The 72,089-nt window shown below is 36.2% G+C and overlaps 3 protein-coding genes across 4 annotated transcripts; 1 reads left to right on the forward strand and 2 right to left on the reverse strand.

The window, feature by feature from the left end:
* Window positions 1-12,858: 12,858 nt before the first annotated feature.
* Window positions 12,859-19,966, reverse strand: LOC127100810 (two-pore potassium channel 3). Of its 2 annotated transcripts, XR_007794478.1 has the most exons (3): window positions 18,344-19,966; window positions 15,716-15,965; window positions 12,859-13,144 (listed from the first exon to the last, which is right to left on the reverse strand). XR_007794478.1 is itself a non-coding variant. In XM_051038088.1 (2 exons), exons 1-2 carry the CDS (start codon window positions 19,495-19,497, stop codon window positions 15,815-15,817), a joined length of 1,305 nt encoding a protein of 434 aa, XP_050894045.1. In that variant the 5' UTR covers window positions 19,498-19,966; the 3' UTR covers window positions 15,139-15,814. The 2 variants fall into 2 exon arrangements, 1 of the variants encoding a protein (XP_050894045.1); XM_051038088.1 differs by lacking the exon at window positions 12,859-13,144 and having other exon boundaries at window positions 15,139-15,965.
* Window positions 13,156-15,009, reverse strand: LOC127100811 (two-pore potassium channel 3). Its single transcript, XM_051038089.1, has 2 exons — window positions 13,761-15,009; window positions 13,156-13,385 (listed from the first exon to the last, which is right to left on the reverse strand). Exons 1-2 carry the CDS (start codon window positions 14,816-14,818, stop codon window positions 13,235-13,237), a joined length of 1,209 nt encoding a protein of 402 aa, XP_050894046.1. The 5' UTR covers window positions 14,819-15,009; the 3' UTR covers window positions 13,156-13,234.
* Window positions 19,967-31,228: 11,262 nt separating the features above from the next.
* On the forward strand, window positions 31,229-40,851 carry LOC127102608 (proline-rich receptor-like protein kinase PERK2). Its single transcript, XM_051039958.1, has 2 exons — window positions 31,229-31,672; window positions 40,654-40,851. The coding sequence occupies exons 1-2, from the start codon at window positions 31,229-31,231 to the stop codon at window positions 40,849-40,851; spliced, it is 642 nt and encodes a 213-aa protein (XP_050895915.1).
* Window positions 40,852-72,089: the final 31,238 nt, after the last annotated feature.

Consider the following 72,089-nt stretch of genomic DNA (forward strand, 5'->3'; position numbering starts at 1 on the left):
GGTTAAAGCTACAAGAAGTTAGAGGAAGGAATTCTACACCAAACCATCACCATTGAAGAGGATGAAGGAGAATTCATCACAAGATTTCAAGAGTGGGTTACCTCAAGTCTTCAAGAGTTTTTTAAGCTTTTTTATACATAACCCTGACTTTGTGAATCGATTCATTTATCTCATTTTTCTTTAAAATGTTATTTTTATTAGAAATCCTAAATTTTGATGTTTTGACTTTGCTTAGAAGTATTTGATATTAATAATATGTTATGATTTGATTAAACTACATTTATGTTATGCATTCCATTATGATTTTGATTTTGATTCACTATAAGAAAGTATACTGGTAGGGTTTAATTTAGTTTATGTATGCGTAGTGTTATAGTATAATTTTAAATACATATATTATATTTGGTTAATGATAAAAGACTAAGTGAGAATATTAAGATTTATCTTTTCTAAATGGATTATCCCATTATAATATGTGAGGGTATAAGTTATGATAAATTACTACTACAAATGATATATTTGTCAACAATTTCATTTCACATATTAAAAAATATAAGCATAATTTCTAAACGCATCCTTTTTTTTTTAAATATACAATATATTTCGTCGATCATTTGAAAAATTGAGGGATAAACATATTCAGTGTACATGCTTCGAATCCCATCAACCTCAATTTATGTTTTTATATAATTAAAAGTGACGCATTCTTGAATATTTTATTTTTAATTTAAAAGTACGCTATTTTTCACTTCGATTTTCTTTTCACCTGAGGTGAGTTTAGTTTGTCTGTTATATATAGCTTTAACTTGTAGCATTTTGTTTTATTTGTCTAAACAACACAAATAGAAACCTAACAAAAAGCTCTGAACAACGAGAGCCATAAACACATATCATCTTCAATACGAAGATGTTATGTGTTTAGTGCTCTCGTTTCTTCTTCAGAGATCCAAATCATTTTTTGTACTTCTTCTTCATAGATCTGGTACGTCAAACATCACTACTAATGTTGTCTTCATATTGTTGTTGTTGTTATTGTTGTTGTTGTGGTGGTGGTGGTGCTGCTGCTGCTAAGATCCAAAACCCTAGAGTTTTTCTTGTTGTTATTGATGTTGTTTTTATCGATGTTGTTGTTCTTGTTTATGAGATCCTAAACCCTAGAGGTTGTCTATTGACATTGTTGTTATTGATATTGTTGTTGTTTATTGACGTTGTTGTTATTAATATTGTGTTTGATGTTGTTGTTATTTTTGGTGTTGATATTGATATTGAGATTATGTTTTTTGTGATTTTTTGTACAACTCTCATCTTGTTCCGTCTAGTTGAGTTTATCATATCTATTGTCGATTGTTTATTTCACTAACCTCTCTTTGAACAAATAACCTAGTAAATTAATTTTGGAAATAATCATATGTGAAATTATGGTGTATCTGAAACTTATCTTACATTGATTAATGATTTTTTAGCATTCTACAACTTATCATTCATCTCACGTTGTTTTATAGTTAAAATCTCTCAAATACTTCTAGTTTTCGTTCAACTTTTTTCGATATTTGTTCATTTTTCAAAGCATCAAATTTTATGCTTTCAAGAATGAATTAGTAGAAAAAAAGTGTTGAATAAAGAACTTGAAACATTGGAGAAATTTTAACCATAAAACATCGTGAGAAAAATGATGAGTTGCAAGATGCTTCAAAATCATAATCGATGTAAGTTGTTCTTCAAATATAACACAATTGTTCATATAATTTTTTCTAAACAATTTTGAGAAGTTATATGTTCAGTATAGGGTTTAGTGAAATAAGCAATCCATATTAGGTTTTAATAAATTCAAAATTATTTTACCCCTTAGTTTTATGAGATAACCGAGGTGAAAATATGATATATCTGTCGGTGAAATTACAAAATCGGGGGACATGTGTTTTCGCCATTTCAGAATCCTAAAAAGGTCTCCCTAAGGATCGAACCCTTGAACTTATCACATACCCATCGATTTTTTTAAAACCAAAAAGTAAAGTGTGCACTTTTCATACACCCTTCGTTACGTTGCATCGATAGCCGAAAATACATCTCTTTCGCATGCAACGTTAAAAATGGTACTTGTATTAGAAGTAATTCATATTTATTAGTTGTACTATTTTCTTAGCCCCTAAGTTTGTTAGAGGGTATTTTAGTATTTTATCCTATTCTAGTAACCCTAGTTTTAGCTTATAAATAGGGTGGCAATCATTGTAACTTTTATCATGTTTTTGTAGCCGTCATTCTCTTAATAGAATATTTCCGTTCATCATTTATTCTACCTTTGCACCAACAATTGGTATCTAGAGCTCCGGTTCGGATTCATTGGGAAACACGGGAAACACGAGTGAACGTGAGGTCTTGTGTGTTTGATTTTGATTCTTAGATTCGTGTTGAATCTTGAACAAAATCTGATCAGAATTTTAATTCTGTGGGTTGGGAAACACTGTGAGAAATCTGAGTGTACTGTGCAAGGTAGAAAGATGAACGAAAACGGCAACATGAACACCAAACTTCCAGTATTTGACGGTAAAAACTGGAATCGTTGGATGATCCAAATGCGTGTACTGTTCGGTGCTCAAGATGTTCTAGATCTTGTCACTGATGGTTATGTTCCGGTAGCAGCAGATGCGACGGATGAACAGAAAAATGCGCAGAAGGAAGTAAGGAAGAAGGATCAGAAAGCATTGTTCTTCATTCATCAATGTGTTGATGTAAATGTGTTTGAGAAGATTGCAGATTCAACGACAGCAAAGGCTACGTGGGACACACTGGTTAGATGTTATGGTGGTGACGCATCAGTGAAGAAGGTGAAGCTTCAGTCCTTGAGAAAGCAATATGAGAATCTCAACATGAAGAATAATGAGAAAGTTTCTGAATACATCTCCAGAGTGATTCTGATCACTAATGAGATGAAAGCGTGTGGAGAAACTCTTTCTGAAGAAACAATCATGGAGAAGGTATTGAGATCCCTTACCTGTCAATTTGATTACATTGTGGTAGCAATAGAACATTCCAAAGATCTGATCACCATGAGAATTGAAGAGCTGCAGAGCAGTCTAGAAGGGCAAGAGTCGCGTTTGACTGAGAGAACTTCTGAAAGGGAAGTAGAGCAGCAGGCTCTGAAAGCAACTTCTGATAGGAGGTATCAGAAGCAGTCAGAAGCCAGGAGAATATCTGATGGTGGTCAGAAGTCAGAAAGCTCAACCTCTGATAGACAAAAGAATGCTCAAAAGGGAAAAGAGAAGTATGACAAGAAGAAGATCCAATGTTACTGTTGTAAGAAGTTTGGTCACTTTGCTAGAGACTGTTGGTCAAACAAGGAGAGAAAATCAGAAGAAGCAAATATAGCCAGAAGTTCTGATGACGAATTTGTGCTATTGATGGCCTCTGAATCTGATGACATGGATCTGATAGACTGGTGGTATATGGACACTGGTTGTTCAAATCATCTTACTGGAAACAAGAAATGGCTGGTTGACTTTGACTCTGAAAAGAGGACAAAGATCAGATGTGCTGATGACAAATATCTTAATGCAGAAGGTATGGGAAATGTCAGAGTGATTCTGGATAATGGGAAAATAGCATTGATTCAGAACGTATGGTATGTACCTGACATCAGAAGCAATCTGATGAGTGTGGGACAATTAATTGAGAAAGGTTTTTCAGTTACCATGAAGGACAATCTTCTGAAGCTGTATGACTGCAATCAGAAGTTGATTATGGAGTCAGAACAGGGAAGGAATAGAACATTCAAGGTGAATGTCAGAACTACAGACTCAGAATGTCTTAGTGCAACAAGTGCTGAGAAGGAGAGTGAGTTGTGGCACAGAAGATTTGGTCATTTGAATTTCAGAAGCTTAAAACATCTGAATTCAAAGAAGTTGGTACATGGAATTCCTGCAATTAAGAAGCCTGAAAAGTCATGCAAAGTTTGCATGGAAGGAAAACAACCACGATTGCCATTTGCGTCAGAAACTGCTCCAAGAGCAAAACATGTCTTGGGAGTTGTACATTCTGATGTGTGTGGTCCATTTCCAGTAGCATCGATTGGAGGAATAAATACTTTGTGTTATTTGTTGATGAATTCACAAGAATAACATGGGTATCCCTTATTAAGTTTAAACACGAGGTGTTTGATGAATTCAAGAAGTTCAGAATGAAGGCTGAGAATCAGAGTGGTCAGAAGTTGAAGATTCTTAGAACTGACGGTGGAGGTGAGTATAACTCCAAAGAGTTCCAGACGTTCTGTGAGGAGAATGGAATTGAGCATGAGGTTACTGCTCCTTATACCCCTCAACACAATGGTCTTGCTGAAAGAAGAAACTGCACTTTGCTTGATATGGTAAGAAGCATGCTGAAGGAGAAGAAACTTCCTCAGAAGCTCTGGGGAGAAGCTGTTGCCACTGCAACGTATGTACTCAACCGATGTCCTACGAAGAAGTTGAAGGAAATAGTTCCAATACAGAAGTGGACTGGAGATAAGCAAAGTGTTAGTCATCTGAACGTGTTTGGTTCTGTTTGCTATAAACATGTTCCAGAAGCCAAAAGACAGAAGCTGGATGATATAAGCAAAGTGATGATTCTGATAGGGTACCACAGTACAGGTGCATACAAGCTCTATTGTCCAGAAACCAACAAAATTGAATTCAGCAGAGATGTGATTGTGAAGGAATCAGAATTTTGGAATTGGGATAAGTCTCAATCTGATTATGATGTTAGAACTTCTGAAGAAAGGTCAGAGTTAAGAATTTCTGAAGTTGGAGTAAACTCTGACGTTGATTCTGATTCTGATAGTGATTCTGACTCTGGAGAAGACTCAGAAGATGAAGGTGACTCTGATGATCCAGACTCTGATGGTAATCCAGATTCTGGTGGCAATTCAGACTCTGGAAATATGCCAGCCCCTGAAGATGGTCAAAACTCTGGAGGAAGTCAACCATCTGAAGCTAGAAACTCTGAAGCTCAAGACTCTGAACAAGTTCAGAGACCACAAAGAATCAGAAACATCCCCAGAAGATATGCAGAATTTGACATGCTGCAAGACATTGAAGTAGACTCTGAAGGAGAAGTTATTCAGTGTGCCATGTTAGTAGACTCTGAACCCATAAGTACAGAAGAGGCTCTTAAGCAGAAGCTCTGGCTGAAGGCCATGAAAGAAGAACTTGATGCTATAGAGAGAAACAAGACTTGGAAGCTGACAGAACTTCCAAAAGACAAGAAAGCCATTAGCGTCAGATGGATTTTCAAGCAGAAGTTAAAGCCAGATGGTTCAATTGGCAAACATAAAGCAAGGTTGGTAGCCAGAGGATTTCTACAGAAACCTGGGCTGGATTACTCTGAAGTGTTTGCACCTGTAGCAAGACATGAAACAATCAGAATGGTGATTGCAATAGCTGCTAACAGGAATTGGCCTCTGATGCATTTAGATGTAAAATCTGCATTTCTGAACGGTCCATTAGAAGAAGAAGTTTACGTGTCACAACCTCCTGGATTTGTGAAAAAGAATCAGGAAGGGATGGTGTACAGATTATACAAAGCTCTATATGGATTGAAACAAGCGCCCAAAGCTTGGAATCAGAAGATTGATTCATTTTTCAAGAAGCAAGGCTTTTAGAAATGTGAGATGGAGTACGGTGTCTATGTTCAGCATACTTCTGAAGGAAATATGACTCTGGTATGTTTATATGTTGATGATATACTGCTGACTGGAAGTTCTGAACAGGAGATAGCCAAGTTCAAGAAAGCTCTGATGAATGAATTCGAAATGACTGATCTAGGCAAAATGACATACTTTCTAGGGATGGAATTCAGATACTCTAAGAAAGGTATTATTTTGCATCAGCTCAAGTATGAATTAGAAATTCTGAAGAGATTTAATCTGAAGAATTGTAAGATTGTTGTCACACCTTCTGATACAAACCAGAAACTGGATTCTGACTCTGATGGAAAGGATGTGGAGGCTACAACCTTCAAACAGTTGGTTGGTTCTCTGAGGTATTTGTGCAATACCAGACCTGATATTTGCTATTCAGTTGGAATGGTTAGTAGGTTCATGAGTAAACCTAAGTGGTCCCATTACCAAGCTGCTGTCAGGATTCTGAGGTATATCAAGGGAACTCTGAAGTATGGAGTATTATTTCTTTCTGGAAGAAAGGATGAGTCAGAACTTCTGAGTTATTCAGATTCTGATTGGTGTGGAGACAGAGTTGATAGAAGAAGTACGTCTGGATACTTATTCAAATTTCTGGGAGGTCCCATTTCTTGGTGTTCCAAGAAGCAACCTGTTGTGGCGTTGTCAACTTGTGAAGCTGAATACATTGCAGGTGCTGTTACTGCATGCCAAGCTGTGTGGATTCTGAATCTATTGCGGGATCTGAAGATTAAAGTAAACAAACCTCTGAAGCTGATGATTGACAACAAGTTTGCAATCAATCTTGCCAGAAACCCAGTGTTGCATGGGAGAAGCAAGCACATTGAGACCAAGTATCATTTTCTGAGACATCAAGTTCAGAGGGGAGTGTTAGAAGTTGTACACTGCAGCACTCAGAAACAGTTGGCAGATGTTCTGACGAAAGCTATCAAGACTGATCAATTTCTCAGATTAAGGGATGGAATTGGTGTTACAAGTTTTGATGGAATATGAATTAAGGGATGGTATTAGAAGTAATTCATATTTATTAGTTGTACTATTTTCTTAGCCCCTAAGTTTGTTAGAGGGTATTTTAGTATTTTATCCTATTCTAGTAACCCTAGTTTTAGCTTATAAATAGGGTGGCAATCATTGTAACTTTTATCATGTTTTTGTAGCCGTCATTCTCTTAATAGAATATTTCCGTTCATCATTTATTCTAACTTTGCACCAACAACTTGTAGTTGTGAACAAGAAAGTGTTTATGGAATTAATCTATATCCAATTATACTAAAATATGCATAATGCATTAGGAACAACGGAACATAATCACATATAGGGGTGGCAAACGCCGTCCCACAAAAGCCCGCAAAAAAACAGGGCGGGGCGGTCATAGTTGAGGATGCGGGCCTAAATCCTTGGCCTGTCCCGCACAAAAATACGGACAAAACGGGCATGTCCAACGGACCGAGCCCGTTTTGCCACCCCTAATCACATATACCATAAAAAAAACACAAACAACTATATAAAACAACAAATAAACAAAAAAGAAAAGAAAAGAAAGGAACACTCCTGAACTCTAAATGAATTGAATGTACATCGCCAAAGAGCCCCTATATTCCCACGAACCAAAATAAAATCAAAAGTAACCGACAAGAAGAATCTTATTAAAGGTATTTCATATTAAAATTGTTACACATTAATGATTTCATTACAATCACAACAAGGATGTTTGAATTAAATATGACTTTTTTTTTACAAGGTTAAGTAAGTTATTCTATGGTTCTTCAAATAAAGGTAACAAAGTTACAAGTTAAATGTATAACAACAATTTACAGGTTATTCTATGTTTCTGAAATTAGTTAAATGTATAAGAAGCAGCACATTAATTTACACACAAAATTACAAGTTTTATTTTTTATATCTTCATGATAATGATCAATCAATCAACAGTGTAAAGGTGGGGGCGGTGAACCAACTTACAACCTATAATTTGCATTAAAAAGGGTTGCATTTGCATAAACAAGTAGGAAAATGTGATTGTCACGCAAGATACCATACACCATCAATAAAACTGAAAAGACTGTGAAAGTGCTATTTTAACACCGTTGCTGGTGGCAAGTACAACTCCTTAGCCTTTTATTAGGCCAACAAATTTCGATTTCATGTCAAAAATAAGTTTCTCTTTGCTTCTTCAGTTTACCTTTATTAAAATGGATAATGTTATTTGTGTCTTTACTTAAATTAAAAAATAAAAAATAAATGTAACAAAATTCTTTGAAATTGTGTATTTGTTTTTTTTTTTTTAATTAATAGCAGAAGTTAGCATGACTCTAAAAATTTTTTTTATAAAAAATTTGTTTTTATAAAAACTATCAAAAACTTACTTATATAAACAGAAAAATTTATTTAGTCAATCCAAACAAGACTCTAAATTTAGAGAATTAGAAAAAATGAGATAGAGGAAAATACATAAAATTTAAATTCTTAATTCAATTGAAACCATATTTATGCGAGTTGACTCATAAATTGTTGATAAAAAACAAACCATAAATATTCAACTTATAAGTTCAATTTGTAAAACTTTAGTTAAGATATTGGGTTTGAGTTTTTGAACTAATTAATACAACATTAATAATTTGATTTAATTGTAATTCTAATCCTCAATTTTATTTTTTTTATCTCATATTTTAAAAATTATATTTTTGTTTTGTTTTTTAATTTTTGTATTGGATTTTAATCTCTAAAAATAACTAAAATTTAATACAAAACTTTAAAAAGGGACCAAAATCGTGGTTTTTAAAATGGAAGATCAAAATCTAAAAAAAGATAAAATACTAAGATTAAAATTATAATTAAATCTAATAATTTTTTATTTTTTTATTATTATCTTAAATGAAAATAAAAATTAATTTTCTTCTTATTTTTTTATTCTCATTGCGAGACAAATCAATTTACTTAATTTTAAGATTAAATATATAATTTATAAGTCATGATAACTTGTACCTAAAGTACAAGTTAAGAATACTAAAAATAGAGAAAAAAAATTGAATAAAATAATATTACATTTTTAAATAATTGAATGCACACATTTAAAAAAATATATTTTTACAACTAAACTCCTAACTTGTATTTTTGAGCACACGTTAACATTAATCATTCTTTAGTTTTTTTTGTATAGTTTTTAACTTATAATTTTTATAAAAATTATATGTTCTTTGAAATTTAGTATTATTATTAAATATTATGACGTATGGATCAATTTTATTATAAATTATATGATGTGCTTTATTTAATTTAAGAGTTGAAAATATATAAAATTATATTATTAAATTATGTTTCAATTATTAACTTAAAAAGGAAATTATTAAAATACTTTATTTTATTTTATACATAATCTACAAAGTGACCATTCAATGTGGTAAAAAAAACTCAATCCATTAAAATCTAAACGGATTGAATGATAATATGTTAGACCAAATTCAATCCAACACAAATTAAATTTATCCTTATAAATTTAATTTTATCTTCAAAATAGTTGGTAAAAAAATCATATAATATTAACAGTTTATTTATTTTTTATTAAAATATAGTATAACTTCTTTTTATTAATAAAAGGGGAGGTTATTCTATATTTTAATGAAAATAAATTCTTCTTTGTGCATATCATAATGTTGGAAAACAATAATGATAGGTAGTTTCTTTTTACTAGTTAAGAATGAGGTAAAAAGTACTTCACATATACACATTGTCTTAATTTTTTGGATAAAAAAAATATAACATCTTAATCACTTAGTAATCTTAATTATTACTTAATGTTGTTCCATTTTGTCCCCACACCCCTCAAATCAGTATGAATAATAGGTTAGAAACTTCCTCACACAAACCAATTGTTTCATCTTGGAGAACAAAAGCCTCTCCTTCAAACACATAATCTACTAAATTTAACTTAAAGAACAAGTTTTCTGTATTCCAAATATTTTAATCAATGACTATTGCTTTGTCATGCAGCATAAATATAATAATATATGGTAGTAAACTAATCCACATCCACAATCACTTTTTAGCCTCTAACTCATTTTATTTTTCCTTCATAATAATTATTTCCAAATTGACTTGAAGGCTAAAGTCACCATTTCACCAATCAAACACACTCACATGGAATGTTCTAACTTGTTATAATTTTCATTACATTTTTTATTATCTAATCTTTGATGTATAATAATAGTATAAGTTTATTATTGTCTACGGCAGCATAGCTTCCAATGGTTCCACACTAGCTAGAGTTGAGTCTTTAATAATGTGAAAGGTTCCTCTTTCATTTGATTCTTTCATAAGTCAAGCATATTATTGACTGTTCTACCTAATATAATATTTTTCCACTTTAATATTATTAATCTATAAGACGTGTATTCATCCTCCTATGACCCACCAACATCATCAAGAAAAAATAGCCTTTTTACTAAATCATTGAGTTCTTCTGATTTTTGTTATAGGCAAATGTTAGATCCATTTGATAGATCCGTTCAATCACTTGCATGTTTTCAGCACTGACAGTTTAAGCACAAAGCACAATTAGTATATGTTGAAGGAAAAACAACATTAAAAAGAAAAATTAAGTAACATAATAATATGTCTCTCACAAAAGTGTATTGTTATTAAAGAAAAGTTTCAAAACAAAAATGTTATTTCATGTTGACCCCTTGAACTGATCCCAATAGTGATATCATGATTTTTTGGTTCGAGTGAAAGGACAAACTCATTTGTATCGAAAGTATTCTCACGTGATCGTGGATAGAATAACAGTATATTTTCTCATGTTAACCGCCAAATTAACCTTTACACGATATTTTAGAGTACTAATATATTTACACTCTTCATAATAAATGTATCTTATATATTGTTACAATGGTGTATTCAAGAGCTTAATCTAAAGTTACAAACAAAATAAATTCGGAATGTATTATTCTAGTGAAAAAAGGTTTAAAATGCAAAATATAATGTGTATGTATAGTTTTAAAATTTAAAGAATTTAGTTGAACCACTTCAAAAGAGTTTTTTCCTTACCGCGGTATTCATAATACTTTAAAATAAGAATATACGTAGAGGTGATAAATATGATGTTCATCCTATTTAGATTTGTTTTGAAAAAGTCAGATCAAAAAATAAAACAGAGTCGAAAGCACACAAATATGACAAAGGAATGGACCGAAAACCTTGTCTCGTTCTATCAAAGAATGGATTGAATCAATCCGGTGAACCATGCATCTTTAAAATCTAAAAAAAATACATATATATAAAAAATGATCTACCTATTGAAAAATGAGACGAAAAAGACAAAATAGATAATACAAATCCAAAAATTTAACTGTGTCTGTCAAAAATTAACGAGATATACGGTCATGTCTAACGGATACCTCCCATTTTGCAAAGGTTAGAAGAAAGAGTCAGCTATAAACCTCCATATCATAGGGATAAAGCATGATCATGACAATTGAGATTGCTTTGATTGATTCTTCAAAAACCCAAAAGAAGCTTTTGAAATATACAACCGTTTATTAAGTCACAGATGCACTAGGACAATAACATAATTATGAACTTTTACCAAGTCACATATCACAGATGTACTAGTAAAACTTAATTATGTACAACTTTCCATTCAACTATGAATTTGGTTGAATTCTCTCCTAAGCTATCATTACCACTTTGTTTATTTTCCAAAATGGAAACATAAATAATGATTGTTTCTTACACAAAAACAAGCAAAACAAATAAAGATAAAACGTTAAAAGAAAACATAATGAAAGCAGCCTTTTGAGAACAAAATCAAAAACCACACCTAATTCTTTCTTTTTACTATCTACTATAGTACAAAATTAGACCCTTTTCATACTAAGAATCAAAAACAAAAAATAGTCCAAAGACCAATTGGTTAATGAAAATACTCATACCTAATTCCAACTAGTCTACTACTTTATACAAACAATCAATCACATTCACATGTTTTTTTAATGAGTTGAGAATCTATGACTTATGTGTTTTATTATTTTATCTCACTCAATTAACCTCTTTCAATTGTGCCAAATTAAGGTAACTTTGTCAAACAATTTACATGGAGAATGGTGCCAAACACAAGTTTACTTGAGCCTTTGTTGTTTAATGTGTTTTTAATATTCTTGTTAATGGTCAAAAGACTGCACAAGTTTTAGATAATGTGTGGCTTTGACTAGCACTATGTGTTTTTGTCATTTTCTCTTTGTTTGGTGGCTCACTTGATGCTTGTTCAATCAAAATGAAACCGTAACCTAATTATAGAGTTTTGTGAATTTATAAATTGGTTGTGGAAGAAGAATCTAGTTGCTCAAAAGTATGTAATGGACTAAGGGATAGCTAGACAAGTCAAAAGGTTTAGAAATTGTCAAAGATGTCAGGCTTTTCAGATAAATTGTTAAGCCCATCACTCAAATTCATTCGCTCACACACCCTTTTCGTATTAACATCGTATGATCGGTGTTTGAAAATCATCCATGTCTGACATTCAAAAAATATATGTCAAAAATATTAGATAAATGTCAGAAAAATCAACAAGTATATCAAAAATAATTGGTAATTTTCTCACTCATATAACATATGTCGAACAATTTTTGATCGGTATTCAAATCAAAACCGTTTAACCTCGATCCAATATTCATCCAATATGCTGACTTCATGAAATAGGCTCTGTGTCAGGGAAGAATATGAAATGAATCTGTATCTTCTGTTTGTGTCCTACCTAGCTTACATATGAGGCCTATGCTATGGAAAATTTCCATTGTTAATCCAATTATGCATGTTGCCATGTGGTATAGTACAGTAGATCATGGACAATTATATTCTATATATAGTGAGACAAAACAAACATGGTTGGAATTGGAAGATAGTTCAATATTTTTCTTCTTTATATTCCAACCTATCATATAGCTTTCTAACCTCATTACCGCCCCAAATAAAATCTCATTATTTCTTCTTTATGTCATTAACAATACTTTTAAAAATATTCGTAAACTATCTTTAGATATATCATAATAGCTTGAATAACCGCCTTGGACAAAGTTATCCTTCTTGTAACAACTTTGAGAAATCTGAACGACTTCCCTTGCTATTTTTCTCGTTACATACTGTCATGATGATGACTATTTTTCTTATAAAAGTTACTAACAGGCCCAAAACCCAAAAGGAAAATCGAAGTTTCATCTTACTTGCTTTGTAAGGCACGTGCACAATCTAAAACATTCAGAAACAAATTACAATTGGAACTGTTATTTTCTTTACTTAACTCGGAAATATATGAATGCAAGTATGAAGTATCTTTATTCAACTCAGAGTAGGACTATGCAAGTACTTAACTACAACCTTGGCTCATAGAAGCATCTTGGCCAAAACAATACCAACATGTTCCCCATTGGTTTGCACAATTAGCCAAGAGATAACCCAAACCGAAGGAGTACTAACCACGAGGTTCATGGTTCAAACTCTCGAAACTAACATAACTCACTAACATTTCTCCATCCAAAAAAAACCTTGATCGTCGGATAGTCACGATCGAGCTCATCCGTTATGACCCTCCATGAGATCACCAAGTGTTATTTTTCCAAAGTTGCCGGTATCCAGTCTATCAAATTTCTCACTGATCTGCATGATGTCCTTCTCTGTCACTTTTCCCATCTCCTTCAGCTTGTATACAACATATTCTGATTTACTGCATACCAAAAATCTTAATGTATTCAGTGAAAGCACAAGATATATGTGACAAAATAAATTAACAAGTCTTTCAAGGATGAAAATTATAGAACATGGTACAAACACCATAAATATATGGCATGAACAACTGTTTATAACCGGGGACATTCCTCATCTTACAAGTCAGTTTTATAAGATTCAGTTACGTCCAACCACGATTCTTAAGAGAAATATTATCAAATGTTAAAGACAACCAATCGACAACAGAGAAACACTGCATACAAAGTTTTTCATATGCAAAGTCATTTCAAGTTCTACTTTCACAGACAGAAACTTCTATTGGCATAAAAAATAACTTAAATTTATCCAATGGAATAAACATATTGATCCATACCTCACAAATCCATTATTGTCTATGTCAGCAGCAAGAAACTCAGCAACAGTCATGTCCTGATCAAGAATCCACTTTACCATCCGCCTATGCCGCTTATCCACTCTCGCCTCAGCCAAATAAAGGAAAGCTCGGGCCACCGCAAACGTAGACACAAGCAACCAAATTGCAGCAAAGATACGACCATGCATAGTCTTGAACGCATGATCACCATAGCCCACTGTTGTCACAGACATAACCGAAAGGTAAAAGGAATCTATCCACCCAAGCCTTTCCACAAAATGCATAACCCCGACACCGACTCCAATACAAAGTACCACAACCCCCAATGCCAATGCCACCTTCATCCTAATCCTTATTCTACCTTTCTCCACATCAGCTATATATGACCACCCATCCTTCGCACCCCTTCTCTTCACTGCCCTCAACAAATGATTCTCTTGCGAATCAAGAACATAACTAACCATTCCATTGAGCAATATATCAACAAAGCCATAACCCAACAACACAAACAATATAGAGAGAATCTTGGTTGCGGTACTATCAGGAGTAATGTCACCGTATCCAATTGTGCACATCGAGACTATACAAAAATACAATGCATCTACAATAGGATGAGTCTCAGTTGCTGTAAAACTATGACGATTGAACCAATAGATAACAACCCCAAAAGCCAAATAAATCACAAGAAAAATAAAAGCTTGATGAACTATAGATTGGTTACCGAATTGAGGTCTTTTCACAGTTGGATGACCGAAATAATTGATAACCGCCATAGCCGGTGCAGATTTGGAGGGATGTAAATTGGTTTTGCACCATGGATAATTAGGGTCAATGAGCCAAGAAGATAATTGTTGTTGTTGAGAGTGCTGTGATGAATCACAAAGTGTGGATGTTGCTGATGCAAACTCGTGCGAGGAGGAACAAGTGGAAGAAGATCTTGGAGAATCACGTAAAAGAGTTGAGGCATCCACAAGAGGTGAAGGGTTTCTTGGTGAAGCACATGAAGGTCCAAAGATGAGATGATCTTTGAATTCAGAAGGGGCAACAGGAAGATCCATTTCTGGTAAAGGAAAAGGGTGAGGAGGCAATGGGGAAAGCCTTTTTCTGGGGCTGAAATATGGAAGCAGTGGCTCTTTTTCGATGTGGGGTTGTGGAAAGTCGATTCAATAGAGAGAAAAATTGTGACTTTTAAGAATCGAACAGTTTTTTCTGTTTTTTTTTGTTACGAAATCTGAACGAACCACCATTAAAAAAGTTAGTATCAAGCCCAAAAACCCAACAGGAAAATTGAAGTTTCATCTTACTTGCTTTGCAATCTAAAACATTCAGAAACAAAATACAACTGAAACTGCTATTTCATTACTTAACTCATCAGAAATATATGAATGCAAGTATGAAGTATCTTTATTCAACTCAGAATAGGACTATGCAAGTACTCAAATGAGAACTACATACAACCTTGGCTAATAGAAACATTGATTTGCACAACTAACAAAGAGATAATCTGAAGAAAAGAATCAATACATTATTTATTCATTTTCAAAAAAGATTATGTACAAATTAATTATTTAACCAACCAAAATTGTCCCCTCCATCACCACAAGCCATGTCGTCAAACCTAACAATACGATTTTAATTGGTAATACCCGGAATTTCATCAAGATCAGTTGCAAAATGCTGGCAAAAGAACCCTGAATTTCAAGCTGCCTCGTCAAGCTGTCTCAATGGTGACAGACAGAAGGGTATGAGAGGGAAAATCACTTCTATGTAACTTGATAATCTAATAATCTACTATCTCCTTCCCAGCTCGAAAATGAAAAATGTTCCCGTGCAACTTGAGAATCTGGCACTCCCTTCTTTATGTGACAAAACTGGATATGGAATCACCTTGATCATCAGAGGCAGCTCAAATGGTGAGTCGAGAGACACCGGACCGAAGGAGTACTAACCATGAGGTTCATGGTTCAAACTCTAGAAACTAACATAACACACTAACATTTGTCTATCCAAAAATAAAACCTTGATCATCGGATAGCCAGCCACGCTGATCGAGTTCATCCATTATGACCCTCCATGAGATCACCAAGTGTTATTTTTCCAAAGTTGCCGGTATCTAGTCTATCAAATTTCTCACTGATCTGCATGATGTCCTTCTCTGATACTTTTCCCATCTCCTTTAGCTTGTATATAACATATTCTGATTTGCTGCATACCCAAAATCTTAATATATTCAGCGAAAGCACAAGATATGTGTTGTGAATTTCAATAAAAATAAATTAACAATTCTTTCAAGGATGAAAATTATAGAACATGATACAAACACAAGAAGAGAAACAATAATGTTGTTGTTAAGGACATGAAACAAAGAAAAACACATTGGGAAAGTACTAGTGTCATAAGAATATGATATATGGTATACGCACAATAAACCTAGATATCCAGGGAAGATCCTGTATCTTTTTCTTTTACCATATAAAAGGTTTTACTGACTGGTATGTATAGGACAAGGCACTTAAGCAACTAAATTCTTCTGGACTTTCCTTCATCTAGTCTATCTTCCTCTATGGGTGTTTCATGGATTCTATCCATGTATATTCAAACCTCTAAGTAAAAGGATTGTATCATATGAATAAAAACTAACAAAATGCACATTGAATGGAAAAATTGTGCCAGTGAAATCTTATAGAAACATCCACTCAAAATCCTCTTATTAGCATTTCACTCAGAACTAACCACCGAACAGATATAAAAACTGTTAAGAGTCCCACATGTTCTTATGATGGTATCAGAGTCCGGTTTAAAATCTATTGGGCCACCTACTATCAGGTTTCTCTTATCGGCCACCCACCATTTATATTCACGCTCCAAAAGTCCAACCTGGGCGTAAGAGGGTATGTTAAGTGTTTCACATCGGACAATATATGCCTGAACATTTGTTTATAAGTGGAGGCAATCCTCATCTTACAAGTCGGTTTTATAAGGTTGAGTTAGGCCCAACTATGATTCTTAAGAGAAACATTATCAAATGTTAAAGCCAATCAGTAGGCATCACCAACCACCAATGCCGTTTACTGCAAATTAAGAAATTGCAGTCTTGTCTCAAAATTGTTTATTTAGCATTAAAAACCTAAACAGCTGCAAAAAATTGATGAATCTTAACGAAAAGCCTTTATATGAGCATTATACTTCTAAATGGGAGTTAAAATTATGAAAACTTATATAGAGCATTAGAGACAGAAAGATGCATGATAAAATATACAAAAACTGCCAAAGTTACAGGGTATCTATGTTTCAGATATATTTTTATATATTCTAACATTCCCCCTTCAAGCTAAAGCTTATTAAATTTTTAACTTGTTACAAATGAATATATAATTAGGGATCTAAACATGGCGAAAAGGAAACTCAGGGACATGGGAGACGCTAGAGAGATGAACATTATGGGAGAAAAAAAAAACTTAGCAAGATGATGGTTGGAGAGATCATCAACATAAAGAACTGGTTGGTATGAAGCCTAAGCCATAACCTCAATGATAAAACTTCTTTGCCTCTTCCCACAACCCTTGTGGTGCCAACACTTTGCCTAATCGTCAAAACTAACTACTCCGAGTCCCTGGGTTGTTCTCCATGTGTCCCTTCCTTTTGGCTCCTAGAGTATCCTGTTAACCCCTCAACTTTACAGTTTAACTTCCGAACCTCCAAGATGCCCATATCCTTGGGATTATTGGACTCAAGGGTCTCATCACAATCATAAACACAGCAAGGATTAAAACTTCCCCAAATCCACCAGGAACAACATTTAGAAGCCTTACAGCATAAGAAAATTTAGTATATAACAATAATAATAACAGAAATTGAGACCATGGCTCATCTGTATCACAGCCATGAATAACTCATCAGGGCATGGCTTATCAATAAGATAGGAGAAATCACCATTGGTATAACTCACAATGGGGCATTGATATGAACTATATAGCCATTGTGAGTTATACCAATGGTGATTTCTCCTATCTTATCGAGAGCAACCAAATATGTCAAAATCGAATATACACTTCCAGAATAATTTTGATTTTTGACTCCTCTTATAGTGGAACCAAACACACACGAAATGTGTTTAAATTTGGGCTTAACCATCAAGCAAAGAATAATGAGATAATGACAGTGTTATGTTATTTATTAGAGTTCCTACCTTCTAGAAACTTAGGGGTTGAACTAATCCCATCTACGACAGACTATGAATCAATTCCCTTTCTATTTCCCTGTCAAATTTTCAACTCCATCCTCAACATACAATTTGTCTCTCAAATACAAATCTCTAAAGCCAGTTTTGATAAACTATTGATACTATCGTATTTTCTGTAGGTGGTGCAGAATTATAAACAATCTAGTTAAATAGTCCTGAATTCTAGGAGAGGTAGAAAGCATGTGTTACAGAAAAACACTACATACGAATTTATTTCATATGCAATTTACTAAACACAAAGTATTAAATGCATTTCATGTTCTACTTTCACAAGACAGAAACCTCTATTGATATAAAAACTAACTTAAAACTTATGCAATGGAAACATATTGATCCATACCTCACAAATCCATTGTTGTCTATATCAGCAGCAAGAAACTCAGCAACAGTCATATCCTGACCAAGAATCCACTTTGCCATCCTCCTATGCCGCTTATCCACTCTTGCCTCAGCCAAATAAAGGAAAGCTCGGGCAACTGCAAGCGTAGACACGAGCAACCAAATTGCAGCGAAGATACGGCCATGCAAAGTCTTGAAAGCATGATCACCATACCCCACCGTTGTAACAGACATAACCGAAAGGTAAAAGGAATCTACCCACCCAAGACTTTCCACAAAATGCATAACCACAACACCAACTCCAATACAAAGTACCACAACCCCCAATGCCAATGCCACCTTCATCCTAATCCTCATCCTACCTTTCTTCACATCAACTATATACGACCTCCCGTCCTTGGCACCCCTTCCCTTCACTGCCCTCAACAAATGATTCTCTTGCAAATCAAGAACATAACTAACCATTCCACTGAGCAATATATCAACAAAACCAAAACCAATCAACACAAACAATATAGAGAAAATCTTGGTTGCAGTACTATTAGGAGTAATGTCACCGTACCCAATTGTGCACATTGTGACTATACAAAAATACAATGCATCTACAATAGGATGAGTCTCAGTTGCTGTAAAACTATGACGATTGAACCAATAAATTACAACCCCTAAAGCCAAATAAAGAACAAGAAGAATAAAAGCTTGATGAACAATAGATTGGCTACCAAATTGAGGTCTTTTCACAGTTGGATGATTGAAATCACTGATAACCGCCATAGCCGGTGCAGTTTTGGAGCGATGTAAATTGGTTTTCCGCCATGGATAATTAGGGTCAATGAGCCAAGAAGATAATTGTTGTTGTTGAGACAGTTGTGATGATGAATCACAAAGTGTGGATGTTGCTGATGCAAACTCGTGTGAAGAGGAACAAATGGGAGAATTTTTTGGAGAATTACGTGAAAGTGTTAAGGCATCCGCCAAAGGTGAAGGGTCTCTTGGTGAAGCACATGAAGGTCCGAATATGAGACGATCCTTGAACTCAGAAGGGGTAACAGGAAGAACGATTTCATCATTCTCTGGTAAAGGAAAAAGATGAGGAGGCAGTGGGGAAAGCCGTTTTTTGGGGCTGAAATATGGGAGCAGTGGCTCTTTTTCCATGTGGGGTTGTGGAAAATCAATTCAATAGAAAGAAAAATTGTGACTTTTAAGGATCAAACAGTTTTTTCTGATGTGGGTCGGGTCCAGAACATGGGGAGATTAGATTATTCATAAGAATTTTGAATGTTTTGATTTTAACGATGATCATGTAAAGTGGTGATGGAAGTTAGCATGATTTGATTTGATTGCAGTATGATGATTTCATTTCCTAGAGACCGTGTTGTTGACGCTGTTGGGTTGAGGACGATAATGTTTTTGTTTAACATATGTTAATTGGTGCCGTTCGTTTTATTGTTACGGTGACGCGCTTATGAGTGGCGAGTGAGATAAAAGTGAACCGTGTGATGTGGGTTTGGAGAGTGAGATTTGAAAGATTAGTAGAAATAGCGTTGGTTCTTGGTCGTGTGAATCATGAATGGTGCAAAGAAAGTTTCAATTTATTGTAACACGAGAGAAGATGGATATGGATTATGAATTGAATCAATTGAGTTAATAAGAATAAAAGAGATGGTCACATGCATGTGCTGACACGATTAGTAGTAATGTCTACACGTAATTAGAGAATTGAATAGGATGGAATGCGACCTAGTCCAATTTAAAGCACAATTGTGGAAAAACTTTGTTTTATATATATATATATATATATATATATATATATATATATTATTCGGTCATAAAGTACAAGTGTGCATAGTATCCCTACTAGGGTAGAAGATACTCAGAGACCTTAATATGTGGATATCAATAGTAAGGTGGTTAGGGTTTGTCCACGATGTCGAGAAACCTTATATGATGATGTTAAAGTGGTTTTATATTATTTGTTCATGTGAAGTGAGAGACTCTGTGTATAAGCGATGTGTGTTGGGTGTTATGAGTAAGTTATGATCAGTCATTTCTCCCGTTATGGGAGAAGTATTTATTGAGGCTTTAAGCCTATGATTACTTATGAAGGATTACCACCCACTCTGACAATGGTGGATCGTTCAATCGTTATTTTTTAAGGAGACGTGAACTAACTACTAATTTTGACTTCTCTATGTCCAAGGAACATTTTTTTCCCACGTTCTTTCATTTTTTGGCAAGAGGAAAGGACTTGGGGCGGGGCGATACTTCCCTGGAGGCATCATATGATTGTCGGTATTTATAGGGGTTGCACAACTCCCGCCCTCACCATGTCTTTTATAAATATAACATTACACAATTCCTCAAGCACGAGGGCTTTGATAAAAGACACAATACTTTTAGACCATAGAACGGGGGAGTATCTGAAGGCCCTAAGTTTTCTTTATGATATGTGTGATGAACCAGACCGATTAGGCTTTGGCTTCTTTAAAGAGAGCGCTGAACCCGATTGATGAGACTATAAGTCCCTCAGGTGAAATTATATAGAGCCAAGATGATAAGACTGTAAGTCCCTTAAGCAAGGCCTCAGACCTCTCGGGCGGGACTTCTATCAAGTCCTCAGACAAGACTTAAGACAAAGTCTCTTAGGCAAGACTTCAATTGTTCCCCTTAGGCAAGATTTATATGTTTGGTCCCGCTCGAGGAAACTCTAGGTCTTTCAGGCGAGAAATTTAGATAGCCTAGGAGATCTTAGCTCCGTATGCGAAACTATATGGAGCCTGACTGGTGAAACTACAAGTTCCTTGATAGGGCTGAAAGTGCACGACTTTATTGGTTTTAGTATAAAAGATTATCGATCCCACAAAGACCAATCACCAATTACCATTATTTGTTACTACGATGTTTATCTAAGGTAACGAAATCAGTTTGTTTGCGCGTAATTAAAAATACACGGTTTAATTCAATTTAAATAACTAGAAATCGGAACGTGATTTCCATCTACTGTTATTACTCATGTAAATGGAAGCACTTCATTGAGTGGAGATAATGGAGGAGTAGGAAAAACTGCTCCCAAGAACGTGGGCGAGAAAACTGGGTATTACCGTCATGGCGGGTGTCAGCAAGCTGGCGATATGTCCGTCATGGCTGGGTTGAGCCCGTCGTGACAGCATAACACTTGGAGTTTTTCTCCATGTTTGCCATTTTCTGTCGTTTTTAGCATAGAGACCTCTGAATGATCAGTACCTGAAATACACAGATGAAAACCAATATAACACCATAAAATTCATGAATTTTACCCAAAAATTGGTGTGAATCGAGCTAAACAAAATAGTGCATTTTACATGTTTTCAAACTCCCCCACACTTGAATTGTTGTTTGTCCTCAAGCAACTTAGCTTGCATATGGAAAATGTAAAATGCAGCAACTTAGCATAAAAGGAATCAAGAAAAGCAACATCACAAATACTCGTATGTGGTTCCAAAATTGGATCGGCTAAAGGCTAATTCTATAGGTACTAAAATCAACATTAAGGATATTGTGACAACACAAACCGCATTTTGCGGACAAAAGTCTCCCCCATATACATACCAATTCAAAACATGTTTTTGTATCTTAGTCTCATTCTCCTATATCTCATCCCCTTTCATTTGAGACAGTCACATTAAGGCACTTAGGTATCTATATAAATGCCACACACATGGTAGGAAAACTAGTTAGCGTTTTTATTCATCTTTTTGCATTTGCACATTTTGATCAAAGATGCACTTTTTGTTAGGATTTTCGAGGTTCAACCATCGTTGGGCTAAGTAACCGGGTGAGGGTTACTTAGCTTAGTAGATGCAATTGTCCCTTTTTATTTGCTTTACACTTCAATTTTTTCGCTTATGTTCATCGACTAACCTACTTAATGTGTGACTATAGAATATGCCTGACTGGATAAATAAAATACTCGAGGGTTCCTACAAAACAAAAATGTGAGACTATTGGCACAACAGGTATTTAAATTGATATCCATATTTATGAGGCTTTAGGTATTGGGACAATATCGATTTTGTTAAAATTTTCCCAAGTGTCCTTAACATTAGCATGGATTGCATGAATAGTGATACTTGAGTGAGGTCCTTCCTCAGAGGGGACGACGAAGTCCTTGAGTGGACAGTTTTGTTTTCATCCATTTCTTGTTGAAATCGCTGAAATCGGCGCCTAACATATAGATAACGCTCGATTTTATTGATCAATTCTACTAGGATCCCGGTATTATGGGTTCTTTGCATACAACCAATATTATGGAGAATAAAATGCCTTAGTCCATACATTGTAATAACAGAGTTACGATATTGATGAAATTGGTCCCCTGCAATGGAGCCAAAAACTTGATAGAACCGCAAGTGCACAACTTTATCGGTTTTAGTATAAAAGATTATCGATCCCACAAAGACCAATCATCAATTACTGTTATCTGTTACTATGGTGTTTATCTAAGGTGACGTGGTCAGTTTGTTTGTGCGTAATTAAAAATATGCGATTTAATTCAATTTAAATTTTCGAGAGACCCAAAAGGGATTTTCATCTACGGTTGTTACTCATGTAAATTGCAGGACTTTATTTTGATGAAAAATTTAAAGGTATTGTTCGCTTTCACGTGTCCGTTACCGGATTTTTAACTCATAAACGTCCGCTTTTGCGTGATACAATTTACTAGTTTAAAATCCCTTTTTGAAGATTAGAAGTTTTTTAATTTATTTAAAAAATGCTTTCGTTGTATTTAAACATAAATTTCTGAGTTTTCTTTAGTCAGATATTATTTTCTATCTTTCAAGCTGAAACTTGTATCGCGGTATTTCTACTTTCATAGTAAATTTCAGCTTTAAAACAAAATTATCAGAACTAAAAAATATTCTTATTTCAAAGTTATTGTGCATACATTTTACAGAGTCTCGTCGGTACGACGATCCTCACATTCCAGACTCAACATGTTTACGCTGACATGTTAAAAGCAGTAAATAAAAGGCACATAATTAAACTAAATATGATTAAAGTGACAGTAAAGAAATAAGAACCTGAAAAGTAATAAATATTAAAAAAAAATTAAACTGAATTTACTTAGAATGAAGCCTTTGATTTAGTATAACTTTGGAATTTAAACAACAACGATGAAAATTGCGAGAATTAAATAGCAACAAAAAAGTAAAGAAATACAACAGTGACAATGTAGAAAAATGCTCCAAGTGCATTGCAAGAACACCTCAATGTGAGGTATAAGTGTTTTTACAAGTGAAACTTATGGCCCTAAAAGAGCTTGAATGATAAACATTCTTTCAAAAAGTAAAAAGCAGTCAAGGTTTTCATGCCCAAAGTAGACATTCTTCTGTAGCCAAGAAACGTCAGCAATCCGACCTGAATTCTAAAATAAATAAAAACTCCACAAATAAAAAGAGGAAGCTTGGAGCCATGACAATTCGTGAAGAATGATAAAGTTCAAACAAAGACCGATACAAAGCTCTGGAGCTAATAATGCTTAAAACACCAAGGTAAAATATTCCATTACATATCTAGAATTGTTACACCAAAGGTACAAAGGCCTAGGAAACATTGCAGAAAATAAATATTACAAAGTAGAAAGAAAATCAAGTCGGAGCATCTGAAGCCAAGGCTGTGGGACCACCTCCTGAAGTCATCCCGAGAATAGACTTAAAAGGATTCAATGCTTCATCATAAGTTATAGCATTGGGGAAGAACTTCCTCACCTGCTCCACTACTCGTTCTCGGACTTTGAGCACGTCCCATATAGTTTGATGGAGAGAATCATGAAGCTCTCGGGCTTTCAAGGTCTCAGTTAGATAGATTAATGTTTTTCAGTACTCCTCCACCTGACGGGATTTTTCCTCAGTGGATTCAGAAGCAACCTTACACCGCTCATGTGCATCCTTGAGGGCATCTTTGATCTCAGTCATGCAGGCTGCCAAAGAAGACGGAGAACCATGTATTCCCACTACCTCTTGCAAAGAGCGGGCATCTCTAACTTCCTCTTCGATGTAACATGCTTCGTGTGAAGATTTTTGCATTTCAACTCCAAAGCCTCATCTTTCTCTTTCCAAATATCCTTTTTCGTGAAAAGATTACTCGGGGCCAAGACATCACCCCGTCCAGTAGAGACAAGTGGAAAGAGAGAAGAAGCTTTGAACATGTTGCGAGTAAGCTCGAAAGTCATTTCCATCTTATCCTCCTTAATACGGTTCTAGATGAAGGATAAATTCGACGCAGAGAGGACAACAGCAACCTCCTTAGGAATACATAGAAGCCGGGAAGAGAAAATGCATGGTATCTTTATAAAAATGGAGTTACCTCCCATGTAGCATTATCCTCAACAAAGCGAATCTATATTGAAGAAGCCTCAGTCCGAGGAGATTGTTGTTCTTCCTCTCGTACTCTCTTTGCTAAAGCCAGAGGAAAAATGCCCCCCCCCCCCCCCCCCACTGTGAAAGTGGTCGCAGTATCCACAAGATGTCCACCTCGAGCACATAAATCGAAGCTTCTACAACCAGGGTAGGAGTAGGGACGGAAACAGAAATACCAGTATTCATCATAGCCCGGATACCTTGGGCTTCTGCAGGGTTGTTGAGCATATTCAACTTTCTTATTTTATCCATGATATCTGCAAAATGCAATCACACATGTAAAAAAAAGACTATGCTCTCACCAAAGATCTCCCTCCTATCATCAAGATTAATTATGCTTAAGATGATATGAGTATCAATTCGTTTCTTCCTCACTTCAATTGGAGGCACCTCACTAGGGTCAAAACCTTCCTCGTAACCAAGTCCCTGAAACTAAGATTACATATCCTCCTTCATTATCAACTTGTCCAGAGAAAGAGAACTCGGTTGGGTACAGTAGAAGCTAACACTCTGGTTAAAGTGGATCTTAAACGAATACTTCGGATGTGAAACCCAAAAATATTAAGGATAGTTAGTGGGGATGTAACAAAAAACTAAATGAGTTATAGGGGTAAAGGGCTTCACCAAGAGGAAATACCTCAAGAAGTCGTCCCCATCCAGAGTAAATGAACCAAACCAAGGGATCACCGAGTGAAGCTGAAGAAGCCCTTGGTTAAGGAAGTTTTCCAGAGACGTGCGCCTCGAGCAAAAAAGATTTTAAAAAATAACCATAGAACGATCCTGAGATTTTTACTCGGCACATAGCTAAAAAACCTTATATATTCCCATGACCTCGGATGAAGTTGGGAAGGGGAAATCTTCAAACGTTTCAGGACGTCTACCTCAAATTCAAAAAAAGGCAGCCAGAACCTCACTTTTGTAAATAAGAATTCATAGAAAGGGACTATGCAGTCTTCAAAAGAGTTACATATCTTCTTCTCTTTTGGAACCGGATGAATCAACAAACCTGAAGGGTCACCGACTGGAATGTCAATATCACACAGGATGACCTCAATGCTCATAGTCGAAGAAGTTCCCAACACTTTTGCATCTACCGAATCATATGTTTGCACATTCGATCGATGTCGAAGATTCAAATGCTATAACACCTCAATATCACTAGGCTTGCAACCTACAATTTGAAGGCAAGTTTGGACGAAATCTTTATCAAGGTTCCTCCTTTTCATATTGGCACGTATATCCTCTTCGGATAAGGCATAAGGGGGCATAGGGACCTCGGAATAACCCGAAAGAGTATCTAACAACTGGGAAGAAGAATTTTCTCCCTCTGGGGAAGTCCTATACATCCCTTTTGACCCAACGCCATACGATATGGTTATAACCTCTGATCCTACGTGGTTGCCATTAAAAGTGGGATGAGGAAAATCAGAGGATAACCCATACAATGTTTCTACTTCAGAATTCCCATCGAGTAAGCATTATCATCGCTCATTTTGGCGAAATAAAATAAGAATTGTTGAAAAGCATGAATGAGAAGGTACCTTATCAAAGAAGGTTGATGAATCAGGAGGAATGAAAAGTGATAAAGCTTCAAGCAAAGCTCTAAAATCACTCATAAAGATATTCTCAAGGGGATGGAACAAAGACGTTTTCCCTAGAAAAGGTAATCGAAAGCTTGAAAGTTGAAAAGTTGCAAAAACTTCTAGGTATCCAACCCACTATCTTTATAAGAAATAACACTCAAAGGATCAAGACCAAATATAAGCATAAATCACAATATCAAACAGAAATAATTCCAATCATGGAAACATGCCAAACTCAAGTGAACCTAAGCACCCTATGAGCTGGGTCACACCCTAGCCGATCACGGCATAGTGCGTGTAGAGAATGGGTTACGAAGCGTCTCAGTGATGGAACTGCAATAAATACGCTTGTTCCCATTCACTTTTCAAAACTGATCCCAAGTTATATGGTTCATTTTCACACCGGACTACAACCTAGTGGTTGATCAATGGTACTTAAGGCTTCCCCTGACTCCTTTAGTGCCCGACAGAGCCTTGAGGGAAATTGTTATAGACCGGCCAAAGGCCTCATTAACTAAGGCTCAATTCATCTCCAACTCACTATATTCGACCCAAAATATAAAAACAGTTCACACATGATGAGAAGGTATACAATCTTTGACCTCTAATTTCACTTTACTCATCTTGAATCTTGAACTGACCTGGGTGTTCGAGTGTTAACCATGCATGTCCACCTTGTGTCGTCATAAAGAGATTGGAGCCACCGTTCAAAATCGAAATTTATTCATCTCTCATCATTTCGGGTTCCTTCGTGATGCTGACACATCCATTTCTAGTTCCCTAACGAAATAATGCATAAGTTCAAAATCAAAATATGAAGCATTGCAATGAGTGGCAAACATTTTGAATATGAAAAGAGGCCCCGTTTAAGTGTGGTATTCGAATATCAATATGTGGTACTCGACTACTACTTTTCCAAAGTTCATATTGTCAAATTTCAAACACTGGTAGTCAACTACCACCTCATCTAGAACTATAAGTATGCAATATTTCCACCTGGTAGTCGAATACCACTTCTTGGTAGTTAAATACCACTTCTTGGTAGTCGACTACTACTTTCCCTTTTGCTTAAAAATGACTTTTTAATATTTGGTTTCAAGAATGATCCTGAATGATAATGCAATAAGAGCTTAGATGAAGTAAGATATGATTTTTCTGAGATTGAACTTGTTAAAGCATGTATTACAACATGTACCTTAGTTATACTTTCTTGTATCAAACTTTACTTGAACTCCAATGTTCATTCAATCTTGGTCATCTTCATTTATGATGTGTATGATATTATATGGTCCTTTTTTTTCTTTGATAACCTTTTCCGTCATCAAAACTATACCTGATACAAGGTGTATTCACAATCTCCCCCATTTTTGATGATGACAAATAATTTGGACCTTGTGTTGTTGATAGTATTTGAGAAATTACCCCCTTAATGAATGACTCCTCCTTTGTTGTTAAAGATTCATCAAAACTATACTCGATACAAGGTGTATTCACAATTATCTTCATACTTGTTTCCGGAAGCTTTGTTTTATTTGATCAAGGATGTGTTTGAAGCAAACTAATCTGAACACCTTTAAATGCTTAACATGTGGATTTCTTGCACACCAAGCTTCCTCTAGTACATTCATTTTCAATTTCATGGTAAGAAATTTATTAAGAATGTATATAGATGTATTGACTGCCTCACTTTTGAACATATGAGGCAGGTTCTTGTGCTTCAACATGCTTCTTGTCATATCAAATATGGTCATGTTTCTCCTATCTGCAAGACCATTGTGGTATGGTGTGTATGGTGAGGTTGCTTCATGTCGTATACCTTTACTGATGTAATATGCTTCAAACTTATTTGAAGTATATTATCCACCTTCATATGTCCTTAAGACCTTAATTGCTTTGTTACTCTCATTCTCAACTAAGGTCTTGAATCTCTTGAACACTGAAAAAGCTTCATGACTAAGCTTGATGGTATAGAGCCACGACATTCTTGTATGTTCATCAATAAATGTGATGAAGTATCAGCTACCTCCCAATGATAACACCTCAAAGGAACCACATATAATAAAATGCATTATTTCAAGTGCATCTCTTGACCTCTTAGGTACTTCTGCAACAAAAGATATTATACTTTATTTTCTCCTTAGACAAATTTCACATGGTATACTCCTTGCACTCGGTTTAGGTAGACCATACACTAAATTCTTATAACTTATCTCACTTAAGCTTCTAAATTTTAGATGTACATACTTTATATGCATAACCATTCTGGTTCTTCAATGCTTGCAATAAATAATTCTTTTGTAAATTGAATACTACATTAATGTTAGGTTTTATGACAATTTGGACTTCAAAATCAACTTATTCCTTTATCAAACAGTTGAAGTGCATCTCCATTTATTGTGACTGTGAAGACTTTTTCAACCAATTGGTCTATACTCAACAAGTTGCATTTTATTCCAGGTACATATAGTAACTTCTCAATCAAGGCACTTGCTTCATCCTTCTTTTGTATCAGTATATCGCTAATACCTTCAGCTGCAAGGTAACTACTATTGGCAATCTTCACACTAGTCTTCTTGCTTGAGTTAAGATTAACCAGCCATTTTTTATTCTCTGTCATGTGGTTTAAACATCCTGAATCCAAGTACCACGGCTCACACATTAGATTCCTTTCACATATAGTGGCCATAAGCAAGAATGTCTCATATTCAAAGCCACCATCATGAGCTATATTGGCTTCTTCATCTTCCTTTTGGCTTTTATTTTCTCCTTCCTTTTTGTACTAGCGTTCATTGAAAAAATGGACATGTTTTTCACAATTGTAGCATTGTATCTTGCTTTGTCAAAATCTCTTTTCTTGGTATGATTCTTGCTTAAGCCTCTTCCTCTTCTAGAGGATTTAGTCTTATCTTCATTCTTTTGTCTTTCATTATTGGACCAGTATGGATTTGCATTCTTGAAGCCACTTTTTCCCTTCTTCTTAAAGTTTCTTTCACCTATACACTTCGGCATTGCTTATGCTTGTAGATCTTGTTGGCCTTCACTTTCAATTCCTCTATCAATTACCATTAGCTCCTTCCAATGAGCTATGCAGATCGTCAATCTTCCTGATCTTGAGATCCTTGGATTCTTAAATTGCAACCACAATAAAATTAAATCTTGATGTCAAGGATCTCATTATACCTTTTCCACCACTTGTTGATTAGTGATACCTTCACCATAGGTTTTCTTCTAATTCACCATGGCAATCAACTTTCATAAGCAGTCACTGATTTTTTGGTTCTTCTCCATTTGCATCAGTTCATATCTCCTTATTAATTATTGTGGCTTTACTTGTTTCATTTTCTCTCCACCGTTATAGTACTTCTCTAACACATCTCATGTTTATTTCAATTTGGTGTCCTTTGAGATATTCTCAAAGTGATGAGAATCCACATTCTACTGAATATAGAACAAAGCTTTGCAGTCCTTATTTATTGATTCTTTGAAATTGGCTCTTTGTGCATCTGCAGGATTTGCAACTAAGTCTTCATAACCTTCTTGCACGATTTCAAACATATCTTGTGCTCCAAACAATGACTTCATCGAAGCACTCCACCTCTCCAATTGATCCCATCAAGAATCACAATATTGGATGGAAAACTACCATTAGTATTCATCTTTTCTTCTATAAATCTAATTCACTCCGTATTTGTCAAGGTTTTTTTTCTCACACTTCACCCGTATTTCCCTTACGGGCCAACATCAAACCACTTTGATGTTAAAACTTATATCAGATGCTAATTAATGGTGTAACAAAGGTTGTTTCTCGCAATGCGGAAAAAAAAAGAGAATTTGAGAGAAACAAAATTTCAAAAAAAAAATTCTTCTCATACAAACTTCACACAAATTTGTAAGAGTTTTGTCATTAGATAGAAGGCATAGAAAAAGGTTGATTATATAGTCACTTGTAATTCAAATAAGTGATTTAAGTTACAAGTACCTATCTAACTAACTACCTACAACCGTTTAATACTGACTGATTATTAATGTTAGGAATACTATAATTAATGAATAGTATATCGAATCTTGCTTTATTATCAACTATACATATGTTCACTTGCTAACTAAACTTAAGGAATTAACTTATTCCAACCGTATTTTTATTTATCGATGAAGACAAAGACTAATACTCCATATTCCATAAATCGTGCTTTCACATTAATTAAATCAGACGTTTGGTTGCTTGTTATTTTTAGGGTTGAATACGAAGTTCTGAATGATTACCATTAAAACAAATTTCTATGCTAAAGTTAGATGTATTCGCCTATTCGAATAGTGTCATGATTATGTGTCTAAATAGCAATACTGCAAATGTAATGAATGAATTTTGTGGTAGCATGGCAACACTTTTGAGTTTTGAGGTTTATGGATGTTTGTGATATTTAAATGTATTTAAGTTAAATATTAAAATAGTTTTATTTATCTTGTTAAATCAGCTCACCTAATAGATGCATAAGACATTAAATATAGAAATACGAGTTCGAACTCATAACATTCATCTTTAAGATATAAAATTTCAATCATTAAGTTATTTGACAAAATAATAGAATTTTATTTTACTAATTTATTAGTTTATTAATATATGTAAAAATAAATCAAATGATTTAAATATGATAATAGAAATTGGCAATTAAACTTATAAATAAAGTCTACTGCTTTATAACAAGTTACTAGTAGGTTTTAACCTTAAGTATGGATTATCAAATCGGATTCAAGTCATGCGAAGCTTAGGTCAGCCTAGCTTTGCTTTTATTAAAAACAAAACGGTTCATTCACAATAATAAAATACATTAATTAAAAATAGGGTAATGCTAACTTGTGTCTTAGGGGCACAAGATAAGACACTCACTTGTTTCAGAAGCAAAAATGATGAATGAAACCACCTCACAATCATCATCACCATCTCCTCAATCCCCACCTTACTACGAACTATCATCTGATACTGAACCATCTGACCCTCAATCCCCCACTCTGGCTCAGCTCCAAGCCCGTGCTCTGGCCTCTCAAAAGCCATCACATCCTGACCCTGAACCTGAAGTCACTTCCCCACCTCCAGAACATCCAAATCCAACCACAACTGAACCACAACCATCTGAACCAACCCACTCTGAACCACAACCATTAGAACCAACCCACTCTGAACCACAACCATCTGAACCAACCCACTCTGACATACCACCACCTATCACTTCCGCTAACCCAACAACTCCCACACTTAATCTAAGTGCCCCCGTCTCACCCTCTTCACCCTCCCAAGCCTCTGCCAATGAACCAGAAACTACCCTTCATACCCTTGAAGAAGCAATCAAGGTCTTTGCAGAGTCTTCAGTTGAAAAGGTCAAGTCTCTGACCATCAACTCTGGTATCAGTGATGATCCCTCTGCTGTAAGGATTCACTGGAACAGAGTGATAAATTGGATGACCTCTGAAGCCTTCAAGCTGAAAGGCCTCTCTAAACAAGTCCGCAACAACTTCATCAGAGACGCTGAGATCAGACTCCAAGAGCGAGTGGCCAAAGAAGCTGAGGAACGGGAAAGGAAGGAAGCTGAAGAGAAAGCGCGTCTAGAAGAACTTCAGAGAATCAGAGAAGCTGAAGCAAAGGTTATTGTTGATGTTGCTGCTAAGGCTGAGGCAAAAGCTAAAGTCGACGTTGAAGAAGCAGCTCGCATTGCTAAAGAAGTTGATGCCAAAGCCAAAGTTGATGAACTGACTCAGGGGGAGCACTCCAACTCTGGGTTCGTCCCTCTGGTCCTGAAGACTCTCGAAGAACTACAGAAAGAACAACAAATAGTTCGAGCCAGACTGGATCAACAGGACTTTGTCAACGTTAACATTCAAAACATGATGTCTCAGCTGCTCCAGAGGATGCCTCCGCCTCCAAACCCTTAGGCACCTAGGCTATTTTGATTGTTGCTTTCTATGTTTTGATGTCTGTTTCTTGATTTCTGCTTTCTGACATATATGTGTATCTGTAAATGCTTCTCTATCAATATCATTTTTTTGCTGCTATGTCTTTTTGACTTTGACAAAAAGGGGGAGAACTAAAACAACTCTGATGAAAACATAACTAATTCCTCTCAAGCACTGCAAACATGTTCAATAAACTATTACAAATCAATGACTTAAGATATGCCGGAAAGTAGCTAAAAGCACCAAACCATGGAAGGTTCGGTAAGAACTTTTGAACTATCCAAAGATCTAACTCAAGGGGAGCCCACCGTAATATCTGATCTAAGAGTTTCTTTAAATGTTTCATCTTTAATATAAACTATTTTTTCATCATCAAAAAGGGGGAGATTGTAAGAACAAAGTTGGTTCTACAATATATCTCTAAGATTTTGATGATAACAAAGGATGAAACAAAAATTGTACTCTAACGTGATTTTTTCCTAGTGTGCAGGACTTTCAACACTTCGCAGGATTCTGACAATACATCAGATATAAAATTATGTCAGATATTTGATGATCAGATGCCACTCAGAAAGGATACGTCCAGAAGGTTCTGACTCTGACCAACGTAGATACCAGCGTAACATTTAGAAGTCAGAAGCTCTGTTAAAAGACTACTGAATCCAAACTCTGATACTTAAGAAGTCTAGAGCACTGAGAAGCTCTGATGAAGTCATACATAATCATCCTCTGAAGACAAACTTTGACATATCAAGACTCTGACGTGGACTCACCAGTCCAGAACACGTAACCAAAAAGAATCTTAATATGGAAAGAAAGTATTTAAAGAAGGGAATAATGAGGCGGACAAAATGGTTTTAGAAAGAAACAAAGAGAGTAATGATATTAATTATTCTTCAATGGCCAAGATTATGTCATCACTCCAACGGTCCTTCTCAATGACTATATAAAGGACGGAATACCTCACAAGAGAATACACCAGAGACACACAGAAATCTCATTCATCCTCTCTCATTTTCACGAGCTACTGCTCTTACATGAAAAGCTTTTGTTCTTATATTCCTCTAATATTTGCTTTTTGTTAGAAGCACTTTACATTACAATTTACTCTTGCTTAAACTACTTCCTCAAGTGACTTTGCGCAGTCTGAATACTTGCGAGGGCTAAGAGTTTATTCTCTTAGACGTTTGGTTGTGTAATCTTTCAAGATTAGTGGATTAAGTCCTTTTTTGAAGGCGAAATCACTTTTGGCGGGTGGACTGGAGTAACTTTGAATTTCAAGCAAACCAGTATAAAATTTTGTGTGTGTTTTTTTTTTGAAAAAAAAATTAATTGCAAAACAATTCAAACCCCCTTTCTTGTTTTTCTCAACCATCAATTGGTATCAGAGCTACGACTCTGTTATTGATTTTCTAATCAAACACTTAACAGTGTAAAGAGATCCAGCGTGAGAAAAATTATGGCCAACACCAATGAAAGAGATAGTTACAACGCTAAACCTCCAATCTTTGATGGAGAAAAATTTGATTATTGGAAAGACATAATTGAAAGTTTCTTTCTGGGCTACGATGCTGATCTCTGGGATATTGTCACAATTGGCTACACACCACCTGTGACAGACGTTGGGGTTGCTATTCCCAGAAGCAGAATGTCAGATGATCAGAAGCGTGAATTCAAAAACCATCACAAAGCCAGAACGATACTACTCAATGTTATTTCCTACAATGAATATGAAAAGATCACCAACAGGGGAACAACTAAAGAAATACTTGACTCCCTGAGGATGACTCACGAAGGAAATTCTCAAGTCAAAGAAACAAAGGCTTTGGCTCTAATCCAGAAATATGAAGCCTTCAAAATGGAAGACGATGAAGCTTTAGAGGTAATGTTTTCTAGATTTCAAACTTTAATTGCAGGACTCAAAGTACTGGATAAAGGATATACAATTGCGGATCATGTCAAAAAAATTCTTAGAAGCTTGCCAAAGAAATGGAGACCCGTGGTCACAGCCTTAAAGCTATCAAAAGATCTGAACAATATCAGCCTTGAGGAACTCGTCAATTCACTCAGAAGCCACGAGATAGAACTGGAGGAAGATGAACCCCAAAAGAAGATCAAGTCCGTGACAGTAAAATCCAGATCCGAAAGACGCAAACTAGATAGAAACAAAGCCTTCCAGACTGAAGAAGAAGACAATGATGACTCTGAGAAGGAAGACTCTGACGACGAAGAATAATTATCCCTTTTAACTAGAAGAGTAAAACAACTCTGGAGAAAAAGGAATAATAACTTCAGAAGACCAAGACCCAAGGGAGATCGATCAGAATCAACTTTCAGAGGTAAGTCTAACAAAGATATAACATGCTATGAATGTAAGGAAACAAGTCATTACAGAAACGAATGACCCAAGTTGAAGAAAGAAAGCTCTAAAAGAGAAAATTTCAAGAAAAGTTCATTTAGAACCAAAAAGGGACTGATGGCCACCTGGGACGACGGTGGATCTGATTCCTCAGAATCAGACTCTGAAGAACAGGCAAATGATGCACTCATGGCTACCACCTCCAGAAATACATCAAATGGAGAATCTGAATCTGAAGAGGTACTTTCTGATCTTTCTCGCTCTGACCTTGAATCATGCCTTTCTGAAACTCTAAACTCATACCAGAAACTTAAACAAAAATTTAAAGTTGTAAAAGAGGTTCTTGAAGAAACCATCGAAGAATGTGGTAAACATGAGATGACAGTTTCAGAACTAAAAGATGAAAATCGAACTTTGATATTAGAAAGAGACTCCACAAATAAATAATGTTTAAAACTTGAAGAAGCGTTATCTCAAGCTCCATAAACTTCGAACACAGTAATTTATGAATATGAAAAATCTTTTCAAAAGTTTCTGAAAAATGGGATAGAGAGAAGCAGAATGGCATCCATGATTTATGGAGTTAGTCAGAATAATAAAAGAGGAATTGGGTATGACCCTAGTGAAGATAAATCTTCCACAAATGACAAACCTAAATCTCCGTTTTCTTATCACTACACACATACATAAGCACAACGTTTTGATAATGCTAGAAAACCCAAAGTTCTAAGAAACTTTGGGAAAACTAATCATAAAGGACCCAAAAGATTCTGGGTACCAAAGGATAAGATTGTTTATGTTGCAGATATCTTATGCAGCAGAGTTAAGACACCAGTCATGGTACCTGGACTCTAGATGCTCGCGACACATGACGGGAAGAAAGTATATGTTCCAAATCCTGGAACTTAAAGATGCTGGCTTCGTAGGTTTCAGAGGAAATCAGAAAGGAAGGATCAGAGGCTCCGGAACTATTGGTAATGGAACTCTTCCCTCTATATCTGATGTTCTATATGTAGAAGGATTAATGCATAACCTGTTATCAATAAGTCAATTAAGTGATAACGGTTGTGATGTAATCTTCAATCAAAAAACATGTAAAGAAATTAATTAGAATAATGGAACAGTCTTATTCACTGGCAAGAGGAAAAACAATATTTACAAAATAAATCTTTCAGACTTAAAAGAACAAAATGTAAAATGTCTGATGTTTGTTCATGAAGAGCAATGGGCATGGCATAGACGCTTGGGCCACATTAGCATGAGAAAACTATCTCAGCTAAATAAACTCGAGTTAGTCAGAGGTCTACCTAAGCTGAAGTTTTCTTCAGATGCTCTATGTGAGGCATGTCAGAAAGGGAAATTTTCCAAAACATCTTTTAAAAAGAAAAATATTGTTTCCACCTCTAAGCCTCTGGAACTTCTTCACATTGACCTATTTGGACCTGTTAAAACAGCATCAGTCAATGGAAAGAAATATGGACTAGTTATTGTTGATGATTTTAGTCGCTAGACATGGGTAAAATTCCTAAAGCACAAGAGTGAGTCTCACTCTGTGTTCACTAGCTTCTGTTCCAAAGTGCAAAACGAATTTGACTCCAAAATCATCAGAGTTAGAAGTGATCATGGTGGAGAATTTGAAAATAAATTTTTTGAAGAACTATTCGATTCTAATGGAATATCCCATGATTTCTCCTATCCTAGAACTTCACAACAAAATGGAGTTGTAGAAAGGAAGAATATGACACTCCAAGAGATGGCCAGAACCATGATCAATGAAACAAATGTGGCTAAGCACTTTTGGGCTGAAACAATAAATACAGTGTGTTATATTCAGAATAGAATCTCTATAAGACCTATTCTGGAAAGGACTCCCTATGAACTGTGTAAGGGAAGAAAACCCAACATTTCTTATTTTCATCCTTTTGGATGCTCTTGCTTTATTCTGAATACTGAAGAACATCTGAACAAGTTTGATTCAAAAGCACAAAAAGGTATTATGTTAGGATACTCAGAACGCTCTAAAGGCTACAGAGTATACAACACAGAAACCAAAATTGTGGAAGAATCAATTCATGTTAGATTTGATGATAAGCTTGACCTTGAAAAGTCAAAGCTAGTTGAGAAACTTGCAGATCTGGACATTACTCTTGCAGGTTCTGACGAAAAGACCAAAGCACCAGAAGTATCTGATAAACAAAGTCCAGATGTAACTAAAGCCTCAGCTATCCAGAAGAAATCAAGAAGTCGCCCCAACATCTCTGAAGATTTAATTATGGGAAACAAGGATGAACCTGTCCGAACTAGGTCAACATTCAAGGTACCTGAAGAAATCCCTCTAGGACTAGTATCTTTGATTGAGCCTACTTCCTATGATTAGGCACTTCAAGACGACGACTAGGATTTAGCTATGAAAGAAGAGCTAGATCAATTCTCAAAGAATGACGTCTGTGATCTTGTTCCAAAGCCTAATGGTACTCACATTATTGGAACCAGATGGGTGTTCAGAAACAAACTGAACAAAAAAGGCGAAGTTGTCAGAAATAAAGCTCGACTGGTGGCACAAGGGTACAGTCAACAAGAAGGCATTGACTACAACGAAACCTTTTCCCCAGTCGCCAAGTTAGAATCTATTCGCTTACTTGTTTCATTTGCTGTAAATCACTCAATCAAACTATATCAAATGGATGTCAATAGTGCATTTCTTAATGGTTATATATTAGAAGAAGTGCGTGTCAATCAACCCCCAGGTTTTAAAAACTCCAGTTGTCCAGAATATGTTTTTAAACTTAAGAAATCATTATACGGTTTAAAACAAGCTCCTAGAGCTTGGTATGAAAGACTAAGAAATTTTCTTCTGGAACATGACTTTATTAGAGGAAAAGTTGACTCTACACTCTTCTGTAAAAACATTAATAATGACCTCATGATATGCCAGATATATGTTGATGACATTATTTTTGGTTCAGCTAATCCTTCTGTATGTCAAGAATTCTCTGAGCTAATGCAGGCAAAATTTGAAATGAGTTTAATGCAAGAACAAAAGTTCTTTCTAGGAATTCAAATCAATCAAGCTTCAGAAGCTACCTATGTTCATCAAAGTAAATACATTAAAGACATTCTGAAGAAATTCGAAATGGCGGAATGCAAACCTGCTAAGACACCTATGCATCCAACTTGCATTCTAGAAAAAGAAGAACTTAGCCAGAAGGTTTGTCAGAAGCTCTATCGTGGTATGATAGGCTCTCTTCTCTATTTGACTGCTACACGTCCTGATATTCTGTTTAGTGTATGTCTCTGTGCCAGATTCCAATCAGATCCTAGAGAATCTCATTTAACAAATGTTAAAAGAATACTCTGGTATCTGAAAGGAACCCCTAACATGGGCCTGATGTATGAGAAAACATCAGAGTATAGACTTTCTGGTTACTGTGATGCAGATTACGCAGGGGACAGAATGGAACGCAAAAGTACATCAGGGAACTGTCAGTTCTTGGGAAAGAATCTGATAGTCTGGGCCAGTAAAAGGCAATCAATCATAGCTCTGTCCACTGCATAAGCAGAATATATTTCAGCATCACTATGCACTACTCAGATGCTCTGGATGAAGAATCAACTAGAAGATCTTCAAATCTTTGAGAGTAACATTCCTATCTTCTGTGACAATACTGCCGCCATCTGTTTAAGTAAGAATCATATTTTGCATTCCAGAGCTAAGCACATAGAAATAAAACATCATTTCATTAGAGACTATGTTCAGAAAGGGGTAATAACATTAAAATTTATTGATACAGACCATCAATGGGTTGATATTTTTACCAAACCCCTTGCTGAAGATAGATTCTCTTTTATCTTAAAAAATCTAAACATTCAAAATTGGTACATCTTGCGTCTAACCTTGGAACTTCTAGACAGCTGTCTAGCAGTAATCAAGAAACAGACTCTTGATATCTCCTCGAGCAGTGTGCTGATTTGGGGATTAGACGTCATCATGGGCTGAAATCATTCTCCTCTAAACGTGCTTACTTGGTTAATGTGCTGCATTCAATTTCCTATATGTTAAACTCAACATTCCAATGTCGTTTTGCATGCACCCTAAATGTGTATATATTCATTTCACAATCTACACTTGCACACTTTCACACTCACGAACTCACAAAACCCTCTCTCTCAGTTCTACACCTCCTTCAAAGGATTTTTGCAGTTTTCTTCATCAAGTTCTTCAAACATTCATCATCATCTTCAACCGTTCTTCATGGACTCTCAGCAACAGTCAGTCTACAATTTCTCCCAACAGATGAACTCAACAGAGCAAGCACCCAGTCCCAATCATCAAACCACTGCAACCACCGGCGTCGTCTCAACTCCAATCTACAGGGAACCCCACATTCTTGATCGTGAGCCCCACATTCATCTAGCAACTCCATTTGATAAGCTTGAAGTTCTTTGTGAAACGTTGGTTGATTTCGAGAACATGAAGCACAATGGCATCGACCTCACTGAAGAACTGCAAAAGCAAGGGTGGGAAAATTACTTTCAACGCCTCTATGGCCTTGTGTACACGAATCTGGTGAAGGAGTTCTAGCGTTTCGCAGACTCAGATGATCACTACATTGTCTCCTACGTTCTAGGAGTCAAGATAGTCATCACTGAGAAATCAATTGCTTCTCTTATGAACATGGAGAAGACAGGAGGAAGATGCATCTATAACATAAACCCTAGGGCAAAGTACTTGTCCCAGGAAATAAACCCTACCATCTTCCAACAGAGTTATAAAGGCAAGCATTCCAAGAACAAGGAACTACATCAGAACCTCCGGGTCTGGCTGAAGATCATCTTAGGCATCATCCATCATCGTCCAACTTCAAACTCTTCTGACTACATCAACACAGATCAGAAGTACATACTGTACTGCATCCACAAGGGTCTGAAACTCGTTCTACCTGCACTCCTCTTCAAGTACCTCAGAGATTCAGTTAAAGACACCAGAAACAACATGAATACAAGGAACTACATCCCTCTAGGGAGATTTATATCTGATGTATTGATCGAGAGTGGCCCCGTGGACCATCTGATTCAGCTCAGACTCATGGAAGATGTCATGATTGACACTGGAAGACCTCTGAATGCTTGGAATCTGAAGGGCATGGGAATCATTGATCAAGTCAGAGCCAAACCAACACTTGATACCTCCTGGGAAGCACTCAAAGATCAGAGGGAGATTCCCAACTGACTCTACTTGTTCTCTAAGATCGACCCTCTAGAGGTAATAGCCTACTATCTAGAGGATCTGTACAAGCAAGGGGTGGATATCACTGAATTCTCAGTGGACTGGCTACCTGAGCATCCACAAAACTTTATGAAGAGGATGCGAGAGCCCTCTGAGAAGTCCAGGAAGGCGAAGCAAGCTAAGCTGGGAGAATCATCTGGATCAAGACCCCTAGTTCCTCTGGTTGGCTCTCCAGGTAAGTCTATATCTCTCCCTCCCTATGTCAAAATTAGACCTATTGCTTCTTCTCTTCCCCCAAACAACACCCATATATACCTCTGCTGAAACTCCTCCCTCAACCACCGGATCTTCTAACCCACCATCTCTGAAATTCAACCTCGCCACCACAACTTTACCTGTTTCAGAAGCAGAAATGCTGAATGAAACCACCTCACCATCATCATCACCATATCTTTAATCCCCACCTTACTACGAACTATCATCTGATACTGAACCATCTGACCCTCAATCCCCCACTCCGGCTCAGCTCCAAGCCCGTGCTCTTCGGTTGAAAAGGTCAAGTATATGACCATCAACTCTGGTATCAGTTATGATCTCTATACTGTAAGGATTCACTGGAACAGAGTGATAAGTTGGATGACCTCTGAAGCCTTCAAGCTGAAAGGCCTCTCTGAACAAGTACACAACGACTTCATTAGAGACGCTGAGATCAGACTCCAAGAGCGCCTAGCCAGAGAAGCTGAGGAACAGGAAAGGAAGGAAGCTGAAGAGAAAGTGCGTCTAAAAGAACTTCAGAGAATCAGAGAAGCTGAAGCAAAGGCTATTGCTGATGCTGCTGCTGAGGCTGAGGCAAAAGCTAAAGCCGACGCTGAAGAAGCAACTCGCATTGCTGAAGAAGCTGCTGCCAAAGCCAAAGCTGATGAACTGACTCAGGGAGAGCACTCCAAATCTGGGTTCATCCCTCTGGTCCTGAACACTCTCGAAGAACTGTAGAAAGAACAACAGATAGTTCGAGCCAAACTGGATCATCAGGACTCTGTCAACGTTAACATCCAGAACATGTTGTTCCAGCTGCTCCAGAGGATGCCTCCGCCTCCAAACCCTTAGGCACCTAGGCTATTTTGATTGTTGCTTTCTATGTTTTTATGTCTGTTTCTTGATTTCTGCTTTCTGACATATGCACGTATCTGTAAATGCTTCTCTATTAATATCATTTTTTGCTGCTATGTCTTTTTGACTCTGACAAAAAGGGGGAGAACTAAAACAACTCTGATGAAAACATAACTAATTCCTCTCAAGCACTGCAAACATGTTCGATAAACTATTACAAATCAATGACTTAAGATATGTAGGAAAGTAGCTAAAAGCACCAAACCATGGAAGGTTCGGTAAGAACTTCTGAGTTATCCAAAGATCTAACTCAAGGGGAGCCCACTGTAATATTTGATCTAAGAGTTTCTTTAATTGTTTCATCTTTAATATAAATTGTTTTGTCATCATAAAAAAGGGGGAGATTGTAAGAACAAAGATGATTCTATAATATATCTCTAAGATTTTGATGATAACAAAGGATGAAATAAAAATGGTACTCTGACGTGATTTTTTCTTAGTGTGCAGGACGTTCAACACTTCGCAGGATTCTGACAATACATCAGATATAAAATTATGTCAGATACTTGATGATCAGATGCCACTCAGAAAGGATACGTCCAGAAGGTTCTGACTCTGACCAACGCAGATACCAACGTAACATTTAGAAGTCAGAAGCTCCGTTAAAAGACTACTGAATCCAGACTCTGATACTTAAGAAGTCTATAGCACTGAGAAGCTCTGATGAAGTCATACATAATCATCCTCTAAATACAAACTCTGACATATCAAGACTCTGACGTAGACTCACCATTCCAGAACGCGTAACCAAAAAGAATCTTAATATGGAAAGAAAGTTTTTAAAGAAGGGAATAATGAGGCGGGACAAAATGGTTTTAGAAAGAAACAAAGAGAGTAATGACATTAATTATTCTTCAATGACCAAGATTCTTTCATCACTCCAACGGTCCTTCTCAATGACTATATAAAGGACGGAATACCTCACAAGAGAATACAGCAGAGACACACAGAAATCTCATTCATCCTCTCTCATTTTCACGAGTTGCTGCTGTTACATGAAAAGCTTTTTTTCTTATATTCCTGTAATATTTGCTTTTTGTTAGAATCACTCTACATTACAATTTACTCTTGCTTTAACTACTTCCTCAAGTGACTCTGCGCAGTCTGAATACTTGAGAGGGCTAAGAGATTATTCTCTTAGACATTTGGTTGTGTAATCTTTCAAGATTAGTGGATTGAGTCCTTTTTTGAAGGCGAAATCACTTTTGTCGGGTGGACTGGAGTAGCTTTGAATTTCAAGCGAACCAGTATAAAATTCTGTGTGTTTTTTATTTCTAAAAAAGTTTTTTAATTCCAAAACAATTCAAACCCCCTTTCTTGTTTTTCTCAACCTTCAATATACACACACACACACATATGTGTGTGTGTGTATATATATATATATATATATATATATATATATATATATATATATATATATATATATATATATATATATATATATATATATATATATATATATATATATATATATATATATATATATATATATATATATATATATATATATATATATATATATATATATATATATATATATATATATATATATATATATATATACTTCATACATGCATCATTCTTTTTAGTGATTTTGAGAAAATCACAAAAGAAACTAAGATTCCAAAGAGTGCTCCTCATCTTCAACATATATTCTATGCATACACACAAACAAACTACACATAATCGTTCTTTATTTGGGTGCTATCTAGAATCAGTGTTGATAACCTCCAACTTAGGTTGTTGAATTGTAAATTGGGTTGAGATCTTTGAGGCTTTCAAATAATAAAACCAAGTTGAGATTTTCCTTTAAGATCAATTAGGAATTTGAAGGCTTTTGATAAGATTATGCAATTTGGGTCCGATCGAGTGAAAGCTTCAAAGAAATGGGGTTTCTTGCAAAAGAGTAGTGTGAGACGGTGAATCATATTGGTAAGTCTTTGGTTACATTAATTTGCAATTTAGATTCGATCAGGTGAAAACTTTGAAGAACAGAGGGTTCTTGCAAAGGAGTAGCGTGACATGGTGATCAAATTTGAATTGTTGGGTGACTTGATCAAGCTCAGATCAAGGGAAAAGAAAGTGTTAGAATCAACATCAAATATAAGGTTTCTAAGGTTGGATTTCTACATTTATCTTATATTCTAATTTTGCAAAGTAAGGTTAAATTTAATTATCTTAATTTGAGTTCGAATTGAGGGCAGGCGTACCCATAGCAAGGTCGGTTGGGGAATTGCCTAAATAAATCCTTGTATACTCTCTCTCTCTCTCTGTCTCTCTCTCTCTCTCTCTCTCTCTCTCTCTCTCTCTCTCTCTCTCTCTCTCTCTCTCTCTCTCTCTCTCTCTCTCTCTCTCTCTCTCTCTCTCTCTCTCTCTCTCTCTCTCTCTATATATATATATATATATATATATATATATATATATATGTATATATATTATTTTATTTTATTTTTTACGTTTCACTTACAAATTGTTTAATTCATCAATTGTGCGATAAAACATTTGGCTAACCTTTTTTATAACGTTTCGAAAGAGGTTTTGTTGAGTTGATCACAATCTATTTGGATTTGCAAATCAATAAAATTATACAAAATTTAAACTAAATCGATTTGATGTTGGGAATAGTCTTCTGGACCACCATCTTCTGGACATTCAGCTTCGATAATTTGTCTCAATAGTATTTTTGTGTATTTTGTCATTGGGAATAGTCTTCTGGACCACCATCTTCTGGACATTCAGCTTCTGAATGTTTAATAGCTTCTGAACCACCATCTTCTGAAGTGTCTTCAGATACTTGAAAATCTAATAAACTTTCAAATAGCTCTGACATTTTATTGACATGTTATTTGTCATCAAATTTGATGTGTATTGACTCTTCAACCATTTTGGTTTCAAAGTTATACACCCTGTATGCCTTTGAATGTTCAGAGTCTCCTAAGAAGATACCCTTTAGAGATTCGGCGTCAAAATTCTTTACATAGACTTTGTTGTTTAAGATGTAACATGTACATCCAAACTGATGAAAATAAGAAATGCTTGGCTTTTTTCCTTTAAAAAGCTCATATGAAGTTTTGTTCATAATGGGTCTAATATAGATTCTATTTTGAACATAACATGTTGTGTTTAAAGCTTCTTCCCGTAAGTACTTAGATAAATTATTTTCATGGATCATGGTTCTAGCCATTTCTTGTAAATATCAGTTCTTTCTCTTTAGAACTCTATTTTGTTATGGAGTTCTAAGAGAAGAGAACTCATGGATAATTCCATGGTTTTCATAAATTTTTCAAATGGCTCATTTTCAAATTCTCCTTCATGATCACTTCTGAATTTTAAAATCTTTGATTCTTTTTCACTTTGTACTTGTATGCAGAATATGTTGAACACATCATATGATTCATATTTAATTCTGAGTAATTTTACCCAATTCCATCTACGATAGTCATCAACTGTGACTAATCCATATCTCTTCCCATTTCTCTAAGGGTCTGGAGGTAGAGAAAATGTTCTTATTTTTAAAAGAAGTTTTACTACTTTTCTCTACTTGACATGCTCCACAAAGAGCATTTGAGTGATAATTAAGTTCTCGTAATCATTTAACAATTTTAACTTTCTAAGTTTAGAGAATAATCTCCAGTTAGCATGACCTAACCTTCTGTGCTATAGCCATTTTTCATCACTCACTGATAGAAGGTAAAATACCTTCTGATCAGCCAATTTAGAGAAATTATTTTTATAAACATTGCCTTTTCTCATACCTTTGAACACTATGGACTTGTTAGACTCATTCATGACTATACAGGTGTTCTTATTAAACATAACTTCATAAGCAACATCACAAAATTGATTGATGCTAAGTAGGTTATATTTTAATCCATATATTAACAAAACATTATTAATAGAGATAGAGGAGTTACTAGTAATACATGTACCAATGATCCTTCCTTTATGGTTTCCTCTAAATCCCACAGTTCCTCCCTCTTTCAGAGTTAGGCTTGGAACATATGTTTTTCTACTATCATGTGTCATGAGCAGGCATTGTCCAGGTATCAGGACTGCTGCTTTTCTTCTCCCTCAAAGCATATATGTTGCAAAAACAATTTAAGATTTAGGTACCCATTGTCTTTTGGGTCCTTTGGGATTAGTTCTGACATGCTTCTTGTTATTTTGTACCTTAGCTTTCATATTGTAAGGCTTAGGATTATTCAAGACTTTTGGTTTAAAAGTTTGATGTCTTGAATAAATCTTAGCCTTTGGTTATGAACCTTTCATAACCTTAGACTCTGATGTCTTAGGTTCTGGTTTCTTCAGAACCTTTGACTTTAGAGTTTTTGATTCTGCTTTCTTCAGAACCTTTGACTTTGAAGTCTCAGGTTCTGATTTCTTCAGAATCTTTTACTCTACAGTTTTAGGTTATGACTGGTTCAGAACCTTTGCTTTGTTAGCAGTAGATACAAAATAGGAATTTAGCCCTTTCTGATCAGAGCTTGAAGAAGAATGTTTTATTGGCCTAATCAAGGTTCCATACCTTGGATTAATAGGGTTTTGAGAATAACCAATACCCTCTCATTTGCTTCTACTTACACCATAAATCATGGATTCATGTTTTGTCCTGTTAAAGCCAGTTATCATAAACTCCTAAAGAGTTATTTCAAGCTCATCAAGTGGTTTATCAGACATTTCTTTTACTAGAGCAATATGATCTCTTTCTAAAGCTTCATTTTTTTAGAAGATTTTGATTCAACTTTTAATAGATCATATTTCCTTTTCAAGATCTTCATATGCTTGGCTTTTTCTTGACAACGATCCATAAGGTCTTGAATAAAAATAATCAAATCAGAACGAGATAATTTAGAAAATACCTCATCTTCTTCTTCTTCAGACTCTAATCCAAAATTTGAGTCAGATTCTATGTCTGAAGATATAAGAGCCATCAGAGCTAGATTAGCTTGTTCTTCATCTTTGTCAGAGTCTTCTTCGTTGTCAAGTTCATCCCATGTTGCCATAAGACTACTATTGAACTTGTTTCTAAAGTTTTCCTTCTGATAGCTTCCTTTCTTTGACTTGTCCTTTTTCCCCTTTGGGCAATCAACAATGAAGTGACCAGTGTAACACCCTCTGACTCATAATTAAAAGGATAGAATCCACATTTTAGGATGTTACTCAAACACAATATGCACACTTTCTAAATATTTTCAAAACCCACAGAAGAACTCATATAATAACATAAATCAAATCATCTCATCAAGTTGAAAGTACTTAATCAAAATAACATAATCCAAAATTAACTCAAAACAAATAACACGCCTTGTTCCCGATGTTACAGATCAGAGCATATAAACCTACTAAATAGCGACAAAAGAAAACATAAATGAAGAAAAGCTCTAAGGCCATCTTCCAACCCACGACAACACTTACTCCTTCTGAGTATCTATACAACCATGCAAAGAGAAACACAAAACAAATAAGAAAGAGGTGAGAATACGCTCAAATATATTAACAGTATAAAAGAATTCAAAGGGTAGATTAATCACACAATCAACGACACACATTCGATAACACAATAATATAACAATTTAATTCACGTAGCCTTTATGTATGCAATGTGACTCACAACTCGACTCTATGCATGTGGTACCAATTTGGACATCAGAGGTTTGTTACTGATCGCGTCCACTCTATAATGGTTCCTCATTCAAACCGGGTCCCCACTTCTGAACCCTGGGTTCCCACTTGTGTACCTCAAACAATCAGAGGTCCCCACGTCTAAACCCATGACTCTCCTCTTTTAACACACCAACACAATATGATGCATGACATACCAGAAATGAAAGAACGACAATTATGGTTCCACTTCTAACCATAAACAACATGCAATATAGAATTTAACAATAGTCCCCACTTCTGAACTACACACCTTAACATAACACATACAATTACATTCACAACACATAATTGTATTCATAACGAAATGACTCATAAACATAGTCATAGTTCACCATATATAATTATACAAATTATTCCAATTATAATTTCACCATCCTAGTAATTCATCTTAATCAATCAATTACACCAAATACCCAAAAATAGCAGTCCAACATCGACTATACGAGAAAACATCATCAAAAATTGGACTAGTCGCTCAAAAACAATCTCTAGAAGCCATGACGACCAGGTCGTCACCTGGGTGACGACCGTCACCCAGCCCGTCACCTCCCCCTTCATAATATGTCACCTCTATGAAGACCGATGGGAGAATTCCTTCCTAGAGACCATGACGGTCTCCCTTTGACCCTACTGACGACCATCAACCAACCCAGGTGCATGACAAGCAACCCTTCATGCTCGTGACGCCCATCACACTATTGCAGAATGCAGGTTCTGCATTTTTGCCATGAGAGCTCATTTGAAGCTCAGATTTAGACCCCCATCGCCCCAAATCGCATAGAAATAAACAAATACATATTATACAGGGATCAAATTGCTGCCTATCCATCGAATAACATCTGATTCCATCAATGACTCATGAATTTAGGAATATGTTCATAAATCAAATACATAACAATGGTAGTGATAACATCCATATTCATACTCAATTCATATACACACATTTTCAGTAACATTTAGAACATGAATTTATAAATCAAACATTGCAATCATCATGGATTACACATAATCACATTCAAGAATTCATAAAACACAAAAATGGTGAATAAAAACCTATATGGGGGTGAGGATCCCTCTCTACCCTTCATGAAATACATCTATATTAGAGTAGTACCCCCTTACCTGAATTTCCAATAATCCTTCAGCTCTAGCTATGGTGATTTTCTTCTCCTTCAAGCCCTTTTTCTTCTCTTCTCATTTTGCCTCGTTTTCCCACTTTTGCAACTTTTATGTATCAATGAAATTGGATCCCCTCTCTCTTTTTATCTATTTTAACCTAAAAATATAATCAACTCAATTTCATACTATTATCCCTCAATTCACCTCTACTTCCACCACTCTCCCTTACTTTTCGAATAATTATACTTTTGCCCAAATATAATTATTTCCCTTATTTGAGAACACCTTTTGAATCTCGATTTTTGATGAGTATTAAACTAAATTTCCTTGAGAGGTTTACTGAATACGATTTAAGGCTTATGCATGATCTACTTTGTACATGATATGCAAAATGAACATGAATGCATGAATATATTAGTTTATGCATTTTATGGGTATCAAGCTCTAATTCCCCAACACCATTGGCCTTGAACAGTTTTGACACCATGAAGATGGTTTGCAAAACTTTGATTTCTGCTTTTACGCCTATAGGGATTTAGTGGGGACTCTCATTTCTGGAAGAATAACCACTTATAACTTGCTTAGATCATGGTGATCATTGAGATGCTTCACACTTTGTGAACTTATCGTGCCCCATTCTGTAGGCCTTTTGAGAAAACCTCCCTTGAAAAGGAATTTAATAGTTGCTTTCCAAAATATAATTGTATTACGGTTTTCCCCAGTATTCTGAATTCTGGAGAAGAATTTCCCTGATTGATTGACGTTTGGAGTGGTAGGTTTCACTGTACCATGGAGGTGGCCTTCCCCGGTATGAGCCTTGGAAAGACCTAATGCGTCTCGAAGTAATTTCCCCAGATTCATTGATTATTGAAATAACTTACACCTAGTTGACTGCTCTTTGGAAGAATTTCCTTGATGCTAAGTGTCGATTTGCAAATAAAATTGTTCATTCAAAAAATGGTAATTTTAACGCACTGTTCATGCAAGTTTGAAACCAATCATTATTGAAATGAAGGTGATATACAATGAACGGGTCACTATTTTATTCAAAATACAAAAGACAATGGGATATGATACCAATACATATGATTTAGAAAATATATAGGAGTCAGGTTAATGCAACTTTGTTGAGTTTGCTTTCAAAAGGAATTTTGCTTCAATTAGGTCTTTTGAGGGTTGTAATATGGATTGATTCATGGTTTTCTAAATAAAAGGGCATAGGCTCAAAATTCAAATTTTAACCCACCAAATTCTTCTTGATGATCTACAGTCCTATATTCAGTTAATTTGACAAACGCAATCAAAATCCAAAAGAGATTTGACGGTGTGAACATGATAGCTTGAGAAACAATGATAGTCATTCATCTGAGGTAGCATTCACCTGTCTTTTTGGTAGACATAAAATTTGACTTTGTCAGGATTTTTGGTGACCCTTTGGTTCTTGATATGATAGTCACCTATTTTCATCTTTTATTTATTTTCTCTTTTTTTCCTAACTTTTTCCTGGACTAGTTCTTTTGAACTCTCAGTCTACTGGGATGCCCTAATTTTTGCCTAAGTCGCCTTCTTGGTGTTTAACTTAGCGGACTTTTTTTTTTTTTTTTTTTTCTTTTAGTTTAGAAAGGCTGGTGACTGCCAAGTCATTGGTTATTAAGGAATAACCATTATGCCTTTGGATTCTTCATGACTAATATGACACTTCTTGATGGGTGTGAAGAAGAGCATGTGGTTATACCTCTTAGGTGTTCATAATGATTCCCTTGAGATTCAAATGCTAAGCTAGATTAACTGAAAACTACCCTGCCCCTGGTTCAGGTGAAGGATTTTTTCATTCAGAAAGAAACACCAACTTATAGGCTCTAAGGGGTTGACAAGGGATATCTTCCTTATATATCTGGTGTTTGGAGATTGAAACAATGCCTTACATCATCATCAAAGTTTTGTTTGAAAGCATACTTGTCAACAATTTTGGGTACTTTATTTTCATCATTCTCCTTCTGATCTTTGATAAAACAACAGGTTGATAAAGAAAGGTGAATGGGAGAAATATTTTTTGTTTTTTGATATAAATGACAAATGAGTGAATACGACATGATTGATTCATAAAATGCATGATGACTTTATTATTGTTACTATTGAAAGAAAATAACAATATTTATAAGCCAGTAAACATTCAAATATGCAAAGGAAATTACAAAATAGAATTAAACAACAAAATGATTGCTAGCGTTGAGGATGAGCTTCCTTGCTTGTTTCATTAACTACCAAACTTTTTTGACACACAAGTTGAGGTCATCATGCTCCTCAGAACTAATGTGACAGTCATTTGAGTCTTCTTTCTCAGGTTCTTCCCGAGGCACAACCTTTTTGGATCCATTCCTTGCTTCTTATGTGCTTCCACTTGTGTGAGTGGTGATGTTGTAGTTCTTTGGTGTGTGTTTGTTTACCATATTCAGAAAATCCACAAATGACAATATCTTTTGATCAATCAGCTCTTGTACCCTGTATTTGAAGGCCTTGAAATTCTCAGTGGTATGCCTTGACGATCCATCATGGTACTCAGATATAGAATTATGTTTGAAGTGAGGTGGGTACGTCACCAATGGATTAAGCTTCCTGGGGAACATCAGAGCTCATTGAATCAACTTAGGAAGCAACTCAGTGTACGCCATCAGAATTGGATCAAATTGAGGTGGTCTTTCGAGAACCTTCCTGATTGCGATTGTAATTTAGATTCTGAACTGGAAGAGGAACAAACAGAAGATGCTGATATGGATGCTTGGAAGATACTGACGGATGATAGTGAATTGGAACTACGAGTAACTACCCCTTGCTAGACTCTGGAATCTACTTTCTGATTGAAGACCCTAATTCTTTCTTGAGTTTTCTTGTAGTGCTCACTCGATCATTCTGAGCCAAACCAAATACTTCCCCAATGTCACCAATGCTAGCCTTCAGAGTTTCGACATCTTTCTAGTAGGTAGAGGTTTCAAGGTTTTTGGGGGATCCCTTGACATCGTCATTATATGACCTTGTAATCAATATGTATATGCTTAGGCCATTCTTATTTAAAGTTAAAATCTTGTCATTAATCAACTCTTGCACCACCTTTTGAAAGTTTGCAATTCTCATTGTTATGCCCTTCTGACCCATCGTGAAACTCACACCTAGCATTCATATCGTACCATGGCTTGTGTGTCTTAGGCATTAGTGGAAAAAATAGGGGTACTATCATCCCAATTAGAATCAAATAAGGTAGAAATTGGTTGTACATAATAGGTATCAAGTCAACATATGGGTGTTTTCTTTGTAGATCAACTTGAGTTCTGATTTGAGCCTGCTTTTGGTTCTGAACCTGATTCCTCTAGTTTTGTTGGGGAATAGGTAATGGTTGTTGGCAAGGAGACCTTGGAAGCAAGGACCCAGGATAACATCCCAGAAGAGAGTCTTGAACTGGAAAATTTTCCACCTGTGGTTGCCTTTGATCAATGATGACACCGAACGGATGTAGAGAAGTAACCAATGTTGGTGCAGCAAATGGTGCAAGGTTGCCTTCCTTCCCTAAAAAAGCTTGCAGGATATCAATGACCAGGCTCATCTAACTTTTCAATCGATTGACCTCCTCTCTTAATAAATCCTGACCTTGTTAGAGTTTGTCCATAGCTTTTCGAGACTTGCTTCAAGTTTGAGCAAGTGTCGGGTAATCAGCTAGTTGGTTATGAATAGAAGGTAGAATGAGTTTTTTGTTTGGTAAAAGGGTTCCTAGAGTCACAGACTTTAATCAGAAATTTTCCATGCAACTGAGAACCATTTTATGACAAACTTCCCAAAAAAGATTTACTCTAGGCAGGGTCTTTGCGTTGATCATACAAGGTGTGCTCCTTGGGGATCAATACTACACAACCACCAAAAGATGAAACAGGTTCTAAAAAGTTCTCATAATCATGCATCGAGGTTGAAAATATTATCGCTAAAACGACTAATCATAAGACGGTAATACTTCTAAGGGATCTCATCTGAGTGGGGTTCTCGCATCAACCCAACGAGTCTGATGTCTCGCAGGTAAATACTACACAACCCCAAAAAAATGGAACGGGTTCTAAAAGGTCCCTAGAGTCAACGATCCAACCTGAAAATATTATCACCATGACGAAGGATCGTTGGACAATAACATCTCCAAGAGAATCTACTCTAGGCGGGGTCTTCGTATCGTCCCAACGAGGAATTCTCCTCGTGGGCCAACACTACATAACCACCATCTTAATCCTATGATTTTTCCAGACTCGGGTAGAGAGCTTATCTCACAAAGTGCCAATAATCAATGAGCCCCAAAGACACCAATGGACCATAACATATAACATACATCAACAACACAAAGAGATAAAGAAAAGAGAGGAAAAAGGAAGAAAACAAATAAACAAAGCTAAATTTCATCGCAAATCAAACTAAGTTAGGTTTGACTCTCTTTCTTGGAGCAGAGTCCTTAGCAGAGTCTCCAGCTGTCACATCTCGAAAAACGTGACTCTTCACGAAGCACTCACATGCTCGCGAAAAACATGTTCGAACAGAGTCGCCACCAAACTTTATTTATTCCAAAGCAGGAAAGGAAAAATATCAATAAAACCCACAAAAAAACAAAAAGAAATGGTTGTCGTAACCAAATCGGATTCGGAAGTCGGTTATGCAAGGGGAAGGTATTAGCACCCCTCACATTCGTTGTACTCAACGGAAACCTCTTAGTTAAATTTGCGATAGAGTGTTAGCTTAAGTGAATTATGATATTCTACTTTCTGAGAGAGAAAAGGAAGAAGAAGAAAAAAGGAAAACATTTTTTATTAAAGGGGTATTTTTTAACATTAATGTGTCTGACATGATTTCTCAATCCTACTCCTACATATCTCCATGTGCTATGGAAAACTCAAGGCTATGTAATTCTACTTAGAAAGAACTACTAGATTGATTGCGTTTAAGGAGTGATCCTTTATACATATCGAGTGATTAAACCTTTACTTGTTGCTCGCTCTTTGAGGCGAAAGTCTTTGCTTGTTTCACGTCAATATGGATAAAGTATACTCGTTTCTGAAAGTGTTTTTGGAGTCACGCAAGGGCAGAAAATAAGTTTGATTTCTTGAGTGTTTTGTTGGATGACGATTACTCAAATTGCTGAGTAAGGCTACTCGTATCCAATTACTCAAGAAGAGGAATAGAAGGCTCTAGACCATCTCCCTTTTCATCCTTAATTACAAAAGGATTTAAATAAGGTTAAAGTATTTTGGACGAATGATAAATACTCGAATGCCGAGTAAGGTTACTCGTATCTAAGTACTCGAGGAATGGAATAGAAGGCTCTAAGCCACCTCCTTTTTCGTCCAAGTTTTTGCAAAAATGATTTTGGCTTAAGTTTGATTATGAAAGTGATTTGTAGTGAATCATATTAGAAGTTTTTTAATAGATGACAATTGCTCGAATGACCGAGTAAAGAAACTTGTATCCAAACAATCGAGGAGAAGAATTGAAGACTCTAGATCATCTTCCTTTTCACCCTTTTTGAAATGGTGTATAAGTATGATTAGGTGATTTGGATTTGATTAGGGAAAAGACACTCGATGTTTGATTGAGGTTTTTATCATTTGCGTTAAATTGAAACGGAATGAAATTATTTGAAGGTTTTTAAAAATGATGGAGAAATGGATAGTGGGAACGGTTCTGATTTGGGAAAATTGCTCGACGTTGGATCGAGTATTTGTTCTTTTTGAAAGTGTTGATTTTAATCTGGAGTTAACAATCAACTAATACAATAGCAATAAAGAAAAGCGGTAAACTTATTACACATTACGGAAATGGGATACAGTTTGTCAAATGGGGATACAATACAATAATTAGTAATGCAAAGCTTAATAAGCAAACTATAAATAACAAAAATCTCGTTGTAAGAAGGCCCAAGAGAAAGTCAATGGACCATAAATAAATCAGAAATTTAAACTAAAGAATGTAGCGCTATGTTAAGCAATCGTAAAGCGATTCATGTAGGAACCACCCTTTCTGAGACCGATCAACAAAACTCTATGCGTTTATGCAATTTTTGAAGTTAAATTGAATTTTTAACTCCAAAATTACAACGCATATGTGAAAAAACAACGATTTAAGCGACATTTTAAATGAAAACAAACGACAGCTAAATTAAAGAATTTAGCATTATGTTAAGAAATTGTAAAACGATTCATGTAGGAATCACCCTATCTAAGGTCGATCAACAAACCTTTATGCATTTAAGCAGTTTCTGAAGTTAAATTGAATTTTTTTGACTCTGAAACTGCAACGCATCGTTAAAAACCGATGGGACGAATAAATCGAATTTTTCTATTTATCAATTTAAAAAATAATCAATTAATCAATAAATAATTAATACCGCTAATAATATATAATAATCAACAATTAATAATAATAGTAATAATCAATCATAATAAAAAATAATAATAATAATAATAATAATAATAATTAATAAACAATAATAATTAATAAAAAATAAAATAAAAAGAAAAAATGACGACAACAATAATAATAATATCAATAATAATCAATATCAATAATTAATAATAATAATAATAATAATAATGAATATTAATAATTAATATTAATAATTACAATAATAACTAGGATCGGTCTTGGGTCCGGGCAAGAAGGTCCACAACCTAGAGTCTAAAATATATGGGGACCTCAAAATTAAATTTTTGAAACATATAGTTGAGAAATTATAATATAAAATATTAAAATATATATATATATATATATATATATATATATATATATATATATATATATATATATATATATATATATATATATATATATATTACTTGTGAAATTAATAAATGATTTGTAGTGTGCAACCCAAAGGTTCGGTACTTGATTTTGAATTTGAATGACACCGGTACAAAACACAGCTACTTCCAAAGCTTTAGCTGCTTATCAAAAGGATGCACCAAAAATATAGTTACATATGCATCAATATCAATATGTTGCCAAACAACCAAATTTTTAATATAAAATAATTTTTATATAACCAATTGAAATTTATAATGAGATCTTAAATTAAATTTTATTCTCGATGGGTATTTATTGTAACCCTTATAATATTATTATAATTTAGTTTAGTATAAATTTTAGAGACTATTTATAAGTTATAATTAAATATTTGAAAATTAATCATACAACTAACTCATCTACTATCAAAAATTTAATCCATTATTATTTATACTTTGATTTCTTTTTATTATAGAGAGATATATTGCTAAAATCTATTTTATAGCGATATATTAAAATGTTAGAAATATAGTATTATTTTTAATTAAATTATCATGATTAAATAGATAATAGGTGTAAGTGTGAATTTTTTAAGCTATCTAAATGACACAAGATGATTGTTTATGCATATTCGTTATTTATAAATATTTACATAAATTAATATAAGATAGTTGTTTTTTAATTCTTTGTGTTGCTTATTATTATGGGTCGGTTTTTAAAATTGAAATAGAGTCTCCAAATTGTTTGAGACATCCTTGGTTATGATAGATCCAATAGCTCTATGACATGACAAAACTCGATTTTTTTTTAAAATAACCATCTTTTTGAAATTAAATACGAAAATAACCAAGTTTTCAGACAAATTTTCAAAATAACCATGTTTGTGAGAGGATGCGCTGGGGGAGTTGGCGCATCCCTTGAAAATTTTAGGGCACCTTCAAATCCCCCTAAGGCAGGCGCCCATGGGGTTGGCGCCCTAGTGAAACCCCCCTAAGGCAGGCGCCCATGGGGTTGGCGCCTTAGCCTCCTCCTAAGGGAGGCGCCCCATGGGTTGACGCCTTAGCCTCCAACTAAGGGAGGCGCCCTTAGGGTTGGCGCCTTTGTGTTTTTGGCGCCCCTAGGGTTGGCGCCTGTGTGTGTGTGTTTTTTAGGTGCCACTTCTTGTGGCGCCTATGTGTGTCTGTTGTCGGATTTATCGCCTCTATAAATACGATCACCTTGCATACAAATTTTCAGTCAAATTCATCTCCTAGTCTATATTTTCACTCAAATTCATCTTCTAGTCTAGTCCAACCATCAATTTTAATTTTCTTTGTTTTAACAATGTCTACATATATTCAAAAACGAAATGCTGATGTAATATTTTCTGCCGTTGCGGCTCCGATGCAGGTTCGACTTTGGAACACAGATACGTTTGAACGTCTTAATCGAACGTTGTATAGTTGGTTAGAGGGAGAAATTGGAGAGGGTGAACGGATTAGAAGAATACAATGGCTTATGTCCACGTTCAACCAAAACGGAGAAGTGCGTGAATGGGTGGATATTAAGACCGACCAAGACGCTCGTAGGATGATGCAGTACATGTTCAAAATTGTTTTGATGGTTGCAATCGCATAGTTTTTGTATTCTAGTTGTTTTAATTGTTTGTGTTATTTTTTATGAACAACTGTCTTTTCGTCACAGCCGTCTATTATGAAGTAAAATTAATTTTCCATATATTACAACAGAGGTACTTTGAAATAAATTTAAGTTTCCATATATAGCAATAGAGGTACATCTGAATATATCTGGTTGTGCTCGTTCTAACACTAGGACAATTATTACGATTGTGACCTGGTTGACGGCATGAACTACATAGTCTGTGTGTTTGCTTTGGCAGCTTCATGTCTGATGAATTTCATTGAAGCATCACTGAACAACTGTCCAGATTGCAACACGGAACTCCATTTTGAGCGTCTGGTTTCAAACAATGCCCCAAGCCTGAAATATGTAGCTTGCACCAAAGCGGTTATTGGTAGGTTACGAATTCCTTTGAAGACAGAGTTTATTGATTCCACAAGATTTGTTGTCATGTGGCCCCAACGTTGTCCGCCGTCGTATGCCCTAGTCCACTTCTCCAACGGAATACTATCGATCCACCGAACCGCATCTTCGTTCGACAATCTTATTTCCTCGCGGTAGTGTTTGAAAGAAGGTTCTGTCAATGCGTAACCTGCATTGACAACCTTCTTACGCAACGTCTTATCTTTGATTTCTCGCATGAAATTCTGAGCAATATGTCTAATACAAAACACATGCGTCGAATGAGGATTTTGCCAGCCATTGTCAATGTTATTATATGCACTGATGATTGAGGGGTGTCTATCAGAGATCAAACACAAGTTAGGTTGAGGTGCTACGTGCAATCGGAGATTTCTTAGGAAAAAACTCCATCCCTCAGCTGTCTCCCCTTCAACCAAGGCAAAGGCGATCGGAAAAATATTGTTGTTCCCATCTTGTGCCACTGCCATCAGTAACGTTCCTTTGTATTTTCCATACAACCATGTACCATCAATTTGTATAATTGGTTTACAGAAAGAAAAACCTGTGATACACGGTTGATACGCCCAAAATAGACGGTGAAATATTCTATTTCCAACAGCACATGTACCATTTGGTGTATATGCGAGCAATGTTTCCATCTTGAAAATTGTACCGGGAGCATAGTGTTTTAGAGCGAACATGTATTTTGGAAGTTGTTTGTAAGATTCCTCCCAATTGCCAAACACTTTTTTAACAGCTTTTGTTTTAGCTATCCATGCCTTCCTATATGATGGTGTGTAGTTGTACTCTGCCCTAATATGCGAGATTATTATACTCACCTTTAAAGACGGATTATCGGCAATGACAGACAATATTTCATCGCATATTAGTTGGGAGCTTAATTTACGATGATCCTGCATTGGGTTGGTCAGGATGCATGTGTGATATGGACCCATTGATCCAATCTCCCAAGACTCTTTCCTCTTCCTGTACGAAGCTGACAACTTAAAAAGGCAGTGCTCATTCGGACAATAAACTTTATACCTCAATGCGTCAGTTTTGTCAACTCTGAAATCTGCTGATAGTTCCATGTGGAATTTTTTGATGGCTTTTACACATTCCTCTTTTGTGCGAAATGTGTCTCCTTGTTTCAGAGATCCTTGCATTTGCACGTAAGGATTGTACCATACATCTCCCAAAGGTTCATCCGAACCCAAATTTAACCTTGTCATGTGTTGGGGTGGGCAATATACATGACCTGCTGGTATTGGCTCCTCTTCCTCTTCAGCGTTCACCATCGAATCAACGATGATCTCAGTTTCCTCTTCTTCATCGTCTGGAACATTCACCTCAACTTGTTCGTCATCAGTCTCACAAAACACTTGTGACTGATTAATGTACTGGGACTCCTGTTGTTGATGTGGTAATATATACAACTCGATATCATTGTAACCGGATTGTTCGTGACTGCCAAACATTTGTTGAACATCATCATCATCTCGAATCTTCTTCTGATAAAATTTTACCTGGTTTTCTGCAAAACAAACTGGATTTTTATAGATGATCTGACCGACATTATTGGACTGCAACTTATTTTCTATTATTTGTTTTAGGTGTGAAAAATTTGATCGCCGATTTATTGTAAAACGAGTCACCTGTGTGTCTCGAAAACAAAAACCGAACAACTGATGATCAAATATTTCACCGTCAACATGTGCACTGATCACATATTGTTGTGTGGAAGACATTGTGTTGAATGGAATTGAACTAAATGATTTGTAAATCTTGTTCAACCGCACAACATAAATAGTTGGCCAATGCATTAATAAATTCATAATAGTCTGTACAGACTTGACTATACTTGCACGCAGAGAAAAGAGTGAAAACAGACTTGACTATACTTGCACGCAGAGGGAAGAGTGAAAAGATTACACAGAGGGAAGAGTGAAAAGAATACTCAACACAGAGGGAATCAAGAATCTCTGATTTCTCTGTGCCCTAATGTACCCTAATATGCCCTAACATTAAACATAGGCGCCCATTCCCTTGGCACCATAAAGTAACATAGGCGCCAAAGGGTTGGGCGCCTCTTCCTTAAATTGTACATAGGCGCCACTAGGAAGGGCGCGTCTTCCTAAGCCTTACACTAAGGCACCAAGAGGAAGGGCGTCTCTTCCTTGCATGTGAAAAATTACATGTAGGCGCCAAAGGTAATGGCTCCTCTTCCTATTGCATGTGATTTCTTCACATGCGCCTACTAGATTCCCTTCCATGCTATGCTAGTTTTGTCATTCACTTTGTGTCATTCATTTGTCTTTCAATTTTGTCCTCATGTGCCTTTGCATGCAACCAATCATAATTCTTTATGGTTTCTAAACCTACTCACTTATTCATCTATAAATACCCTCCCATATCAACATTATCAAACCATCTTCATCACACTCTTTCCTTCTACCACATTTCTTTCATCTAACAAACTTAAGCTTTGCAAAATCGAATCATGTCTTTGTTAACTATGGGCGATGAACACAGAGGCACAATCAAGAATATCTCGGCATTTGTATGTTATCTCTATCTTTTAGTTACTATTTATGGATTACTTGTAATACATATGTTCTTTGTGTTATACCTTTCAAATCTCTTTCTTTTTAGTTTCTATTTCTGCATTACATCTAATACATATTTCTTGAGAATGTATTTCTTCTTCTAATTGTATTTTTTTTTTGTTATTAGGATCCGAAACGGTTTAGATGTCGTGTACATGAATATGTATCCCACGATCCTTTAATAGAACCATATATTAGAGGATGTGGATTTGGAAATCTCCTAAACATTGTTTCGTACTCGGTGGACTACAAGTTCATCCTGGCTTTGTTGGAGAGGTGGAGACCCGAGACCCACACATTTCACCTTCCGATTGGTGAGTGTACCGTCACACTTGAGGACGTGTACATGCTGTTGGGTCTTCGTATAGATGGAAAGGCAGTGAATGGGAAAGTTAACCAAGACAACAACATATGCAATGAATTACTGGGTGCCCCTTTGTTATACGACGAAACTGAGGGAGACACATCCAGTCAAGTAAGGGGGCAAGGTATAAATTTAAAATACCTTAGACAATATTATAACAGTATAGTATTGTCTGAAGATTCAACCGAATATGAGAAAATAATAAAAGCTCGGTGTTATATTATGATTTTATTTGGTAACTTTTTGTTTCCAGAAAGTACAGGTAATTCTGGGAATATAATGTATTTACCTTTATTACGCAACATCAATAAGGTAAACACTTATAGTTGGGGTTCAGCTGTGTTGGCCCATCTATATAGTGCATTGTGTAAAAATGCAAAAAAGAATACATGTACTTTTTTTTCATGTGCTTATTTGCTTCAAGCTTGGGGGTGGTCTAGGATGTCGTCGCTCGCCCCAGAAAATGAGCGTCCATTCGTGTTCCCCTTTGCAACCAAGTAAGTCTACCACTTTACCATTCACCATTTAGTTAATTATATCTATTATTTAAATTAACAGTGACTAATATTTTTCACTTCTTCTTATTATCTTAGGTGGTCAGTAAGGGGAATGAACTACAATAGGTGTCTGAAACACGCTATTGTAGTCTATCGAAATCTATTGGATCACATTGGACATGATGATGTAATACTCCTACCAAACTATAGTTAATCTTAAAATAATTCTCAAATTATTTTCCATCTAACGATTTGGTATTTTTTCCAGTTTGTATGGAGGCCAAATCTGGGTCTGGATCATGATGTGAACCATGACGATGCTGCAGTTTGGACAGCGAAGACACCAATTATCCGATTCACTACAGTTGAAATGCACCAAAGTGACCGGGTCAAACTGCAGTTCGGAATGCTACAACATATTCCAGAGTCTCCCACGTGTTTGGGGAATTGGCATCAAAAAAGGGTCGATGCACAGTGGGATTATTCTGACTAGAGAGACTTTGCAAAAGACATGTGTCGTCATTGGAGAAATCGACGACAACACATCCTGAACGAACCAGTCATCCAAGGTGTAAGACCGACTCAACAATATATGGCATGGTTTAGGTCTGTAACAACTCAGCAATTCGTATCTGAGCCGCGGTATTTGATGGATCCGCGCCAACTTGCTTCGTCATCGTATGTCCCACATCAATTCACCACCCAACACCAATGTGAACCCACCCAAACCCAACAACCAACCACACAACATCAACCGACCACATACTCAAACCAACCAAACACCCAACATCGTAACCCGTTCATGTCAACCACCCAACAACGAACCATCCAACGTCGCAATCCCTTCATACCACCCACCCAAACACAAAACCAAGAACCAAACCCCGCAACCACAACCGTCTATACCACCGATGATTCATATGGGTCACGTCATCCTAGCCCCCCACCATTTAACACCCAACCACTGTTTAACTATAGTACGCCCCAAGAACCATTGCTTCGTTTTCAAAACGACTCAATGACCCAATTTGGGCAACTATACCGTCCCCAATTCACCAAATTCAGCCAACCCCAACGCCCTAACTACGATGACATGGGCACCGAACTCCATTACGGAAGCGCCGTTGGCCACAACCCCTCTGGATATTAGGAGCAAATGATGACACATCTGTCGAATACCGCCGGAACCTCTGCCGGACCTTCCAACCAGCCATCGCTCGATCAGGTCAGCACCCAAAGACCACAAACACCTCAAGAAAATCGTGGGAGACCTCGGAGACAACCTAACGCACCGGGATGTGGAACCGGGGGACGTTATAATCGGGCGGGTCATTAGGGTTTTGGTCATTCTAATGTAATCAAGTATTATATATTTAATGAAGTCATTTTATTTTTATTTTTATTTATTACGTATTAAAAAATTAATATGAAATATTAAAAACAAAAAATATTATAAAGAATTATAATATTTAAAATAAAAAAAAAATAAGACACAGGCGTCAACCCTAAGGGCGCCTCCCTTAGTGAGGAGGCTAAGGCGCCAACCCCATGGGCGCCTCCCTTAGGGGATTCACTAGGCGCCAACCCCATGGGCGTCTCCCTTAGGGGTATATGCAGGCGCCAATTTCATTGGCTCCTCCTTTAGGAGCCCAATGCAATTGGCGCCAATGCGTCTGGCGCTTGCCCTAAAATTTTAAGGGATGCGCCAACTCCCCCAGCGCATCCTCTCACAAACATGGTTATTTTGGAAACTTTTCTGAAAACTTGGTTATTTTCGTATTTAATTTCAAAAAGATGGTTATTTTTAAAAAAAAAATCACAAAACTCGATAAATAGAAGAATTCTACATGAAAAAATTAGGAAAAATAATTATATGAGAGAGCCCTGACTTTGATTAATTGTTTAATTTTTTGTACGAACCTATTTTTATTATTTATTCTAAGCCTCTAAAAAATCAGGATCGGTCCTGATAATAACAATAAAAAAATAATAGTAATAGTAATCAAGAAAAAATAGTAATAATAATCAAACAATAATAATAATAACAGTAGTAATAATAATAATAATAATAATAATAATAATAATAATAATAATAATAATAATAATAATAATAATAATAATAATAATAATAATAATAATAATAATATAAAAATAATAATAATAATATAAATAATACCAGAAAAACTAAAAATGAAAATAAAAACAATAAAAGCAAAGGGCAGTTTGAAAGAGAGAGGAGAGAGTTTTTAAATGATTCTTCCATAAAAAAAAATTAAAAGGACAACACCCACCAGCGACAAAACGACACGTGGTCAAAGGATAAAAAAAAATCAAAAATAAAAAACAACTTCTTCTTTCTTAAGACTTCCTCTTTCTCTGCATCAACAACAATCAATTTTTTCTTAAAAATTTTAAAAAACTTCTCTCTCCTAACTCAATCAAATCGCTTCCACATCAACCAACAACACAATAAATCTCCAAAAAAAATAAAGAAAGCAGAAAAACAAACTCCCCTCACCCTTGCACTATTTTTCGACGCAGGAAGCTCTTAAGGTGTTGTGATGGGCGTATGGAGGAGTCTCGTCGCGGATATGGGTGAAGGCGACGCGGTTGAGATGCATGAAGGATTGTTGTTGTAAGTTGTAACAAGGTGGTGGTTTGTTTTTGGGTTGGTCGACGTTATTATCATCGCCGACAGGAGAGGGTATGGTGAGCTTGTTGGTGAGAGGTGTGGTTGAGCCAATTGGGTGCGGTTTGGAAGGACGGGTGAAGTTCGGAGGTTATGGTGGTGGCTTGTGTTTGTGAACTTCACGGTGGCGTTACAAGGTGGTCATAAAAGTAAGAGGTCAAAGCGGAGTTGAAACTCGGTAGAGAGAAGTGTATGACGGAACACTGGTTGATTTATAGTTGTTCAGTTTTCTTTTGCAATAAGGTCACTTTTGTAAGGAAGGTTATGTTGTGAAAATGGAGGGTATGGTTTTGGTGAGTAGAAAAGGTGTTGTGACTTGTGAGAGGAAAATGAGAAGTAGTGTGGAAGGAAGGTTGATGTATGAAGGAGAGGTAGGTTGTGTTTGGTGTTTTATGTTGTATGTGTGTTTGGTTTTGAGCAGTGGATATGGTGATGTAGTGTATTATGTTGTTGATGGTGTAGCTACTGAATGGAGAAGAGATATGAGGGAGGATTGGTTGAGGGAATGAGTTTATGGTGGGGGGTTTTGTGATTGAAGATGTATTGTTTATTGAGGGAGTTTTGTCGTTTTAAGTGGATAGGAAGAGTGTATGTTATTGTAGATGATGCTAAGAGTGGGGTTAATTTCCTATGGTGGAAAGAAGAGGGTCCTTTTAAAAACAAAACTTCAGTTTTTTTTTAGAATCCAATGAGTAAGAAGAAAATGTGGGTCTGAGTGCGATGAAGAAGAGGAAAAAGGGATTTTATGCAACTCCTAATTAAAATCAAATGCGACGGATTTTTTACGAAAATAACCCACTTTTTCAAGGAAATTCCCAAAATACCCCTAGTTTAAAAAAAAATCCCAAACTACCCCACTTTTAGGAGGAGTCGCCAATTGAATTGGAGACTCCTCTTAAAAATTAAAGGGAGGCGCCAATTGGATTGACTAGGGAAGGTGCCCTAGCGAATCCAATTGGCGCCCCTGTGTAGGGTTTAAGAGGAGACTCCAATTCAATTGGAGACTCCTCCTAGAATGCAATTTTTTTTGTAAATGGTATACGTGATAGATAAATTTGATATAGGACCACTTGATATTAATAAAATTTTCTGTTTACACAAAGAAACCTAATGGTGATGATCGGGATCACCTAACCGACCTCCGGTCCCACATCCTCTAGCTACCCTAACCCGTGGCCTTAACCCATGTTGACGATTATGTACCAGTGTTTGAGCATCTGAGGGACCAGGAGCATCACTACCAACTACAGGAGAAGGTTTGTTGAGGTAGTCAGACAAGTCGGCATAGTCTTCAGTATGCATCGATGGTGTACCGCCGTAGATGAGCTCATGACCCATGCTAGAGAAGTTGGGATGTGGTTGACTCATTGATGGGCAACCGGGACGGTTGAAGGGAGACATGGGTGTGAACGATGCGTCGAGGAAAGGTTGGAAAGGTTGTTAGGGTGTTTGGTAGAGATAGGATTGTTGGATGTTTTGGTTTTGTGAGGTTTGGGCTTCTTGGCTACGGTAGGAGGAGGGGCGATTGGTGTTGAATGATAGTTGGGTGTTTTAGCTTAGGCGACTTTGGTAGGATGATGGGATGGGTGCGAAGCGATGTTGAGTCTCAGGTTGATGGTCAATTTGTTGGTGGTGGTATGGGGTATGCTCTTGGTATTGAGGTTGGGTGTATGGAATGTTTTGGTTGTATGTTTGTGTGTTGGTTGAACGGAACGTTTGACGAACAGGGGGTTGTGTGTATCCGGTCTGACATTGTTGTTGGGGGTTTGATGTTGAGGTGTCAGGTGTGTAAGTCATCTGGCGTGGGTCGTACAAGTACATATCCTCGGCAATGAACTGAAAACCAATCAATCTGTACCAAGCCATATAAGTACGACTTGGTTTTTCTTCAGTTGGCATGACTGCGTCAGTTAACACATGGTCATGACGGTGCTTCCATTTGCGACACTCCGATCTTACGAAGCTTTGCCATGGATTGAAGTTCCATTGGTCGTTAACTTTGCGCCGATGCCATTCTCCTAGGCTAGCTAGGGGATCTGGGATATTTTGGGGTCTATCGAACCACAGCTTCACACGATCACTGTTGTGCATCTCCATAGTTGTGAACCGTATTATCGGTGTGCATGCAGTCCATACGGCCGTGTCTTCAGCGTTGACCTCATGGTCATGATCCAAATTAAGGTATGGACGCCAAATGAACTGAAATGTGAAAGAAGATAGGATTATAGTCAATGTAGAAGAAGTTAACAAAATATAACGAAATAATTAAGTTATTTTCCTTACGTCTGTCGGTCGAAGGTGATCCAACAGGTTGTGATACTGAGTAATATAGTGTCTTGGACATCTGTTGTAACTCATACCACGTGCAGACCATCTACACCAAAAAGTCAAAAAATATTAGTTAGAGGTAATAATCTTTAAAGAAGTAAGTAAAGATATAGCAATTTAAACAACTTACTTTTGTGCATACGAAAATGTGAAAGGGTTGTTATTGACGGGTGCTAGAGACGGTAGTCTTGACCAACCACATGCTTGTAGCAAAACAGCACATCCAGAAAATGTAGATGTGTCTTTGTGTGAGTTTTTGAACAAGGAGCTATATAGATAGGCTAGACAAGCAGATCCCCAACTGTAACTTCCTATTCTATCTACATGTCTAAGTAGAGGTAAATACATAATATGCATGCTAGAACCACTACCTTCGGGAAATAAAAATGAGCCAATTAACAGCATAATGTAACACCTAGTTTTTATTATTCGAGCATCTTCGGTAGAATGCTCATCTAAGTATAAACTATTATAGTACGACTTAAGGCGTGAGAGTAGTATACCTTGACCTCTTGCATTATCATCTAACAAATCAGTCTCCAAGAGATCCATGCAAATTGAATTTGCATAGTTGGTTTTATCATTAACAGTCTTACCTTTAATGGGTAGTCCCAAAAGCATGTAGACGTCATCTAACGTCACGGTACACTCACCGGTTGGGAACCAAAATGTGTGTGTCTCTGGTCTCCATATTTCGCATAAAGCTAGAATGAATTTGTTATCTATGGACCAAGATAAAATCTTGCTTATATGACCAAAACCGGCGAGTTCAACATAAGGTTGAATCATCGGGTCCATATGGACATATTCGTGGACCCGAGTTCGGAACCTTGATACATCCTATAAAAGAAAGAACAAAAAACTTGACTAAGTTGGTATGTTAAAATAAAAGGGGGTTGGTAAAGATGAAAGATAAAAATTTAACAAAAGAAAAAACTTACATATGTTGCGATGTTTGCAACCGTTCCTCTATGTGATTCGCCCATTGTGAGGATAGACATTCTGTCGGGGGGTTGGTGTAGATGAAACTACAAGAAGTTGTTGCAGATGAAATTGTAGAAGAAGTATTATAAAATAAGTAGTGAGAGTGATGGTGTGGAAGAAGTGTTGATGGAGTGGATGTATTTATAGGCAAATGGATGGGAGCTTGAAAAGTTGTGCTTGCATGGTGTCTCCACTTGAATTGGTGACCATGTACAACCTTTAAGAGGGGTTGCCATTCAAATTGGTGCCTCCATAGGGACATGCATGCAAGACCTAGGTATGATTGCTTGGTTTCGAGGTATGAACGCATGATTTGACAAGGTGTCTCCACTTGAATTGGCGCCCATGTGCAAGGAATGAGTGGGGACGCCAATTCATTTGGAGTGTGTGTCTGCATGTCTGACACGTGGCTGTCCTCTCTCTTGCATGCTGAACATGTCACTTCTTAGTAGCTTGCATGGTTGACACATCATTTCGGAGTAGCTTGCATGTGCGACACATCACTTCGAACTAGCTAGAATGTGAGACACTTCACTCCTCTATTTAAGTGTCTTACTATCAACATCCAAGACATTTCACTCACATTCATCTGCAGTAAGAAAATAGTTTTCATCTGCATAATGTCATCTTCATCATTATACAGTGTCAATGTTCATTATAACGGTGAAACATACGAGTCTGAGCTATATGGTTTTTATTTTCGAAACACCGATACCATTAGACTCACGATCAAGAGAAATGCAACCTTCTTGCATTTGAAAAAAAGAATACAATCCTGTATATGATCGGGTATTGTGTCAAAGATCACATATCAAAATCCAATATTTTTTTAGAATAATCAATGCAAGTATTTCCCTCTTAAGGTACGAGACGATGAAGATGTTGAATACATGTTTGTTAGTCATGAACATTCAGGTTGCAACTGTATTGAGTTGTACATTACTCTTCAACCATGTATATCATCTCAACAGTCTCAACTAACCAGTTAGGATGAATCTGGTGAAGATGATCCACAATGGTCAGATGACGTCAACCCAGAAGCAGAAGGAGAAGTGGACGTCGTTGATGAAGAAGAAGAGGAGACCGAGATACAGGTTGATCACATGCTGAACAACGACGATGAAGATGATGATCAACCACCACCAATACCTCCTAGTCATGTCTACAATCCGATTCAACATATGACAAATATGGATCTTCACGACGATGAAACATCCAACAGTGTTTTCTATAATCCGTATCCGAGATCAGAAGGCGAATTAAAGGTGGGAGACATGTTTCGTACCAAAGAAGAATGTGTTCTGGCTATCAAAAAATTCCACATGAACAACTCTTTTGACTTTACAGTGATTGTGCCTACGCTGTTAGACTAAACAGAAGTTGGTGCGATTGTGGAAAATTCCAGGCCTTCCGCATACCTTGCTCCCATGTCATTGTAGCATGCGCTTATACTCGTCAAGATGCTTACAACCATTTATTTGATGTGTACAAGGCCAACACCATCATGAATGTATATAATCAAAGCTTCTCAGTACTACCAATGGAGGATTACTGGCCTCCATATGAAGGTGATATTGTTTGGCACAATGACGAGATGCATAGAAAGAAAAAAGGAAGGCCAAACAACACACGTATCAGAACAGAGATGGATTCCACGGATAAAATGAAAAGATTATGTAGTATCTGTCGTCAACCAAGACACAACAAGAACAACTGTCCCAATCGAGGAGCATCATCTAGGTCTTAAGCTTTTTGTAACGTTGTATTTCTGTAACCTTCAATCATTATATATCATTAAGTTTTTGTTACAACGAGGTTCACAACAAACATCAGTATAAAATAAGCTATCTGAAAACAAATATTTCTAACTGATTACAACAATCAAATTGATGTCATCTCGACCGGACATCATTTCCCTAGCATCCTTATCAGTCTTCATTCGCACCCAACCAAAGATATTGTCAAGTCTCTCAATACTTCTAATTTTTCCCCTTCTGGTATTTTCCCATCTAACCAACGAACCAGCTCCCTCTTCAGTTGATCGAACTTAGTGATGTTCCAGAACAGCATCAGCATCTGAGGTTTGTCTCTCGCATAAATCACCTTTCTGTATCGACGACGAACACCAAACATGATTGCCAAATGATTATATGAGATGTGGAACAATTACTCACACAACGCATCTATTTATAACACAAAAATTACATTTTAGGAGGAGTCTCCAATTGAATTGGCGCCTCCTCCTAAACCCTACACAGGGGCGCCAATTGGATTGGCTAGGGCACCTGCCCTAGCCAATCCAATTGGCACCTCCATTCAAATTTTAAGAGGAGTCTCCAATTCAATTGGCGACTCCTCCTAAAAGTGGGGTAGTTTGGGATTATTTTTTTAAACCAGGGGTATTTTGGGAATTTCCTTGAAAAAGTGGATTATTTTTGTAAAAAATCCACATAAGACTAGCTATAACTAATAAAAATTAAAATAAACATAATAAAATTGAAATGAGACTACAACTAACCTTATTTAAATAATCTGAACACTCTGACAAAAAAATACTTAAAATGAATAAATTCGAGCGCAAAAATGGTTGAAGAATTAAAATAAATGCACTAAAATGATCTACACGAAATAAACTTCTCAGAAACATACAGGTTTTGATCAAATTTTGAAATAAAAAATGATTGATTAATTGGCTCAGGCCGACAAAAATACGACTAAAAAAGTAGTCGAAAAATTAAAACGAGTACGCCAGGTTAAACTACATGAACCGTAAATTAAGAAAATCGATGTCTGCAAGCTCGATATTGAAATTTTTTGCGCGCTAATTTGACATACATTTAAAAATTGATTCAATTGTTCTATCTGCAGATCCAAAAAACTATTCTGAGCGATATTTTACCATATGCGGAATGAAATGCATGCTATGATGAGTACATGATGCATACATCTAATGAATGTATTGAATTACTGCGAGAAATTGTGAATAGACAATCAGATGCAAATGAATCGCTCTTGAACCATTTGCTTTCGATTCTTAAACCCAATCAAGACCCTACAAAGATTCAGATAACGATAGTACTTTTGAATGTCACCCTCTGAACCTATCAAACATGGTGCAATGGAAATAAATGATGCACTGAAATTGAGAAATCAAGTCTTTTGACTTTTTAATCAACAAAAGGCTGAATGAATATCATCAAGACTGGATAAAATGCCATAACTCCTGACTTTTCATCTAAACCCTGATTAATGCTTTTTGACTGATATAATGCATGATAAAATGAGATGATTTGTGCTATGTTAATGCAGGTAAACAACTAAGGGTATAATTTAGGGTATGACAGAAGGCCGAAAGCAAAGTTGTGATTGGTGAGTTCCCAGTGGTATGTGATTTTCTAGACGTGTTTCTAGATGATATCAGTGATTTTTCCCCGGACCACGAAGTTGAGTTTGGTATAGACTTAGCACCTGGTACTAGTCTTGTGCTGATGGCTCCTTATAGAATTTATGCTTCAGAGTTGAGTGAGCTGAAGAAACAATTGGAAGAGTTGCTTGAGAAGAAGTTTCCCCGATCGAGTGTTTCATGGTGGGGAGCGTCGGTGTTGTTGGTGAAAAATAAAAATGGTAGTATGAGGTTGTATGTTGGTTATAGGAAACTGAACAAGGTTATAATCAAGAAAAAGTATCCACTTTCGTGGATTGACAATTTGATTGAACTGTTGGTTGGTGCTTGTGTCTTTAGCAAGATTTATTTGCGATCGGATTATCATCAGATTCGTGTGAAACCATAAGATCTTCTGAAGACAGTGTTCAGAATGAGGTATGGTCACTATGAGTATTTAGTGATGTCGTTTGGTGTGTCTAATGCGCCTGGAGTGTTCATGGAGTACATCAATAGAATTTTTAATTCGTACTTAGATCAGTTTGTGATTGTGTTCATCGACAACATCTTGATATATTCAATATCTGATGAAGAACATGCGGAACATCTGAGAGTTGTATTACAGACTTTGTAAGAGAAAAAGTTGTATGCAAAGTTGTCCAAGTGTAAGTTTTGGTTGTGAAAAGTGTGTTTCCTTGGTCACGTGATTTCTAGTGGTGGTATTGTTGTTTATCCATCGAAGATAGATGCAATGTTGCAGTGGGAAACACTGAAGTCTGTTACAGAGATTAGAAGTTTTCTTGGGTTGGCTGGTTACTACAGGAAATGTATCTAAGGCTTTTCGAAATTAACATACCTTTAACTCAGTTGACTCGAAAGGTTCAAGCCTATGTTTGGGATGTGCATTGCGAAAAGAGTTTTCAAGAGCTCAAGAGGAAGTTAACGTGTACTCCAGTTTTGATTTTATCGAATCCAAGTGAGTCCTTTGTTGTATATTATGATGCTCCTAAGATGGGTCTAGGTGGTGTGTTGATGCAGGATGGTCGGGTTGTGGCTTACACTTCTAGACAGTTGAGGGTTCATAAAAGGAATTATCCTATGCATGATTTAGAGTTGGCAACAGTGGTATTTGTGTTAAAGATTTGGATGCATTATCTATTTGGCTCCAGATTTGAGGTGTTCAGTGATCACAAGAGTTTGAAGTACTCGTTCGATCAGAAAGAGTTAAATATGAGATAAAGGAGATTGCTCGAATTTCTAAAGGATTGTGACTTTGGCTTGAGTTGCCATTTGGGTAAAGCCAATGTGGTAGTTGATGTGTTGAGAATGAAGTAGTTGTATATGTCGATGTTGATGGTTCAAGAGTTGAAATTGATTGAGAAATTCAGAGACATGAGTTTGGTATGTGAGGAGACTCTTAATAGTGTGAAGTTGGACATGTTGAAGTTGACTAGTGGTATTCTTGAAGAAATCATAGAAGGTCAGAAGATTCACTTGGGATTGGTTGATTGGCTTGTGTTGATCAATCAAGGTAAAGGATGAGATTTTAAAATCGATGAGAATGGTGTGATGAGGTTCATAGACAGGGTTTGTGTATCAGATGTGTCAGAGCTTAAGAAGAGTACTCTTGAGGAAGGTTATAGAAGTGGTCTGGATATTTATCCCGGTGCCACTAAGATGTGCCAAGACTTGAAGAAAATGTTTTGGGGGCCAGGAATGAAGAAGGAAGTAACTGAGTTTGTTTATGCTTGTTTGACTTGTGAGAAGTCGAATATTGAACATCAGAAGTCGTTGGGTCCAATGCAACCGTTGAGTATTCCTAATTGAAAGTAGGACAACATTTCCATGGATTTTGTGACAAGTTTTCCGAAGACGGTAAAGGGGTATGATTCCATTTGGGTTATTGTTAATAGTCTGACTAAATCGGATCATTTCGTACCAATTAAGATTGGTCATCCTTTGCAGAAGTTAGTTGAGTTGTATATTCAGAAGATTGTTAGCATGTATGGTATTTCGTCAAAAATTGTGTCAGATAAATATCTGAGGTTCACATCGAGGTTTTGGCAGAGTTTATAGGAAGCGTTGGGTATTAAGATAAAGTTGAGTTATGCTTATCATCCGTAGACAGATGGTTAGATAGAAAGAACCATCCAATCCTTGGAGGATCTATTGAGGACTTTTGTGTTAGAACAAAGATGTGCTTGGGATAACTATTTGTCACTGATTGAGTTCACTTACAATAACAATTTTCATTCAAGTATTGGAATGGCACCATTTAAGGTGTTGTATGGTATGAGGTGTAAGACACCTTTATGTTTGTATGAATTTTGTGCAAGCGATGTGCTTGGGCCTGAGATTATGCAGCAAACTTCTGAAAAGATCATGATGATCCAGGAGAAGATGAAAGTTTCAAAGAGTTACCATGACAAGAGGAGGAAAACACTTGAGTTCCAGGGGGGAGATCATGTGTTTTTGCGAGTTACTCTAGTAACTAGTGTTGGTCGAGCTTTGAATTCTCAGAAGCTCACGCCATGTTTTATTGGTCCATATCATATCTTGTAGAGGATAGGAAAGGTGGCTTATCGGATTACCTTGTCACCAC

This window comes from Lathyrus oleraceus, chromosome 7 (assembly GCF_024323335.1).
Source record: "Lathyrus oleraceus cultivar Zhongwan6 chromosome 7, CAAS_Psat_ZW6_1.0, whole genome shotgun sequence".
NCBI lineage: Eukaryota > Viridiplantae > Streptophyta > Magnoliopsida > Fabales > Fabaceae > Lathyrus > Lathyrus oleraceus.

What these genes read in the sequence shown, in the direction of transcription:
- LOC127100811 (XM_051038089.1), bottom strand. Translation starts at nt 14,818, where the DNA reads ATGGATCTTCCTGTTGCCCCTTCTGAATTCAAAGATCATCTCATCTTT. An exon ending in GACAATAATGGATTTGTGAG is followed by an intron (nt 13,386 to 13,760) that starts GTATGGATCAAT and finishes TTTGGTATGCAG; the next exon opens with TAAATCAGAATATGTTGTAT.
- LOC127100810 (XM_051038088.1), bottom strand. Translation starts at nt 19,497, where the DNA reads ATGGAAAAAGAGCCACTGCTCCCATATTTCAGCCCCAAAAAACGGCTT. An exon ending in GACAACAATGGATTTGTGAG is followed by an intron (nt 15,966 to 18,343) that starts GTATGGATCAAT and finishes TTGGGTATGCAG; the next exon opens with CAAATCAGAATATGTTATAT.
- LOC127102608 (XM_051039958.1), top strand. Translation starts at nt 31,229, where the DNA reads ATGATGAATGAAACCACCTCACAATCATCATCACCATCTCCTCAATCC. An exon ending in CCCTTGAAGAAGCAATCAAG is followed by an intron (nt 31,673 to 40,653) that starts GTCTTTGCAGAG and finishes AAAGAACTTCAG; the next exon opens with AGAATCAGAGAAGCTGAAGC.